The sequence below is a fragment of the Dermacentor silvarum genome, chromosome 1 (genome assembly GCF_013339745.2).
Source record: "Dermacentor silvarum isolate Dsil-2018 chromosome 1, BIME_Dsil_1.4, whole genome shotgun sequence".
In the NCBI taxonomy this organism is placed as follows: Eukaryota; Metazoa; Arthropoda; class Arachnida; order Ixodida; family Ixodidae; genus Dermacentor; species Dermacentor silvarum.
Window position 1 is genome coordinate 271762154 of NC_051154.1, and position 68118 is coordinate 271830271.

General features: G+C 49.0%; 2 protein-coding genes and 1 non-coding gene across 3 annotated transcripts; all 3 read left to right on the forward strand.

Moving 5' to 3' along the window:
* Window positions 1-38317: 38317 nt before the first annotated feature.
* Window positions 38318-38389, forward strand: Trnat-cgu (transfer RNA threonine (anticodon CGU)). The gene has a single exon. It is a non-coding gene; the product is annotated as a tRNA-Thr (tRNA).
* Window positions 38390-39135: 746 nt separating this feature from the next.
* LOC125942816 (putative nuclease HARBI1) lies at window positions 39136-41049 on the forward strand. The gene is made up of 2 exons (XM_049661054.1): window positions 39136-39820; window positions 40822-41049. The coding sequence occupies exons 1-2, from the start codon at window positions 39239-39241 to the stop codon at window positions 41047-41049; spliced, it is 810 nt and encodes a 269-aa protein (XP_049517011.1). The 5' UTR covers window positions 39136-39238.
* Window positions 41050-50575: 9526 nt separating this feature from the next.
* Window positions 50576-52432, forward strand: LOC125942817 (serine/arginine repetitive matrix protein 1-like). The gene has a single exon (XM_049661055.1). The coding sequence runs from the start codon at window positions 50576-50578 to the stop codon at window positions 52430-52432; it is 1857 nt and encodes a 618-aa protein (XP_049517012.1).
* Window positions 52433-68118: the final 15686 nt, after the last annotated feature.

The window sequence follows — 68118 nt, forward strand, 5'->3', positions numbered from 1 at the left end:
AACCCGCGCGAACGTAAACACTGGCCACCGAGGTGTTGGTGCCGCGCACGCGCACAGTGACGGCCACGCACTCGATCATCGCGGAGCACAGGTGGTCCGTGGGGACCCGCGCATGAGGAAGGGCGGCTCGCACGTAGACTGCGACGCGGGGGCGGCCAGGCGGATGCGCGTCATCGGAGCACGGCGCAGCGTCACACTCAGCCATGGCACAGTCCGACGCACTGCTGTAGCCGATGTAGCCCGGCAGCGAGACCTCCTCCGCACGTGCGTACGTTTCCTGTAAAGCGAGGACGTCGTAGTCGTGCAGAGGAAGGTGCTCTGCGAGCTCAGCGTGTCGGCGGCGCAGGGAGTTGCAGTTCCACTGCAATATGCGCGGCCGAGAGGCACCCTGAGGTCTAACTGCCATGGCTGGCCAGTGTTCGTTGAGCGGCAAGGGCGGCCGCGCACAGTGGGCGTGCGGGGCAGTCCTGCGGCAAAAACTCTGTCGCGAACGCGAGCGCGGCAGTCAACAGCGCGATGACGGCGTCGCGTGAGTCGGGAGACGCCGAGGGCGATCGGGGCGGAGGCGTCGACGTGTTGCCCTCGACGGGCAACCTCGCCGGGCGGTCGCCCGCGGCGTCGGAGAAGCTCCGGCCAGGTTGCACTCGGGACGGGACACGGGAGACGGCGAGTTGTTGCGGTCCCTGTGTGGTGCGTTGTCCCGTGGTGCGGACTAGGACGGTAGCTTGGCGGCGAGATATCGGCAGCTCAGACGAGGCGAGGGTCTCGGCGACCTTCCTTTCGTGCTGCCAGCTGGGGCAGCGCGGCTCTGTCGCCGCGTGAGGGCCGCCGCAGTTCAGGCAGGTAGCTTGTTTGGCCGTGCAGCCGGTCGTTTTGTGGGCACCCGCACAACGAAGGCAACGTTGTTCCGAGGTGCAGGTCGCGGCCACATGGCCGTAGGCGCCACAGTGGTGGCACTGCCTAGGACGCGGGCGCTTCGGGAGCACGGACCGGCGCACCTTAAACAGTGCGACCTCAGCAGGGAGCTTCCTGCCCGCGAAGCGGAGGACAATGTTTCTGCCCGCACGGAAGCACCCAAGCACCGCAACACCCGACTCGATGTTCGCCAGCAGGGTGTCATCGCTGAGGTTGCGGTCGACGCCGAAGACGTATCCCGTGCAGGAGTCGGCCGGGGCCGTCGTCGCGCGAACCGGGACGCCACATATTTCTGTGACTGCGAGGAGCGGGTCCAGTGGAGCGTCGGTGGCAGCATCAACCGCGACAATGTTGAGTCGGAAGTTGACTCTGACCCGGTGCGCGCCAGCCACCCGCGACAGCTGTGCCGCAATCGCCTCCTGCGAGTGTGCGAGGAAGTTTGTCATCCCGGCGAGGGGGCGATACAACACAGTGTCGCAGGGTTCCCGCAAAGGCAGAAGGGTTGGGGCGCGGCGAGGACGCTGTCGACGGCCTCCGCGGCGGCGGCGCTTGCGGTTTCGCATCGCTGGAGGGGGCGGGGCACCGTTGAGTGCACGTGTGCCGGCCCGGTCACTGGGCTGCTTCCTTGGAGCCACAGCTGACTCCTTCAGCTGGTTGTCTCTCTCCCTCATTGCCTGTGGCAGGCTTGCCTCTGTGCCAGGGTGGGGGAGGGGCGGCTTGCCTGGAGGGGGTAGAGGGGGGAACGCATCCTCGACCAGGGGGGCGAGGGTACCAAGCACACAGCTGGGGCGCGCCGTTTCCGCCGGGGAAGGCAGCTGTCGGACCGGTTTCCCTCTCTCCAGTAGAACAGTGTCAACCTGGTCCGCCGGGGGGGGGGAAGTCGCTGGGGAGATTTCTCTCTCGCCGGGAGCTTGTGCGCCACGTGCTCTGAAAGTTGGCTCTCTACCGGTTTCTCTCCCTCCGGGAGCTTTGGTGCCCCGTGATGTGCGGTGGGTTGAGCAGCCGGTTCTGCCGGTTCTTCTACCTCTGCCCGCGCGTGGGCCACGTGGTGGACTTGCTGGACTGGTTCCTCTCCCTCTGACAGCTCGGGCGCCTCGCGATCCGACGGGGAAGGGGATCGGGTGCAAGCTGGAGAGGAGGTGTCCTCGCTGCTCGGGGTGTTCTCGGTCGATGGCGGGGGGAGGAGGAGCTCTCGGAAGGGCTCGTGGAAGCGGATGAGAGGGGGGGACTGGAGAGCGTACTTGTATGCGGGCTCTTTTCGTCTGCCGCACCGTCCCCTGCTGTATCAGGCTGCTGGGGGGGTGGGGGGGGGGGAGTGCGTGGCCACTTCGTGCTGCGCGGGTGGGGGAGGCGAGACCAGTTCGGTGTGCTGTGGCGAACCGGTCCCCCCCCCCCTATTCTAGCGTACGCAAATTTCCCCGCTTCCTTTAATGCGCGCGTGAGAATACGCGGCTGCACCAAGCCACCATCATTCTCGGCTCACCCTCGCAAGCTTTCCCTCGCACTTGCAGCATACGGCGCGCGGCCGCGACGTTATGGCACTTGGACGTTATACGGAGCATCACGGCAACGCCGACGGTGACGACGACGGCGAGAATTCGCCTGGAGTGTCCATATAATTGCTCTCGCAGTAAAAATATCGGTTCCGTTTAACACAAATAGGGTAATAATGTGCCTATGGGCGGCCAATCAAAGTGCATATCATTGTTCCGCTTATCGGGCATTTCATTTTAAGCGAGTTCCGTTTCTACGAAGTCCACTATACAATACATACCGCTGTTCCTCGGAAATTCAACGCCTGGGAAACCACTACGACCTTGTGTGGCATCAAGAGCATAGTTAACGACCCTGTGCCAGCACTTGCATACTTTGCGCTTGTGCTACTCGTATAGCGATTGCTGCCACGTCTACGCTAACAGCTCGCTCACGCCAGAGTCACCTGCCACTGACATCTGGTTCCCATCAGTGAATACCGTATTCTCAGGCAGCCTTAGCCATAAGACTTGGGTAACTTCTGCTGAGTTTGCTGCGATTCGAGAAGCTTTCCCCTAGATTTTAAACCGTCTAGTATGTGGGTTACCTTTAGTGACTCGTGACCGGCACTACATCCTCTTAAGTTACCGCGCAAGCAAGACAGACTATAAATAATAGTGATCTACATCAAATATCTGCAAACAACGTCCTGTAGGCTGAATCACAATGCTATGTCCCAATGGTTGCCTGCCCACTACGCTATGGACGGAAACGTGAAAACCGATCGAGCGGCTGGAACTGTCTGCACTGCCTTCTCCGAGCAGCTCCCAGCACCCGTATCGACGGGACGCATTGGCTCTGCAGTGTGCCTTGATAGAACCGAAATAAGTTATAATAATCCCCTAGGAAGCGTCGGAAACATGTCTCAGCACGATTCATTAATTCAAATTAACTGCGACAGGACGGCCAAGGTGTTTTTCGCTAACTACGTTTTAAGTCTCGGTCCCGTGTCGTAAGCCTAATTGCGTCGTAGACTGTGAAACAAAATTTCTCACCGTAGTCCATAGTGTAGTGGTGTCTTGTCCCAGTGCAGAAGCCAGAATACGCCGGGAGCCCAAGAAACCAGGCTACATAAAAAAAAGAAAAAAGGAGACAGACGCGTCGCCGCGGGCGAGCGCTCAAACGCGCGCACAGCGTCCTCGCTCGCTTAGTTGGAGTGAATGGCGGATGACGCATCAGCCTGTCGCTAGGTAACGCAAAAAAATAATAAGTCGCAAAGTTTAAGTTCATTTATACTCAAAACGTTTTAGATTTCGCTCCAAAGAATTAAAAAATAAAACCATGTCTGTTAACTTAATTACACTTTTTTTTTTCGATGCTAGCGGCAGCGAACGTTCGGCGTCAATACAATAGCGTGCCTTGTCCCCTCTTGTTGAAATTCTTTCTCTATGGTCTTAATCAACTTTTCACATAAAGACAGGTAATTCTGTCCAAACTAGATTCATGGAGAACAACGGAGAATAATACAACGAAAGTTGCTTGCAGACCCTATGATCTCATCGCACGCAGCCTTCGTTGTTTTTCTGGCGACTTGCATAACTGTGCACAAATTAGTTGATAAACGCTCAAAATAATTGCAAGAAAGGCAACTTATACGAAGGCAATTGATTTACTACGTGTGTCTTTTATCTTGACTCTACATGATAATCAAAGCTTAACAAAATTTTGTGTTTTAATGACGAGAAATTACGATTGTTAACAGCGAGCGCGTGGCACGCCTCGCCATAGTGGATCCCATGACTTCCGCTGCTTTGAAAAAAATCAGCGAAAAGCCACACGTGTGTGTGCGTGTGTGTGTGTGTGTGTGTGTGTGTGTGTGTGTGCGTGTGCGTGTGTGCGTGTGTGTGTGTGCGTGTGTGTGTGTGTGTGTGTGTGTGTGTGTGTGGGCGTGCGTGTGTTGGAGTAATGTCGCATGAACTTGCCCACCAAAACGGGTGTTGCTGTGGGCCACTAAAATCAATCAATCAATCAAGCAAGCAGGCAAGCACGCAAGCAAGCAAGTATTTCTGTTCATTTCAGTCCAACAATTTAACGGCGCGTGCACTTGCATCACCTCAGCGCGATAAGCGGTCTAGTCTCGAGGCTCTTACTCGGCTAGGCTGAGTAAGCACCATTCACTGACTCAAGCAAACGGTGCGCTTCGATAACGAGAAGTCGCAGACGATGCGATGATAAGTCGCTTGAGAAACATCTATGCACTCCAGATCGATCAAGTTAACGCGGAAATAACCTGGTTACAAAACTTTGGTTCGGTAATTGCCAATGAACGTTTTTTTTTTAACGGAATGATCACTCCAGCCGAGACGCGGAGCTGGTGCTCCGTTCGGTCGAGTTGAGAAAGTACATCGGCCCGAGAAGGGTTTGCGAATATGTAGTACATTGGGCGAAATTTTTTGTAGCTACTCGTAATGAATGTGCTTGTCTGACACTCCTCATGCTTTTGCACGTGAAACACTGAATAGTTGGTCTGGAAATCAGAATGTCCTGCCAGATGTGTCCCCATTGGGCTTGGCAAGCGAGGACAGTTCGTGGACTTTCTAGTTGATGTGCCCCCAGGCAAATGTGAAAGAATCATTGCTTGGGCACTGATCATTGGGAAGGCCGGATATTTCTCCTTTCGTGTGGCTTTGCTTATACAGAGAACCGGCGTCTGAAGGTTGGCAGAAAGTGACGGCACGATCATATATTTCCCTCCCTGACGTGTAACTCGATGCGCCAAACGATCCGACCCGTTCTGCACGGGCCCATGTACGAAAATGTTTCAAATAATGACAATAAAGTGTATGAGAACAATATTTGCTTATTTATTATTTATTTATTTATTTATTTATTTATTATTTATTATTTATTTATTTATTTATTTATTTAGCTGTACGAATTTTTCCAATGCAGAGAACTGGAGTTCAATGATACCTTATTGTCTCGTACTCCCTGGGACACAGAACAACGTATTTCAAGGGGCACTGAAAAGCAACACATTACATTGATTTAGATTGGTAAAGTGTTGGTTCAAAACCACATTTTCGTCAGTTATGTAGAAAAAGGTTGAATAGTACTGGAGAAACTGAAGTTACAATTCACTCCTCTCACCCCCTTTTCCCCGCCCTCCCACCTGTTTTAATTAAATATTTCGTGCCCAAGCCTTAGCGCACGTATACGTCAGTGTGACGTCCCATATTTCAAGATATTTTCGTGGTTGGACCGTTTTGGGCCCAGGATCGAGAGAGAGAGAGGAAAGGGGAAAGGCAGGGAGGTTAACTAGAGGGGAAGGTCCGGTTTGCTACCCCACGCTGGGGAGAGAGGGGAGGGGGAAGTAAAGTGATAGGAAAGTAGAAATAGAGAAAGAAATCGAACACAGGTACACAATAACAGTCCGTCACTGTCACCGCATACAATCACTGCACAGCAAAGTAGCACTGTAGTACGGTAAACATCAGTTCAGGCTACAGCCATTTGTCCAATTTTGTAGCCTTTAAAAACTGCAATAGAGCTCTCGTCACCCTCCGCTGCGATGTCTTGCGATTTCGGCATTCCGAAATGGTTTCTTCTGTTAACGGTCTCTGGTCCGTGCTATCGTGCTTGCGAGCGATCGTCTCTGTAAATTATACCGAGTACAGTAACAGAGAAGTTGTTGAAGAGTCTCCTCGCTACCACAGTCATCACACGAGGCGTCGTCGGCCCATCCGATTCTGAAAGCAAAATACTTCGTAAAGGCTACCCCTAGCCATATTCAATAAAGCAGAGTAGCTTCGCGTCGGCAGAGACCAGCTGGGATGCGGAGGCGAAGAGAAGAGTCTAGGTGGTGCAGTCGATTGCTTTGAAAACTTCGTGTGTTCCACATGGAGGACGTCACGTCACGGGTGAGCATTTGAACTTTTCTAGCGGCATCTATACTTGATAGTGGTATAGACCCTTCTTTGTCGCCTTGAAGAGCCGACCGAGCAGCGTTATCGGCGCGCTCGTTGCCTATGACGCCGCAGTGACTCGGAAGCCACTGAAATGTCACGCGGTGTCCTTGCCCAGCCAAGGTATGGATTAGCTCTCATATCTCGAATACCAGTTGTTCGTGTGGTCCGCGCCACAGGGCTGATAGTAAAGACTGCAGTGCTGCCTTCGAGTCACTGAATATGGATCATCTTCGAGGTTGTTCTTGGCTGGCAAGACGAAGTGCAGCGCGAAGAGCTGCAAGTTCCGCAGCCGTCGATGTCATTGGGTGACACGTCTTGAAACTGATGGTGGTGACTTTCGCTGGGAATACCACGGCTCCAGAGGAACACTGGAGAGTTGCTGATCAATCTGTATAAATATTATGACGTCTCAGTTGGCACGACGTTTATTCGGCCCGAGTACTCGGGAGCGAACCAGCAAAAGCACACACCCGATGATGATGATGATCACACATAACTGAAGATGACGATCGCGCAACGTAGGATGATGATGATAATATACCGATGAAGAAGACATGCGCAATAAACTCCCACACTAATTTCCCCCCACGTGGAAGCGGCCATCCTGGCCGCAAGTCAAGGCGACGAAGAACGCCGCGTGAAGGGTTTCATGCGGGAGACATGAACGACCTCGGTGCTGCGACAACGGCGGTCTGTGGCGGCGACAACAGGAGTCACGCGATAATTGACGGGCGATGTCTGCTCCAGGACGATGTAGGGCACGATGAAACGCGGCTGGAACTTGTCGCACAAACGAGGCGTGCGAAGGGGCGTGAATAGAAGTATTTCGTCACCAGGTCGGAAAGGACACAACGCGATGGAGGGTGTCGTAAATGATCTTCCGGTCGTGTTGCCTGGCCGCTGTGTTGACGCGAGCACGCTGGCGACACTGGGTGAGTCGTGAAAGGAATTCTTCGCTAGACGATGCAGATGGGTTGACAGGAGCATCGAAGAAAGAAACGTCTAGAAGGGAGGTAGGCGACCATCCGTAAACTAAGTAAAATGGCGAGTAGCCGGTGGTACGCTGAACGGCCGTGTTGTAGGCGAAAGTGACGAACGGTAGAAGCTTGTCCCAATTCTTGTGATCAGGCTGAATATATACGGCGATCATGTCGGCAAGCGCGCGATGAAACCGCTCTGTCAAGCCGTTAGTCTGTGGATGGTAACTCGAAGCTGTTTTATGGGTGGTACCAGAGGCGCGCAGGACTTCGTTTAAAAGTTGCGAGAGAAAGACCCTTCCACGGTCGCTTAGCAGTACTCGAGGAGCACCATGGCGCAGAATTATAGCTTGAAGGACGAAGTCGGCAACCTCCGAAGCTGAGCCAGTGATCACTGATGTGTCTCAGCGTAGCGCGTCAGGTGGTCGATGGTGGTCACTATCCACCGATTTCCAGCTGCAGTAACAGGAAGGGGCCTGTAAAGGTCGATACCAACAACCTCAAATGGTGCGGCGGGACACGGAATAGGCAGTAATTCGCCGGCAGGAGCAGAGGTTGGGAGTTTGCGACGCTGACACGGAGAACAGGAACCGACGTATCTCGCCACACTAGTAGAAAGGCCAGGCCAATAGTAACGGCTTCGAATGCGATCGTAGGTTTTGTGGAATCCGAGATGGCCAGCAGTCATGTCATCGTGGAATGCTCTGAGGACATGGGCTTGAAGAGAGCGCGGTAGAACGGGCACCCAGCGTTGACCGTCAAGGTGGTAAATGCGCCGATACAGCACGTGATTGTCCAGTTTGAATTGTGCGAGTTGGCGTCGAAGCCGCGCGTTAGGTGGGCGAGAAGCGCCAGAGAGGTGGTCTATCATACGCCGACAATATGGGTCAGCCCGTTGGCGAAATGCAAATGTTTGATCGTCGCCCGGAGAAAGGCGGTCTATTGAGGCTAGAGAGGAAACCGGCGCAGAAGTGACATCCGAAGAGCTGTTTTGCGACGCAGTTGCCGAGGTGTCAAGTGGGTGCGCAGGAAGCGTGCAACGTGAAAGAGCGTCAGCATCTTGGTGTTTTTTGCCTGACTTATGAATAATGTCAAAGTCATATTCTTTCAGGCGGAGAACCCAGCGGCCCAGCCGTCCAGTCAAGTTCTTGAAAGTGGAGAGCCAGCATAATGCGTGGTGGTCCGTAGCAATTGTAAAATGACGCCCGTGCAAATAGGGACGAAACTTCTGTACGGACCAAAGAACAGCCAGGCACTCCTGCTCAGTTATTGTATAGTTCTTCTCGGCATCGGTGAGTACGCGGCTGGCGTATGCAACGACTCTCTCGTGCGAAGAGTTGTCGTGTTGCAGAAGAATGGCACCGATGCCGTGGCCGCTAGCGTCTGTGTGCAAGAGAGTCGGTGCAGTCTCATCAAAATGGCAAAGCACAGGTTCAGACGTGAGGGCGCCCTTCAACATGCTAAAGGCTGCTTCACAATCTTTAGACCAGTGAAAGGGTGCACCGGAAGCAAGTAGCTTGTGTAGTGGCGCAGCGATGGATGCAAAGTTCCGTATAAAGCGACGGAAATAAGAAGCGAGACCAAGGAAGCTTCGCAAGTCTTTAGGCCTTTCTGGGCGAGGGAAGCGAAGGACCGCAGCAATCTTGTCAGGGTCAGGACGTATGCCCTCCTTGCTCACGACATGTCCCAGGACCTTAATAGATCTGCTGGCGAAACGGCATTTCTTCGTGTTGAGCTGAAGACCAGCGTCGGCAAGGCACATCAGATCTTCATCTAAGCGTTGCAGGTGCTGAGGAAATGTGGATGAAAAGACGACAAAGTCATCCAGGTAGCAGAGGCAAGTTTTCCATTTCAGGCCACGCAGCATGGTATCAATTATGCGTTCAAAATTCGCAGGTGCATTGCATACCCCGAAAGGCATGACGTTGAATTCGTAAAGTCCATCAGGGGTGGCAAACGCTGTTTTTTTCTTTATCGTCTTCGTGCATGGGAATTTGCCAATAGCCGGAACGCAGATCGAGGCTTGAAAAGTATTCTGCACCCTGTAGTGAATCAAGGGCGTCGTCAATGTGAGGCATAGGGTATACGTCCTTTCGAGTGATCTTATTGAGGGCCCGGTAATCGATGCAAAAGCGCACGGAACCATCTTTTCTTCGCACCAAAACAACCGGAGATAACAAAGGGCTAGCTGAGGGCCGGATGACCTTCTGTTGTAGCATGTCCGCGACATTACATACATATAAATGCATATACATGCATATACAGGAAACGGGCAGTGCCGGCATCGCCCTGTCCAAACTCAAGCGCACGGTTCGCAGTGTTAGTAGCCTCATTAACAGAATAGCACGTAGCAGAGAGGGAATGACGGAGACAGACACTATGAAATTAGTACAGGATTTCGTCACAAGCAAAATCACTTACGCTCTTCCTTTCCAAGCGACCCGACAAACTGACATCAACCAAGCAAATCGACTGCTCCGGATTGCCTGCAAGGCGGCACTCGGCCTGCCCTAAAACACGAGCACTAACCGTCTCAGCGAGCTGGGCATGATGAACACATAAGAACTCGCCGCGGCCACACTCAAGGCCCAGCGCGAAAGACTAAACGCAACACCCCAGGGGCGCTCCGCGCTAACGCGACTACGATACCCCCTAACGCCACAGTTCTGTGGAGACGAGACCATACTTATGCCACCAGATCTACGAGCAAGAATCCATGTGAAGCCCATCCCACGTCACATGAACCCTCACTTCCACGTGAAACGGCGACAAGCCCGAGCAGCCATCCTGCGCAAAAGGCAGGAGGGCGCAGACACATGCTTTACTGACGCGGGCTTATACCCCAGAGGTGAGACAGCGACTCCTACTTATGTGGCTGTCGCGACAAACCGAGGAAGACCGATCGTAGCAGCGTCCGTACGCACGACTTCAAGCGCCACGGCGGAATCCACGGCCATAGCCCTAGCCATCCGAGACGCTGACGCCAAGAGCCAGTCGGCTTATATACTCACAGACTCGCAAGACGCCTGCCGCCTCTTCCTTCGGGGAGTTCTACCGGCCGGGGTCCTTCGCATACTAGGACCAAGCCTCCAAATGGACCACGGGATAACCTGGTGTCCCGCGCACACCAGAGTGGAAGGCAACGATCGGGCGGATCGTCTGGCTCTAGGTATAACAGGCCGAGCCGCGATACATACCGCTCGAACGGACGCCTCTCCGACACCCGGCAGCACACCGAGAGACATACTTGAGGCACAACGACTAGGAAGACGATCCAAAGCTCCACCTCACCCCAAGCTCAACAGACGACAGGCGAGGGACTGGCGCCGAATACAGACAAACACCTACCCACACTTACATAGACTGCACAAAATATTTCCCAGCAAACACAGCGACAGATGTCCATGGTGCGACTCCACCCCGACACTAGAACACATCACTTACCAATGCACGCAGCGTCCGGCAGACGCCGTCTCGCCGCTACTTCACGATACACTTAACAATTGGTTGTGGGAGGCGCGACTCTCCGAACTGGACTTGGGAAGCCAATTGGCGACCCTCAACCAGGCCCGGCGCGCCGCAATAGCCAGTGGGGCCCTGGAAGAGGGGCTCCACCCACAGTAAGCAAGCACGATCTTTATTTAAATAAAGTTGTTTCTCTCTCTCTCCGCGACATTTTCTTCTATGATTTTCTGCTCGACTAGGGACACGCGGTACGGGCGACGGCGCACTATCGACGCTTCGTCTGTCTGAATGCGATGCGCTGCAGCTGTAGTTTGGCCCAGAGTCGACGAATGGACATCAAAAGAATTTGCGTGTTTGTTCAACAAAGCAAGCAGCTGCTGCATCTGTGAAGGTGGCAAGTCACTGCTGATGGCTGCAGTAAGGGCGGAGGGAGAAGCAGTAGCGCAAGTAGAAGGGTCTTTGGAAGACATAGTCGTAAGGGGCACGACGCATACAGGCCCTGGGTCGGCCGCGCAAGCCACTGTGGTGCTTTGCGGAAGGAGAATTTTCTCCGATGTCGCGTTCGTGGCGGTGACAAGAGCCGAGCCATTGTAAAATCGAACCACACCTGGTGCAAAAGCGATGCCTTTATGAAGGCAACGAGAAGAGGGCAAGACCAAGACGTCACCGTGGTCGATATCGCTCGACATAATGGTACTAATGCGCTGTCGGCCGGGAGGCAGTTCGGTATCTTCCGCAGCGATCAGGCGCAACGGCGTGTACCTGTCTTCCCCAAGTAAGTAGTCGGTGTCCGGAAGATGGACGACGCGTTGGCCACAACAAATAGCTGCGGAAGCAGAAGAGAGAAAATCCCACCCTAAAATAAGTTGATGAGCGCCCGGGGACAGCACAGCTAATTGTATATGGTGCAGGATATCATCGATCAGGACACGGGCAGTGCAAAGAGCGGAAGGTCGAACAGGGTCTCCTTGGGCTGCAGCTAGCTTCGGTCCATCGTATGGCGTCGTGACTTTCCTGAGGCGGGAACATAAATCAGCGTGAATAACATAAATTGTCGCACCTGTGTCCACCAAAGCATCGATGACATCTCCTTGGACAAACACCGAGAGCACATTGGATGGGCACGCTGGAGGAATATCAGTCCTGGTGTCGTATGCAGTTTGTCCTCCAAAAACTGCATCGCTTAGTTTTCCGGACGAATGTTCGAGTTGAGGGAGACGGGCCGTAGTGGTGACGTGGAGCGGCGTAACGGCGAACGGGAGCGGCGTCCGGCTGAATGGTAAGTGCTTCGGTCTTCAATCGATGCGGGCGGAGAAGTAGATCGGGGCGGAGGTGAAGAGAAACGCCGGCTTTGGGAAGAGACTCCACCGGAAAAGTTGCGTTCAGAGATGTATCCCCGACGCTCGTCCTGCTGGCGCTTGCGGCAGAAACGTGAAATATGGCCGCGATAGCCGCAGTAAGAGCACGTGGGACGTGACGGACGCCATGGCGGATAGTACAGGGGGCTAGGTGCTCCGGGAGTCAGTACAGTCAAATGGGCTGATGAAAGCTCGGGCGGCATCGACGAGATGTTTACTGGAGGCGCGGCAGCAACGGACGCGTACGTGGGTAGGGCACCGTAGAGTTGACGTTGTCTGGAGGCGTGGCAGCAACTTCCGCGTACGTTGGCAGGGGACGAGAGACGGAGGGTTGCACGCGCGTGGAGCAGGTCAAGGACGCCAGTTCACCCCTGATGATGTCATGCAAGGCTGCGCTAGAAGGCGCGCTGGGGCACACGGATGGTGACAAGCCCATTGACTGTAATTCTTCGCGTATCATAGCTCGTATCATGACACGCAGATGTGGGTCCGCCGTAGAATAGTCGCCAATGTCCGGCTGAAGGCGAACAGACTCAAGTTCGTCCAGGCGCTGACACGTTGTGACAATGTCAGCGATTGTAGCGGGATTCTTGATGGCAAGGGCATTGAAGGCGACTGATCTAATGCCTAAGAATGAGGCGCACTTTGTCTGGCTCTGGCATAGATGAACTCAAACGGCAGCAAAGCGTGAGAACATCCTCTATGTACGATGTGTAAGACTCGCCTGGCTGCTGTTGGCGATTATCGAGGGTTTTCTTTGCGATGGTAGGACGAACGGCCGGTGTACCAAATACTTGGCGCAGCTGCTGCTTGAAGGCAGCCTAGTCAGTAAAGTCTATATCGTGGTTGAAGAACCATGTCTTCGCCACACCCGTCAGGTAGAAGGAGACGTGGCGGAGCTTGTTGGGGTCGTCCCAACGATTAGCGGAACATACTCGCTCGTAGTCGTCCAGCCAGTCCTCCACATCTTCTTCACGACGACCAGCGAAGAGATGGGGGTCACGCTGGTGGCTGCTTAGGATGTAAGGGGTGGCTGGTGGTGTCAGAACGGTAGCGGTAGAAGTGGAAGGTGGTGCGTCCTGAGACATGCTAGCGGATAGTGGGCGCAAGCGGCAGCCTGAACGTAGCTCCAGGGGGTAGACTGAGCGGGCAGAGGACTGAGGATCGAAGAGCACCTCCACCACTTATGACGTCTCTGTTGGCACGACGTTTATTCGGCCCGAGTACTCGGGAGCGAACCAGCAAAAGCACCCACCCGATGATGATGATGATCACACATAACTGAAGATGAGGATCGCGCAACGTAGGATGATGATGATAATGTACAGATGAAGAAGACATGCGTAATAAACGCCCACAATATGTACGTGGTCGGCGTACCTATCGTGGAAAAGGAGCAGCGTTAGCTGTTTAAGAGCAAGTGATGACAGCTCAGATTTTTTTCTAATTCCTGGTATGGTAAGGTGCATTGCAGGCCGAGCCAAACACCTAGGAGGAATCGATGGCTTAGTTGCGGGGGTTAACCCTGGTGGGAGGCGGGTGTAATAATCCGAAATCGTAGTACAAAGTTATGCCTGCGGCCTTTCTGTCGGTAGTGTTGCAAGATGATGAAAACGAGCACGGGCAAAGTGCCTAATGTGCACTCTCCGCACTTCTGCCGCAATGTGTGTTCCTATGGGTTGATATCGGGCAATTGCAATAGTCACCACTGCTGATGCGCAATTAGGGAAACCAAGGAAACTCTAAGAGCCCGAGCTTGAATAGCCTGCAAAGCACGAAGATTTGTCCTGAAAGTGTTGGTCAGTACGGGCAAACTGTATCTCAAGAAGACCAGAAAAAGAGCCCTGTACAATTCCAACATGGCATGCACTGACTTTCCCTAAGTATTTCGGCCCAGAAACTTGAAAAGCTGGGAGATTGCTGTCGGGCGCTGTTTTAAGTAGGTAACGTGTGGGCTCCATGAGAGATCTCTGTCAATGATTATGCCCAGAAATCTGCGAGTCTTTTCGTAAGAGATGACCTGATCTTTTATAGAGATGGCATACGGTGTCATTGGTTTGTGAGTGAATGCCACCACTGCACATTTGTCTGACGAGATTTCAAGACCTTGGTTGCGGAGGTAAACAGCTGTCAGAGTAGCAGCTTTTTGAAGTGTTGCACGTATCTGTGGACGTGTCCACCTGAAGTCCATACAGATATGTCGTCTGCGTACATTGATATCTTGATCACTGCTGGCAGATGTTCAACGAGACCAATGAGTGTGAGGTTGAATAGGGTGGGGCTTAGTACTCCGCCTTAAGGAACGCCTCGGTAGGTGTAGTATATCATGCGGTTTGGTCATCTCCTGTACACACAAAGAACGATCTCATAAATATATAATTAGAAATCCATTGAAAAACTCGACACCCAAGGCCAACCATCTCAAGAGCATCAAGACTATAGCCTCGTGAGATACGTTATCGTATACCCCTTTGACATCTAAGAACAAAGCTACGGATAATCTTTCATATGACGTTTGATGCTGGACATACGTAGTGATAATAACATTGTCTATTGATAAGCGATCTCAACGAAAACCAGCCATGCAATTTGAGAACGTGTTGTAGTGTTCCAGGTACCACTCCAAGCGGGCAAGAATAATTTTTTCCCATTACCTTTCCACACAGCTGGCCAGCGCTATTGGGCGGTAAAAGGTGAGTTCAAGTGGGTACTTGCCTTGCTTCAGGAGAGGAACCAAGCGGCTTGTCTTCCATTTTTCGGGAACCATGTCATCTTACCAGGAAATGCTGTAGAGATCGAACAGTTCTTTCTGGACGCATTCATTCAGGTTGTACAAGGTGCGGTATGATATTTTGTCTTGTCCCGGGGATGAAGAACGCCTGCATAGAGCAAGAGCCGCCTTGAATTCCTCCATTGAGAAAGGAAGGTCCATGCGGCAGTCACGCGAAGCAGGGATGTCATTGGAGGCTGGAGAGCCTGGACTGGTCGTTTGACCAGCGATCCTTGCACAAAAGTCTTCGGGAACATGAACATCCAGCCCCCTCTGGAAGAAAGCCAGCGCGTTGAATGGGAAGCGTTGTTCAGGGAGGGAATGCAGACCACGTACGGTTCTCCAGATGTGGGAAAGTGGCTTCCGGGGGTCTAGTGACTGGCAAAACTTTGTCCAACGTCGAGATGCAAGTCTATCCATGAGACGCTGGATTTTCTTTTGTAGTCGTCTGGCTGTCCTTAAGTCATCGATGGATTTGGTACGCCGGTATCGCCGCTCCACACGGCGGCGGAGTGCATGAAGCTGCTCCAACTCTATATCCAACTCCGTGTGATTAGACGAAACCGTGACCGTGCACGTGGCGTCTCGCATTGCACACTTCATTGTTTCCTATAATCCAGAGGAAAAGCCCTCCCGGCAAGCAACTTCCATGGCATAGGTAAATGTAGTCCAATGAATTAATGAAGTGGTGCTCTGTGGGGAGGAGCTGGACATACCTTAGATGATAAGATACGTGGGAATGTGCGCACCCCCGTGAGTCTCGATTTCGAAAATCTATTTAACACATCTGGTGAAAGAGCTGGATATGAAAGCTAAGTCAAGACAACTGCAACAATTCACGCCTCGTAGGAACGTTGGGCTGCCGTCATTCAGAAGCAAAAGGCCGTGGTTGGAGGCGAAGTTGGCTACTCGTTGTCCTCTTGCATTTGTCCGTGAGCTTCCCCATGCCATATGGTGCATATTAATATCTCCGATTTTGACCCATCGAGCAAGACACACCGTCAAAATTTTTGTTAACCTCTTGGAATCAAACTTACTTGAAGGCGATATATAAACGCCTACAAGTGTAAATATGACTTTGCCCTTTTTTAACTATTAGGCAAGCATATTGATTGTCATCGTGAAGCGCAATCAACTGGCGAATATAGGTGAGTTCACGACAAAAAAACAATTACTTTGCTGCATGCATCAGTTATTCTGGACATAACAGCTTCATATCCCGATAATCTGACTGGCTTTGATACGTTAGGCTCACATATCACAATGATTGGGCACATATTAGTATATATGAACTGACGAAAGTCTGAAAGGCGTGATTTTAGTCCTCTTGCGTTCCACTGGATGATTGACGCTGCCTTGACTTCTTCTCGAAAGGATGGGTGATGGTTGGCCGTGTCTCTATTCGAGAGATTCAAGCACTGGGCTTAAGGCGTCCAGTACTTTCAGTGCACTTCGAGCAGACGGTTCCAAGGTTCGACTAAATCAATCGAATGTCATCTATGAGGGGACGCAGCATATAAAGAACTTGACGATCTGCTTTGGGCGTGTCATCAGCGGCAGGAAGGGGCTCCGGAGAGGGCTTGACAATCTGTGGTACTTTGGGAAGTCGCTGGCTCCGAAGCGCAGGCCATTCTTCTTGAGAAAGATTTCTTTCATCTGACCTTCGTGCGCTGTTCACCCCTTTTGTGGCCTGACTAGAGAATGTGGGTGCTACAATTGAAGGGCCACTCTCCTTTCGTGTCTCTGCCTTTTTGAGAACGTTCGCTCACACCGACGCAGACGCCGAATCGTTTGAGCAGCCTCCCTGTGTGACGAATTGTCTCGAACCATTTGCTTGAGGAAGTGTTATCGAAGCTTATCATGGTTAAGTCTTCAGTTCCTTTAAAGCGTCACGCAGCCCTCTCTTACCGATTAACAATAAAGTAGACCTGAGCAAAAGCTGTCAAAATTATGACGTCATGGCGTACTGGTGGACGAACTTCGGGGTGGCGTCGTCACCAGTCTAGTCTTTGCGTTCTTTGGCTCACCAAGGCTTCCCTCACGTCGCCGTTTTGATATTGAAGATGCGCAATCTACTGATACAGCTGAACTCGCTATTCCTCTTCAATGTCCCATCAAACGGCACAGAAAGAGCTACAACGAGAACGATCGGAAAGAGAATGAGCACAGAAACCGCACCACACACATGCACATAAATGCACACAGAGACACTAACATGTGAGCGAAAGTTTATGCTTACATAGGCGAGGACGGAACTGCTTCTTGCTGGCACTTTCAGAAGGTATTTATCTTACAGCAGTGGAGAGAAGGGTTGTCACTGTGACTACTTCTAGGCTTAAAAGTCAATGTTTACTTACTAAAGCAGCATGAAAGTGTGTTGTAAGAATGTAGAAAGCGGCAAGAAATAGACGATGAAAATAACTTTTTCCCCAATTTAACTCTTGCGTGGCTCTCTCTGGAACCAGATCGGAGGGAACCAATGAATCCGTGAAAGTAAGTAACCCTAAGAAGCTAGCAATTGTTTCCGCGCGCCGTATCCGAAATCCTGTATAACTAGTGCATTTTAAGTTGGCTTGAAGGAACCCCTTCGTTCGACTGTTTCTGAACGATCCCCATCAACTTCTAATCCAATCTACCCCGCCACAGGCTATGCGCTTAAGTCAAACTTTCACTTAGGTGGATAGATATTCTGACCTGACAGAAAGTACAGCAAGGGTACACAGCCGGTAGCAAAAGACAGTTGGTCTCATTATCACAGAGCCTTCCGCTCGCATTTAGTTATAGTGCGACCTGTATAGGAGCTGTATGCACATGGGCTATCGAAAAAAAAAGGCTCACACAAAAACAGAAAAGGGGTATCGCGTGCCCCGTAAATGTCTCGTTCAAAGGTTTGGCCTATTTATTATACATTCTCCGCCAACGGCCGTTCTGGCTACGAACGCTCGGTGGACGCACCCTCTTTCGCTCGGCAAGAATCGTTATTGTTTCCCTTCTGCTTGTCTCGTTTATTTTCCTAGCAGCGTTGTTTGGAGCTCGCCCTCCTGCTCTGCTATCGCGTCGCGCCCCTCTCTCCGCTTTGACTGTCCCGCTGGTTGCCATGGATACAGTAACGGTAGCGCCGCTGTCAGCTGAGCTGCCAGCGTCACTGCATGCATGTTCGATGCGCCAGCACTGAAGTCATACACGCAGTTCCAATTTTTGCGCTCGTCTTTCACAACTGAAGTGGGTAATTACTAATCACTTACAAACAAACTTCAGGAAGAACTCTAACTGAGACTGTGAGGGAAACAAAGGAACTCTTAAAGCGTGTGATACGTCAATATCTGACCTGTTCGTCATTTCGGTTGTGAAGCGTTCTATCTCCGCAAAATCAGGCTACAGATATAGCGTGAGCGAGTATACTCTTCCTGCGCTATCGCTGCCTACAGATGACAATTCCAACTAAGGGCCTACCCTTCGATGGTAACCTAAATGCAGAGTAAATTAAGAAATTCTAAAGTTCTGTATAGCAAAGAGTTTCTGCGGTCATCTATAAAAAAATTCACACGATTTCGATACTCCCCAATGCGAAATTTGAGCACAGCCCTATAAGTGTTTTTATTTCGTGATATATTGAGGCAAAGAAATTGAGAGAGACATGTAGCAGAGTCGGCAATTGCCGAAAATCTGATGTGCGGGTCAAGCGCGTTGGCTTTTATACATGACTCGTGGAAGGTTCCAGTGTTATCGCTGGTGCCACTTGGCTTCCAGGAAGTACTACACAATTCGCGTCGTGCATACAATCAGATTACCAAAGAATCGCAAAGCATGACAATTGAAACAAGCGCGAACGAGACCAATGTTTGGTCTCGTTCCGAGCATTCCGAGTTTTAGAGGAACGTGTACAACACTGGACCAAACCAAGCAAACCAAACAAGCGCGAGCGAGAGCTGACGCGAGCAGACGATAGTTCAAAACGAGCGGTCCGACAGACCAGATACGAGTACGCATCGAGTGATTGGACGGGTCTGCATGAAACTAGTTTCTCGCGCGCACGTCAATGACGAGGCCGCTCTCTTTGGACTCCGCCATTCGCGGCTGGCGTATTTCATTTTTTCCTGTTGTGCTCGTTCCCTCGGTTACGCCGTCGCCGATGCTCGCCCTAGGAACGGGACATCAAGAGCTGCGCTCTAAAATAAGGGGAAGGACCCTTGATATATGCGCCCTCACAAAAGAAAGTTTCGTGAAGATTTTAACAAGTGGAAAACAGTGACGCATTTCGCCGACAATAGACTTTCCTGCCTTCGTTTCTACGGGACTACCAAGTTTCTTGTCTCTCTCTCTCTCTCTATCTTTCAAAATAATATTCGAAGCACATCAGTGAGAAGAGGTGTGCAAGTTGAGAGAACATGAGCACCCGTTGACTGCCCGGGGAGTCGCCAAGCCATGAGGGAACGCCCATGGCCTCCCTTCCCGAAAGAGAAAGGCCGACAACCCCTCCTTTACCCCTGGAGGAGTGGGTGACGGAATCCTCCATGCGAATAAGACAAGCCATGGTTGATCTCTTCAAAAAACTAGACCTGGCTAAATGAAGAGACAGGAGCACGGACAAGCTTTCTTGCAAATGTAGAGTTTATTCTTTATGTATCTTTATCCTTCTATTTCTCTCAGGGGTGTGCCTCTGTTTGGTCGTCACGTTGCGCTGAATGTCTGTTGCACCTCAAGAACGTGTGCCTTCGAAGATTTCAATGACGGGAAGATAAAAATGTCGCAGTTTCACCCGAAAGGTGAAGCATCAATTGCGATAGCAAATTAGTAGATAGCTAAACGGGGTGAGGATAGTAGATTTATCAGCTGTATAAACTTGGACATGCAGCAGCACCAGCAACGCGCAGAACTGTTGTCGACGCCGTCGGCGTTTTGCCCGCGTTCGCACCGAACGCGCGCGGCGTTGGTGACTGTTGCCGGTTAAAGTCCCTTGATGTAGGAAAGTACCGCCACTCTTTGTACTTTGCCGCCGGCGCGCGACCTCCTCGCCTCCTGCTCGCCCCTCGCGAGTCCCCTCCGCGACAGACGGCCTTGGGCGCGTTTTCCTGCACGCTGATTGGTCTCCCTGCCGTTGCGCTTGGAAACGAGCGGAGCTTGCGTTTTGCTTGTGTTTTTGCTTTTTCGTTCGCGCCATTTTGCGCCTCAGCGCGGCTGGCTCGGCGTATAGAGAACGTCGCGCGCCAACATTGCACGCTGTTTCGAGCACTGTCTGCTGACGCTATGCCGTGCTGCTGCGCATATTACTGCAGCAAGATGATGGCTAGATGATGGCTATGCAGTTTTTGCGATACCGCAAGGAAATCGTGATGGCTTGCGCAAAGTATTGGTATGCGTGTTGCAGTGTCTACCATGAAGTGATGTGGTGGTTACTGACTATGAAAGACGTAAAGGGGCTCCAGCTGCTTCTATTAAGTCGAATGCTTTACGTAAGCCTTCGAAGAATGCTTAGCAGTCAAGCGTCAGACTCGCTACGCCACTTATAGCAGTTAGGCCAGCTTTTTGTGAGGCATATGAAGCCAAGCTCACCAATGTTCACTGCATATATACAGCTATTTTGTAAATGTCACTTGCGCTTTTCATCAACTACACTCGGACAGAACTCAAAACTTTTTACTCATTTACCTTCAATCCGGTAAGTGGCAGCGGCCAATAGTAATGATGTTGCGGTTAATGGCATTTTGAAGAAGCTCGTGCCAGCCAACTGCGATGTCACGCTAGGGGATTAAGCAGGACGTCATGACAAACGGTCGATACCCTTGGTTGGAAGACATGCTTTGAGGGGTGTTTGCCACTTCGTTCTTGGGCTGTATCCAACTATAGAGCTCTTAAAATTAAGGACTCGATTGAGCATGCGCGCCCAGCATGAAACGAATCTCCTGAGCATTCGCGTATGGCATATTCTTTGCAAATAGTGGCTCGGCGCAAGAAAAACGTGGTATGTCTTACACCTGGAGTGTCGTTCTGATCGCAAGAGAGCCGCTTTTTGGAAAGGACAAGCTCTTAGCGCAAGAACGAATTGCCCGTCAACTTTCGGCCACACTGATACTGCTTTATCATGTATTAAACGGTGTAGGTTTGTGCCATGGCGTAATGTTACTACTGTTGTTTTCTTGGGCATGTCTTTTTCTCAGCTGCCATCCGTACTGCATGGCATATTTGTACACTAGCATTGTTTCTCATTCTGAATATTATATGATACTCTTCTACGTTATCTGTATCTTGTCAAATAACGTTTTTTGCGCATGCACGAAAATAAAGCATCTTACTGATCATTCTTTTTGTTTTTTGTGTGATAAATGTTTTTCTGATGTCTAATCAAAATCACAATTTTAACTATCCTACTACATAACTTAAAGGTATGTTGGTGTGAACTATCAAAATACCTTTTCCAGATGCGTATCTTTTGCCTAAAAATATAGATTGCCTTCTCCCATAGGTATGCCGAGTATTTTTTAAGCTTCATTGACACCGACGCCTAAAGAGTAATCTGTAAATACCTTTCCTCAGCTTCTGTTATTGTGGGTGATGAGTGGCTGCCGGCACCGCTTCATCGCACTGAAATTGTGCAACTGTCCTATTCAATGCAGAAACCACAGCGCAAAAGCTACTTTGACATTGAGACAAACACATGGACGGACGATGCTGTCGCCAGTAATTCATTATAAGAAGGCACACTGAATATAATACCTGCGGTGCACATGCGTGCACATACAAAAACATAGAGCGATCTGCCACAAGCAATACTAGATCAGATGCAAAAAGTAAAGCAGCGTATCTTGTGGCAGAAAAAATAACTGGAGTATAGAACTCGCCTCAAAGCTCCTTTTACATCAGTGTGTGTCATTCATACGGCTTTAAGATGAAACCAACCTAATCATAAACGTTGCCTTTAGCATTCTCCATGCTGTTATCACCATTTTTCAAAATATTCTACGCCACTAGGGCGCGCAACTGGCCCAAAATAATGCGCCTCCATCGAATTCTGCGGCCCGTCCGCGGGAGCCCAGGCGCAATAGCGTGCCGTGCGCAGCGCGCGCAGCCGGCGGGCGAGGGGAATTGAGGAGGAAAGCGCGCGCGTGGAGGAGAGTGTCGCTACTTTCAAGATCAAGGGGTTTTAGTGCCCGATAGGGTTCCTCGATGCGTGCGCCCCCCTCCGCCGCCGTGGAGGGTGGAGACAACCGCGTCGTCTGCTACGGCGTCCGCCATTACGATGCCCTCTCCGCAGGCAGCCTATAGCCAGGATAGGCAGCAAGCGGTACTTTGCGCAGCTGCACATAGAGTTCGTTGTGTAAAACGTGTGGCACTTTAACGATATGACGAGAACACAAAGTTTTCGCATCGGCAGTGTGAAGGTCTCCGATTTACGTTCTGTAATAATTATTTTTAGAGCGGAATTTGCAGCCGGTCTCACTGGCAGCGGAAGGCTACCATCCAAGCCAGCTGCGTAAACACCTTAAAAACGCGTCTTGTTGGGCTATATATTGGGTAAACGTGCGAAACACACACACACACACACACACACACACACACACACACACACACACACACACACACACACACACACACACACACACACACACACACACACACACACACACACACACACACACACACACACACACACACACACACACACACACACACACACACACACACACACACACACACACACACACACACACACACACACACACACACACACACACACACACACACACACACACACACACACACACACACACACACACACACACACACACACACACACACACACACACACACACACACACACACACACACACACACAGTCCCATCGCATTTCGTTGTGTCTGTGTTTTGTGCCTTCAACGAAATTGTAAAAAAAAACATTCGTGTTTTCGAATCAGTCATCACTCATCAGCTACCCCATTTACGGACTGCATGCTGCAACGCAGGGTATTCTCAATTTTTTTATTTCGTTTACCGTCCTGTAAATGTGCTGATGGGTAAAAATTGTTGAATACATGTCAGATGATGTGGTGCTCTACACATGGCTTTGGTGGCATTAAATCATGGCTCTCATGCAGACATTGACTATGAAACCTTGTTGAGCATGTTTTCCGCAGCAATAAAGCGTAAACCGGTAATTGTTATAAAGCGGCCGGTCATCGATATCTTTAATATAAAGCGGCCACACGGCTTCTCAACGTAGAGGAAACAAAATGCATTCAATACATATAGCGATTTTCATGTCGTAGATTGTTTATGTCATTGACGAAACGACCAGGAGAGCACAAAGTTGTAGGCGGCTAGATAGAGAGATAGATAGATACGCTCAAGGTCGCCGAAGTTCCCTAAGAAATGCTTCGCATTTAAAAGCGCACAACGTAGGCGCAGATCTTTACGCACTTGCAGCTCATGCACAACAAGCGTTTAAGAACAGCGCATTTTGTGCTATCCAGAAACGAACGAGTTAAACACGCACGTTTACATGCCAGATATCAAGACTACAATACGGACAAACGCTACGGGAAATAGCGTGCAAATGAACGACTATTATACACGATGCACTGGTGATTGCGATTAAGCCCGATCGGGATCTGATTTCTCAACAATGATCGGCTTCCTTCTACAGCTTGCGCAAGGCAGCTGATCAGGATCGATAAATTTGATCCGGATAAGGCTCGATCGCGACCAAAAGTGCCCGTGTCACACAGCTTTAACTCCCCAAACACAGAAAGGGCATAACTTATGCTGCACGAACAGGAACGGTCCGTGGGTTGCCACTTGTCGCTCCTGATCTTTACCAGCCACAGGAGTCGCCTCTTCGGATCTTTCGGAAATCTGAACATCTTCCAGCCATTTCGCGAATGGTTTGTGCACTGTGGCACGCAACACTCGGGCATTTTGCCCTAGAAGACGCCGCACACGTGTCTCACTCAACCACCCGCGACAATGCGTGGGGAGCGCAATGGCGGCCGCCGGTCGAAAGGCGGCATTCACCCCTTCACAGAATGACTCCACCCTCCGCGGCGGCGGAGGGGGCGCACGCATCGAGGAACCCTAGTGCCCGATTCCTTGACTTTATTAGGACGCCCGAGCGAGCGCAGTTTCCCCTCCTCAAGAATTCTTGCTCCGTGGCCTGGGCCGCCTAGCCGCGTCGGAACTCCAAGTAACTAGTTGACGAACGACACGACAAACCAGCGTCTGCAACGAAGCTCACGGTAGTTCGCCTCAAGTTAGCTCAACCTGCTTGAGGGAAGTCGTCAGATCTAGACTCCAGGGAAATCCAGCGCAACAATCGCATCCACCTCAACAAGATCGGCCCGCCAGCATTCTTCGGGAAAGCTCTGCGCGCCGACTTCACGGTTTATGAACTTGCTGCTGCTGCCCGGCCACGCGTATGGCATCGTTGTTTTCTTTTGAACTTTCTTTCCTTTTGAAATTTATTATAGTGAACTACTGTTAAGGGTATTCTTGTATATTTGATCCGCGCCCTGTTTCATTTTTAAATCCACTGTTAATTGCTCGTCATATTTATTTGTCTTCATCGGTGTGTTATATTAAGTTCAGGTGTGTTAGTCTGTCTTATGTCATTTTCATTATTATTTAATTTATTAATTTCTTCATATTTATCTGCCGATAAATATCTTGTTTTTTTGTTTGCTCCCGACTCTGACTCTTTACTGTGTTCGCTTGAGTACGGAACGACCAACCGGCTTGTATACCCCGTCGATCGACTTCGCGCCGACGGCGAACGGGTGACAGCTGTGACATTTGCGTGTGTTCATGTGTGTGTGCGCATGCGCGTGTGTGTGTCTATGTGTTTGCGTGTGAGTGAGCGCCGAGTTGAAATACTTCGTAGTTACCGTGGCACATTTTTTCGAACCAACTACCGGTCCCCGGTCCGCAACCTGCGCGCCGTCTAGATCATTCTGTAGTTCAGTGGCGTCAGTTATTAAACACTGGTAGCAATTTTCAACGCGCGAAATGGGGCGAATAAGAATTATGTAGTTGAATTAGACCAAACAATTATCCTCTTTCCTGCATATAGGCTTATGAACGTGAGTTGATTAAGCGAAAGTAAAGTCAATTAACAAACGCTCAACGAAATCTTGGCAGCCGTCGTGAAGTAAATAGCCGTACGCAAAAAAAGCGAAGTTATACGTATCTGACATGTGTTATTCGCGGATGCTCATAACGTACAAGCCACGCGCTTTTCATAATCTCCCTGAACTCTGATAAACTTTTACATTTTGAATGCTGTAAGTTGATTATCAATTGCCATAGTCTTAGAAGTTTCCCTGTGAGCAATCAGCCTCTTTTTTCTCTTTTTTTAGAGACTTAGGGTAGTCCCAGTGGTGATGGAATACAATTTCTCGTCATTTCATCGTTACGGAATACAGGCGCCTGCGTTAAGTTCTATACTGCTTATTTGGCAAACACAGCACCTATTTTGCACAGTGACATTGGTACAAAGGCTTTTGGCCCACGCGACTACGCTTTAAATAAACTATCACTTGTCTTCTTGGTTACCTTCTTTGAGCTTTTTAAGAGCTACGATTACGAAACAAATGCTCGTGTATATTCTATGCTGCTTACATTATATGCGCTCAATACACCTCCGCGTTACGAACAGCCCAAGTGGCGACGGAGAGGGAAACTGCTCAGCCACCTGCTCGGTACTCATTTTTTCGGAGCGCTTGGCGTCTCAAAACAGAAAAAAATTGTCACGCCGTTCTATCGGACTCGTACTTTCGTCACGACAGTTTCACAAGGGATAAATTCCCATATAACGCTTCAAAGGGCCGAATAAACAAGCGCGCGCATTGACGACACCCGAGCGGCACCTGAGCGCCACATTGCGCTCTCCCCTCCACTGGTGCCTTGCGCCCGATGGAAGACGGCGTCCTTATTTGAGCCTTCTCTCGAACACCATTTGCTCGAGCACCATATAAGTGGTTCTTGAGGGAAAGGGAAAGGTTGGCGCTATCTTCTGCAGCCCTTGAGGGAGCACGGCTCAGCGCCAAACTCGGCTCACCTACACGCACTTTCACTCCCACTCACAGCATATGGCGCGCGGCCATGATGTTATCGCGCTTGGACATTATACGGAGGATCATGGCGACGCCTACGACTTTGTACGGGTAATTGATGCAAGTCATGCAAAAAGGGGGTTCTTTTCCTTTCTTTGCGCTCACTTGTTTACAACCTTGTCAAAAAGGCAAAGGGTTAAAGTGCGGGAAACGTATACATATATCTGCAAGAGCGTTGCGTAAGGATGCATTAAATTAAAGCATCCTAATTTACAGATGTGCAGGTATGAAGTAATGCACCCCTGCCTCGTGCCTAAGCGATTCAAGACAGTTGCGCATATATATCTGAAACTACAGTACCATCCCGCTAAGACGAACTCGAAGGGACTGTGAAAATCGTGTTATCAGAAGAAGCTCAGGGGCGATTATCTAAATACATGGAACGGAGAAGACAATTTTACGTGACTCAACAATTTCTACGACAGTGAATGAGGACCAACCAACCCCTGACATACACCTTCTCAACTATATGGGCGCAGCGCCGCCAAGCAGAACATCGGGCTATTCGCAACCGCTTGGAACATGAAGCCCGTGCCTTGGCTAACGCATCACTGCGCGTGCTCGGAGCTAAGAAAAGGACTATCGCGAAACCGCTGGCGGGGTTGGTTCGACCAACTAGGCTCCGGGGCAGGTAACAAGAAATTATGGCACACTTTTCAGATCATGGTGTGCCGTGCTGAATTCCGTAGCCATGTCAATTACTGACCCATGTAGTCGAATTCCTCAACCATCGGCTCCTGCTATCACCTTGTTCTAGTGTTGCTCATCGTCTTGAATTTCCATCTCCCGCATGTCCCGTGTTTTCCCTGGATTTCACCAATCGTCAATAATTCAACTGGCTCTCAACTCAACACCGGGATATTTTGCTAAGCAAGCAGCTGTCGGCGTTTTTCCTAATCACCAGCAACCTCCAAGCCGCTGGACTCTGTGGGAGTGTCCGCTCTTCTTGAATTCCTTTCTCTCTGGCGATGCGCTCAAGACGACCGCTTGAGCCAAGCGTGCTAGCTTTGATATCGTCTATGCATCCACCGACTAGGACGCTCCAGAGCCGCAGTGACCAAGCGCTCCTAGCGTCACCTGGTGCCGTCAGCTTGGACAGAGGTATTTGGCTGACACATTCCGACAGCGACAGCAGAGTAGCGGTGGACACAGCTGAACGACGAAATGCAGGTTTTTATGGTCTTACTGGTATCTAGATGGCATGAGAAAAGACGTGTATGGTAAGTGCATTTATGTATTTAGTTTTAAAGACCTAGCTGGTCTCACTCAGGTGATCTACCAATACTGTTAACAGTATTTGCTACATTTAAAGCTCTTGCGATTTGGCTCGAAAACTTATCATTTGGGTATCCTGACTTGCGAAGTGGTGGCACCACCTGTACTAGTCGCACTCGCGGCGTTTTCAGCCCATACGGCTGACCGCACCCTATATGTACGTTTTACGATAGCATCTGTGGCCCTGCAGTGAAACAGCTAATAAACCGTTTTGAAAGTACTGCCTAGAAACCATTTCCTTTCTTGCGACATTGATATATAGTAACATAGCACAAACTTATTAGAAAGCGCTGAGAAAATAACACGAGCGACGAAGTTACGTGCCTTTTAACTGCAGATTCGTAGCAAGGCATCTTGTTGAGCAGCGAATTAACAGCAAGGCGCGTAGTCTCATTATGTCTATTTCTATGCAATAATGGCAGCAACGCCGGTTTCTCCAGCGGCGCAGATCATGCTAGATAGGCAAATAAAGTTTATTATATCCACTGAAGCAGAAGTCGCGAGGGGCGGACAGTTTATGAACCCGGCTGCCAGAAATCTTAGAACACGGAATTCCGAGATCACCAGTGCGGCGCTAACACTGCATTGAAGCTTTATTTTTGACGCGTTGGAGCCTTTGTAACGCAGCCACACATATTTAAAACAAAATTTTACAGGGAGGCTACTCGGCATCTCTATTATATAACGCGGCGCTTTTTACGCAGTGCAAAATTTCTAGCCAGTTTTAACGTAACCTTAGAGTGCGTAAACTGCGCAGTTTCGCTTAGTACCTATTTACAGCGGTCTACCTGTAAAACTTTTGCGCTTGAAATATGAGCGGAAAAGTAAAAAAAAATTTCTAGAAATAAACGGTCTTGCATTCGAAATTAAACAGAAACGTTGCCCCTACCACCAGCCGTCTTCCTCTAACATGTTCCGTTTGAAATATCATTGGAAGCCTCAAAAAAAGTTTCCAAAACTAAACAGTCTCGGCATCGAAATTAAACGTAAAGGTTGCCACCAGCGCTAGTCTGAAATGACGCAAAGCGCGGATATTACCCCGGAGATTGGGCGGCGATAACAGGAAGCTGGATATCTCGGAGGCTATGTTTTGCGATGTGCTTCATATTCAATAACCACCAGGGACCCGTTTCGTCTTGTGATAAATTAATGGTGTTAATAAAACATTCTAGATTTACCAACCCTGCAAATTTGCGAACATTGATTCGATATAATATACAGCTAAATTAAAACCAATTAAGCCAAAGCGAAATGTTGTTCCACTTGGCTATACTGCTACTTTGTCTGCTGCTTTTCACAATAGCCTTGATTTCCTCGTCACTGGTCTTCGGTTTATTGAAACAAGGCAATTATTTCTTGTGGAAATCATGGACAAAACGCTGCCCTAAATAATAAAACAGAAAGTTTCGAAACCTTCATGCCGATTCTTTGGCCGCGGCAGCTGTATTTCGGTAGAGGCGAAATGCAAAAACGCCTGTGTGCTTGCGTTGTAGTGCTAGTTAAAGAACCCCAGGTGACCAGAATTATTTCGGAGCCCTCCACTACGGCGTGCCTCATAATCAGAAGTGGTTTTGGCACGTAAAACCCCAGAAAGAAGAAGAAGAAGAAGATGCCGATTCTTTCCGCGGGAGCGTGCCACGCGCTGCGTGGAACGTGGAAAAAGAAGAGGTGGATTATAGGCCTCATCAAGTTTCTTCCCAAGATTTAATAATGAAACTTATTATTCCACTCATATTTCAATTCACCTCCCCCGATTCCTTGCCCATCCCCCGCTGTGGGCAACGTTACTAGATACATTGGCTGTGGGTGCGTGCCGTATACCTTGAAACATCATCATCATCATAGCCCGCGCGTGACCCTTGGTCTCGGCCATCTTGAGTGCTGGGGCAAAACGTCTACGTGTCTTGTGCTCTTCCTCCGATAGGAACAAACCGCACGGTGCTTGATCACCACAGCTGAAGGTATGATCAGCTAAGGAAACGCGCTCGCTCAGAACGCCGTCATTTCGTGTCGCCGCGATAAGGAAGCATCGCCGAATGGATCCCGGCTCCTTGGGCAAGGACAGCGTCGTGTCAGAGCCTTGCAGGGACGAAGATTCGTCCGAAGCAGCAACATCGCATCCGCCGCCCACTGTGACTACGTGCGAAGGTCAGGGCTTCAACCGGGGCTCGTCGTGGAAGAAGATCATGCGCGCCAAATTGAGGCGCGATCCATGTCGGCCATCCCACAACATCGGCGGTGCCGACAGTGATGTCAAGGGGTTACCCGACTCAACTAGTGAGCACCAGACGCTATGCCCCACTGCGAGCAACGTCCAGGATCCAGCACCGTCGAACGTCGAAGACCAATTCGCCATGGTGCGCGATACAGTCACAGAAATCGGTGAGTCTTCCAAGCAAGTTTCCTCGATTCACGTTGCCTCACACACAGTGGCTCGTGATGCCAACAGCAACGATCTCGTCTCTTTCTCTACCAGTATAAACAAAAGTGCGGCCACAGTGGCGCCATCGAGCTCTCTGGGAGTCGGTGCAGGCGCACGCCCGAAAACCGGAACGGCGCGGGTCAGGTCTAAAACTAAGCTATATTCAGGGACCCATCTTCCCGGTACCCCTTGCATGCCAAGAACTAGGGACGAGATCAAAAAACATCACAGCATGCAACGAGATTCACCCAAAGATATGGACAGAGCATGGCAGCAAGATGTGGAGAAAAATAAGGAATCGCTACTGCTGCAGTTCGAGGAGCAGGAGCAGAAGAAAAATTATGAAGAATCAGTGCCACCGAAAGATGTGCAAGTAGAAAGCCCCGTGAAAACCAAAGAAGCGTGCAAGAAAAAATACTCGGAACTGCTCTCGCGCTCTGGTGTGCCGGCTCTCAATCAGTCGCAGGAACCGGCTGTCGAACAGCCAGGTTTTTTTCGAGCTGCCGAAAGTGATGTCGAGGGGTTACCCGACTCAACTGGTGAGCACCAGACGCTATGCCCCACTGCGAACAACGTCCAGGATACAGCATCGTCGAACGTCGAAGACCAATTCGCCATGGTGCGCGATACAGTCACAGAAATCGGTGAGTCTTCCACGCAAGTTTCCTCGATTCACGTTGCCTCACACACAGTGGCCCGTGATGCCAACAGCAACGATCCCGTCTCTTTCTCTACAAATATAAACAAAAGTGCAGCCACAGTGGCGCCATCGAGCTCTCTGGAAGTCGGTGCAGGCGCACGCCCGAAAACTGGAACGGCGCGGGTCAGGTCCAAAAAAAAGGTATATTCGGGGACCCATCTTCCCGGTACCCGTTGCGTGCCAAGAACTAGCGACGAGATCAAAAAACAGCACAGCATGCAACGGGACTCACCCAAAGATATGCACAGAGCACGGCCGCAAGATGCAGAGAAAAATAAGGAATCGCTACTGCTGCAGTTCGAGGAGAAGGAGCAGAAGGAAAATAATGAAGAATCAGTGCTCCACCATAAGAACGCCAAGTTGCAGTCGGTGTGGAAAGAACATTTCGCTCTCCTGGAGAAAAAAGACTCTTTGCTGGCACGGCTTCAAAGTCAGGATGATTTCATGCGGACTGTCGAGGCCAATGCACGAAGACTTGAACAGAAGGAAAAAGAGTTGGAGAGGCGCAAAGCCCAAATGAAGAAGATGGAGGCTATTATCCAAGAAATGGAGCAGAGGCTGAGGGAGGAAGACGAAGTGGTGAATCAATTGGAGGAGGAGAATGCACTGCTAAGGGAGGACGCTTCAGAGGACCCGGGCCGCAATGAAGGTGGCTAGAAATTAAAGTACGCAGTACTTCCCTGGTCGATTCTCTTCCCTTCCACTTACTTTATCATTGCAATAAATGTAGGTGACCGCGGAAGCCTTTCCTTTAGTATTTTATGGTTTCTTAATAGCGTATTTGGGGGGCTTACTGTTCGACACGTATGAGTAGCGAAATAGTTCCACCGGATCTCCAGATATCCGAATTTAGCAGGAGAGAGACAGGCTTCTTAAAACTGAATGCGCTTGCACAGCGGTTCTCCTAGCATGCTAAAATGATGTACACAGGACATATACGACATATACACGCAACACACACTGACATACAACATACATAATTAAGGTATTTTCTTGACACCATGGTCTAGCTAGGAGAAAAGCTAAAAGCTCCCTTTTGGCGTGGGATGTACATGAGACACTAGTCCATGCCACGAGTAGATTTGGCATAGCCGAGGTGCGATCCTTGAGGTAGATTCAGTCTGTCGTGCGCAACGATCATTTGAAGAGAGAAGAGGCTGTAACCGCAGATTAAGTGAATTGTGTTAAGTCATACATTGCACGTAGGGTACAGTAGCTATGCCAACCGCTTCATTTTATGAATGAAGTTTTTTTTTTTTTGCGTAGGCGCTGTTTAGACGAATACGGTGCCCATGCACATACACAACCATGCCTTTCAAGACCATATGCATCCGTAAATCGCACATTGGGTCGTAAGTGCGAATAGGCGTGTACTGCTGTTCCCGTTTGGTCCAGATAACACGCTATAATCAGCCTCAATGACCAATCTCGCATTCTTCTCGCAAGTCTATCGTGCCATCCACCTGACGACCCCCCCCCCCCCCCCCGGCCACGGCGGCCGCATTTCGATGGGGGCGAAATGCGAAAACAACCGTGTACTTAGATTTAGGTGCACGTTAAAGAACCCGAGGTGGTCCAAATTTCCGGAGTCCCCCACTAAAGCGTGCCTCATAATCACATCGTGGTTAGGGCACGCAAAACCCCAAAATTTATTTTATAAATTTTTTTTACCTGACCACTCCTGCCATACTGGGCAGCCATTGATCACCAGCAAGGCAACCTTGGAGTCGCCTTGTGGGTGTGCTAACGAGAAGCACATATTCCGGAGTTTCTCTGAGCATTCGTTGAAGGGCTGAATGCTTGTTTCTTCAGAACGTTCACAAAAGATTAGTAGTGACTACACTTCCCGAATATCTGTGCGACGTCACTCACCTGCCTGGTTTAAGCAGCCAGTCTTTACTGTCTTCGCGGTAGCATTTCTCGAACAAAATTCAGGAGCACATCCAGAGTTATAGAGTATAAAAATTCGAACTTTGATACAGTCAGTAATGATCATTGTACTTTGATTGACAGCTATCTCAATTACTTTGAAGAACGCACCGTTCAATCAAATTGGCATTTATTTTCTGACATAGTGAGGGAACTAACAAATAAAATACACACCTACTCTAACTATATTTCCCAATAGTAAAGCGGAATGGTACCGCCCGTTAATCGGCGTGTCGCTGACTCGAAACTATTCCGCTCCGTGAGATTAATACGCAGATTTGCCTAAATTTCAACCTTCTGCTTAAAACGGCTTTGTGACCTTTGCAATTGTTCAACAACATATTGCGTTATGAATGCCATAATTCGGAGCGATTATGTATCATACGCAGAGTCGCATTGCCTTCTGCGTTTAGTAAAGAATGAGTGCTTCGAAATTTGGGTCGCAAAAAGTCAGATAAATACACTAGAGAAAGCCAAAAGAAAGTCTGACGCTGCAAGCGCGAAGCTGACCTTTCTATGTACTAACCATCATTCTCACGGAGGCCGAACTATCACAGTGCCGGTGTTTCGTCTAATGACATTAGTTGGAAACCCTATGAAATGCAAAAACGCCCGTGTGCTTGCGTTGTAGTGCACGTTAAAGAACCCCAGGTGGTCAAAATTCATCCGGAGCCCTCCACTACGGCGTGCCTCATAATCAGAACTGGTTTTGGCGCGTAAAACCCCAGAAAGAAGAAAGTGCAGGTACAAAATAACATATATTGCGTTGTTTTAAAATACTGAATATGGCTGAAGCACAATTACGAATCACAGTGACTACCAAAGCTCAAAATATTATGACGTTCCCAGCGCGGTTTTGGTTCTTGTGGATATTGACGCCAAAGGGAAATCGACAGCAACATTGCATCTCGTTATAAGCGCGTTAAACGGTAAAACTGACGCTCAGTGTGACGCGCACAAGGTGCGAATATTTGATGCCCCTCGGCTTTGAGAGGAGCAGGAGAGCACGTACACGTATAAAATCTATGCGTCATAAAGTAGTCTCTGGCACGCCACTGCAGATGGTAATAGGAAGCACAGCTGGCTCGGGTTGTGACGTGCGGTGTGCATTTTCCGCCACCTTCTCCATTTGATTTGCACGTATCGCGCAATGCCTGCGCTTGTAAAAGAGAAACCAGTGAGACACGTGTACAAGAAAGACGTACGAGCGCTCGATTTATGACAAAAAAAGGAAAAAAAAAAGTGGGAGGGTTGCAAGTACAGAGCTCATCCAGCCAGAATTATTTGGTAAATAAAGTGAATTCAAACTAAAATCTAGTCCACTTCCGTTCTGTACGCGTCTGCATGTCTCATATATATTCAAGAATTTAAAAATACGTATCAACTCGCCCAGCACCACATTATGTTGTATTATGGCTTGCAGCCTTGCACACAAGAGCGATTGCGCTCAACTTCAATTACAAGATTGCAAAGGTTCGGATACACCACACCACTGCGAAATTTTATTGAGCGCATTTTGAAGAGCGGTAAGACTGCGTTCGAAACTTGAATTATTTAAAAAATGTATCATCACCAAACATAAATTACAAACAGAGCTTGTAGTGAACCTGTATAACTTTTGAAAAGTTCAAGTGTCACTAGAAATTGTTTTATGCTGTTCTTATGTTTGTGTAGGATTGCTGACTGATACGTTTGTCATTGTCTGAATATTTCCAGCTGGGCCGGTACGTTGCGTATGTTACAGTAACAAATGCGATGGATAAGTGGCATCAATTTCCTTATGTGCAACTAAATTATAAGCGAACGTCAACAGCGAAATTCAATGATGCAACCTTTGAATTCAGTACATAAATATCAACTGTTTCATGATGCTAAATGGATGGTTTGCAGTGTCCTTCTTGAGAAAACGAGCTTTGCAGTTTTCTACCAAAATTAAAAAGCTCCTGACAGAGCATTGCGAATAACATTATGAGTAGGAGCAGAGTCCCATACGCTCAGGATGCTTCAGACGAGTTCGTACCCATCGAGAGGCTTCCTGAGTAGACTACAGAAAGAGATAGATCCTCATTGTCCGGATTGCGGGGAAGAATTCTGTACTTTAGCCCACATGCTCTGGCAGTGCCCTGTGTTACACGACTTCAACAACAGCGAGGACTGGGAGAAGGCCATCACTAGCACTAAACAGGAATACTAGTAGAAGGCTGTCCAGAGGGCCCGTGAGAGAGCAGAGAGGCATGGCCTCCCGGCTCCAACATGGGATTAGCCTAACAGCTAGCCAGGGGCCTCTCAGGGGCTCCAATATGGCTGGCTTCTCAGGACCTTAATAAAGTTCTTTGTCTGTCTGTCTGTCTGTCTCCAATGGCGTGTGAGGACCTTTTTGGAACTACTTGGAGCAGATGAAAAAATACCAAATGCAGTTTTGCCACATTTCCGCGGCCATGTGATAGCACTCAAGAGAGATACTGTACCCCAGACGAATAAATGGAGACGGTGGCGGCGCCGAAGAGACAGAAGTTGCTGGTAGAAGGTGTATTAGGTCTTTACTAAAGGTGGCTGAAAACCTTTCTCGCCAAAAAGCGGGTAATCAGTGGTGAATATTACGCAGTCACATCACACGAGACACCGTTCGTAATTTGACACATCGAAGAAGTGCGATTGACCATGCATCCCGCTGGCGGTTGCTTTTCTCGAAACCTGTGGCAAGAACTGGGTGTAGAAATCTTCTTTTTCGACAACAACACACAATTGTGAACTGATATACACCTTAAAGAGGTTTCTTCTTAATTTTTATGACGTAACTAGAAATGTAACGGAATCCTGCAAGTACTCCGCGGCCGCCTATGCTGGGGACGCACCCTTTTTTGCCTCTACCACTATGGCCGCCGCGACTTCATTCGCTCCCGCAGGCGGCGGCCGGGATTGCCTCTCACCACTCTGAACGGCGGCGCTGCTTTCGAGGCAACCTTTAATGCCGCGTGCTCAGCTTATGTGCTACAGAACAAGCAGATGCTACCACTGCTTCGGACGCTCGCGCGGTCCGCAGCCGGTCGCTGGACGACTGAACGAGTGTGATTCACGATGCACGGTATGCTGTTATTACTAACAAAAACTATTTTATACGTAGGCGGAAATCTCGTCCAACAATCGAGGCAGTCGCGCAACGGGTCTTCAGACAATTGTACGCTTGTCAAAGTAAACCGCACAAAGTTTTCCGCGGCAGAACGGTATCTACGCTGTTACGATCGTCATATGTTTCCAAAGTAGTCAGTGGTGGTAATGCACAGCTTAGAATTACAATGAGAATGCTACAGTATGGTCACATTCATGAAATAAATTTTCGTAAATACACAACTGATCTCCGAGGCTGATTGTAGGCTCAAACACGCATGTACATCGCGTTGCAGTGGGTGCTCCGTCCGCCTCAAAGCCAGCAGAAATTCAGTCCATGCCGACTTAAATCATTTTAGTACATCTTTTACGCAACCGTTTTCCACGTTGAAGACACCCCGTCATATTATATAGACCGCGCGAGCACGAGAATAACCACCAGAAACTGCCGCCATATGACGTCATATGCCTTGTTTCTGCTTTTCAATTTGTATTCACAAATAACTGTACATTCTCAAAAGTCGTTTAGTGCAAGAAGCCTAGGTCGACTGAAATGGGACTAACTTATGGCGAATTCCATTGGGAGAACAGGAGCACTCAAAAGCACGCTGAAAGTGCTCGTTCCAGAAGCGACGTGTTTCAGTGGTCGAACAGGAGCGGGAGAGCCGTCATCCAGTGGTAGAACAAGAGCAGTTTCGCTGCGCCGAGAGCAGCCGGGAGCAGTCCGGACTGCTCTCGCTTGAAAATCGGAGTACGGAGGAAGTCACGTGACTTAAACCGTCATTTCCTCCTATTTTCTTTTTATTTTGCTTCAGCCGGCGCGCGCGGCGGTAATGGCGGCAGCCAAGCCAGGCCAAGCGTAGTTGGTGTTTTGGTACCGCTGTTTTTGACGTCGGTGATACGAGCGAGCTTCGCAGCGATTTAGCGACAGATCCTGGCATTTCTAGTCCGCCTTGCTTCTAGTTGGATGCGCGGGGGACAGCGGCAACAGAGCGTCGTCGCCTTGTTGAAGTGCTTGAGACGCTCGACGGTGACAGCAGCAAAAGCTGCTGGAGCTCAACTTCAGATTCAAGTTGCAGTTTCAGATTATCTTCGCAGGCGGACACTTTGTGGGATGCGTCGGCGCTGCACAAAAGTATGTAGTACGTGGCCGCAAACGGTGGCATGGTTACGCCCGACAGATTACAAGACGATCACGCGTGTTTTGCCGCTCTCCTACAGAGAATAGTGGGACGTCGGTGCTTTAGTCACATGGTACATTTCTCCTCACACGTCCCCCTCCCACCTGCTCTCCGAATGCTCGCCGTATTCCAGTGGCGGGTCGAGTGTGCCTGCTCTCACTGCGCTGTCGCCCGACTCCGCACTGCGCGGCTCCCTGCTCCTGTTCTCCCAATGGAATTCGCCAATAAATGCTCACGAATTTACCACACTTAAAACAAAATGAAACCTGTAGTGTTGGGCACGAGATTGCAATCCATAATTAGCCTCCGTTAATTCGTAAATGCTTTTAGAATGTGGCCGAAACTTCCTACATGCATGCACAGAAATCGCAAACTTTTCTGCGATTCTGCTCTATTTACGGTACCCGGTTGCTGACCCGAAAGACGCCGTTTGTGCCCCGGCTGTCGCATTTCGATCGAGGCGAAATGCTAGAGGTCCGCGTACTGTGCGATGTCAGTGCACGTTAAAGAACCACAGGTGGTCGAAATTATCCGGAGCCCTCTTTGCGGCGTCCGTCATAGCCTGAGTCGCTTTGGGACGTTAAACAAGATAAACCAGTGCGCACATGTACATACCTAGGTAGTAAAGCTGCAGAAGTGCACTTGTGCCCCAGATACGAAAAACATTAAAATAAAACGGCGGCAGCATGGCACCCGCTAAACCATAAATTTAACTCATGTTCGTAGCATGGCGATCCACGCCGAGGCAAGAAACTGGACGAGCCGGGAAACTCGGGGCGAGAGTCGAGCTGCTCTCGCGTGAGTTACACGACATATGGCCAGAACAATCGTGCAGTAGCAATTTATTATCCAGCATTATAGCAGTCCGGCTACTCCACGTAGTAACGTACCTTGGATGAAGTGAGCATGCAGAGCAAATCTGGGAGCTCTTGGTAGGCTCCCAGATTTGAAAAACACCGTTGAGGAGTAAACGTAATGAAAACAGTCGATGCTCCAAGAGCTACTCGCCGTCACGCAACACACTGAATGCCACAAGTCGCACTTATATCGATATACCCGAAAAATAACACAGAATGTGCGCAGGACAAGCGCGCGAGCGAACAAATGCCAGCAAAAACGAGCAATGCAAAAGGAACGGCTACCGGAAGTTTCCTAGGGGCGCCGGATGCCGGCGCACAGCGTTGCCAGAGCGCGGTGGCGCTGGATAAAACTAGATGAAACCAAGGAGGCCGTGGCTGCCGTTGAGTATTCCCTAACTGTATTAGGTGAGTTGCGAATTAATCCAGTGAGGAGTTCTTGCTTTACTACCCGCATGAAAACGAACTTTCAGTTCCTCAAACACATTCATGTCGGCACAAACATAGACACCAATGATGTCTATGTTTGTTGGCTTCTTATGTGATTAATAAATATCGGGCCCCTCGGATCCCTTTCTTCTCGTTCATTACATAGCGAGGGTCTCAAATCCGGCAACATTGATGCCTTCAGGCAGCATATGTGGGTTTATTGACCAGTTGCCTACACCCAAAAAGATCACGTACTCGTGATGCCTGCGGCAGAAAGGATGTTCCGCATCCGCCGCCAAGGTTTGTGAGTAGTGGCGCTGGCTAACACTCCCAGGGTTAGTTGTAGTAGTAAAACATAAATACCTCAGGAAGTGGATGGGGAAACGGTGCCGCGGTAGCTCAATGGTAAGAGCATCGCACGCGTAATGCGAAGACGTGGGATCGTTCCCCACCTGCGGCAAGTTGTTTTTTTCATCCACTTTCATTTCCATTAATTTATCAATTTCTTTATTTCAATTAGTAAGTACACGGGATTTCCCCTATGTTGTCCTTGGTGTCTATGTTTGTAGGCTAGTAAGGAATGCTTCTATGCTCTTGATAAATTACCGGATAAAGGTAGCTTTTTCATCTGTCTGACTGACCCGCAGGCAGACCAGTCAATGACGCTGCGTCCAAGCAGCGGCAAATGTCGTAGAGCTAAACCTGGCAAAAACAAAAAAGGCTGCCGAAATGAAAACCAGATTTCGTTTATAAATAAAAGCGTATCCTTGCCTTTCTTGGCTCGTCATCGTCGCGCCCAAAGTTAACTGAAACCTTGAAACCGCGTAGAAAAACTCGTGCGCGGGCATGCCGCCGATGTCTACGCGTCGTCCATCGAACCGGAAACTGCTAGCAGACGGCGCGCCCCACAATTCCCTGCGATTGTTCGTTTTACGGGTCATCTATTGTTCGTTGACATGCCTTGAAGCTTTAGCCACCACGCACATGCGATGGCTATTGCTTATATCGCTCAGAAAACGCGCATTAAATAGAAAAGAAGTAGAAACGCCGAAAAGCAGAAGCACGCAGAAAAGCAGAGGCGGCGCAGAAAACTACGGTCGACGGCTGCCTCCTTTCCCAAGCGCACTTACCGCCGTATTCACAAACCAAACTTATACTTATGACTTAAGGCAGCGAACAGCCCTTAACGCGTTTCAAGAACCAACCTTGTACTTATCGCAGAACTTTTCTCGTACTTATCGCCGTGATAAGTAAGGCTTGGTTAAGGTAGCCTCCGACCTACCTTAACGCTCCCTTGTAAACAAACAAAATGGCGGCGATGGACGACAACTTCGCGGAGTTCGTTAACTATCTGGAGCGTCATGAGGAACTAATGCGTGGGGCAGCCTTTTCATACGCGTCACCGCCACGGGGAGTGCTCAGGGATCGCTTGAATCCCATGGAAGTGTACGACGACTACGAGTTTTTGTGCCGTTATCGATTTACAAAAAGGACCGTGCAGCAGCTGCTCGATAGGCTGCCTCTGCGGGAGAACACCGATGGACGTGGGTTCCCTGTGCCGCCTCTCCTGCAGCTGCTCATCACACTGCGCTTCTATGGAGCCGGCACGTTCCAAATTGTGACCGGCGACCTAGTGAATGTTTCACAGCCGACAGTGTCACGGGTAATCGAACGCGTATCGACTATGATCGCCAGAAGCCTATTTCCTGTGCTTGTGCAATTTCCCGCCGCTTCAAAAATGAGCGGTGTAATGCAAGATTTCTATAGAATAGGCAAGTTTCCCGGTGTGAGTGGGTGCATTGATTGCACCCATGTGCCAATTAAGAGCCCCGGTGGTGACCACGCCGAGGTGTACCGCAACCGGAAAGGATACTTTTCGATAAATGTTCAGGTGAGTGCTCGTTACAAATATTGCAGTGGTGGTTTGATACGCAAACAGAAGCGGTACATAATGCAGCTCGTAGTACGTTTTTGTAAATGTAACAGACGTAACAACAAGTAAATCACCCCGCTAATTTACGACGCGGTTTCACACCGCCAGTATACATCTGTGCTACGACAATTGTCGAAGCTTCGAATTTGCTATGAGGGTAACCTTAACCTCCACCTATGTCGCGGTCCTCATCGACAACTACCGCGGCCACCACTTGAACCGGCAAGTTCTTGCTCAACATCGGAAAACGTAGTTCCCATGAAATCGCAGCGCCTCGTATTTTGATCCAGTATAATCTCGATTATGTGTGTATTTTGGGACATCGCAAAAAAAAAATTCTGTCACTTGAAAATTGTATTACACAAGAACGTAAAAAATAAGTAGATTAATGCAACGAGAGCAAGGACACCTGAAAATTCGGCAAGCTTATAATCGCTAAAGTCGGCTTTGTCGGGATACTGCGTTGTTATGCGAAGACTGCGTCATGTATTTTGTTGAAAGGTGACACGCGTTCCTTAATTATACACGCTCGCACGTACCGCCAGAGATCACGCGACGGCGGTTTGCGACAAGCGGTTTGCAACATCCGAAATTTAGCACGTTGTAGGCTGATGTACTTGGGCCGGGACTTGCTAAAAATTCGTATCGGTCATGATCTTGTAATCGAGATTCAACTGCATAACCATACCACAGAGCTACACTTTGACAATGACAAAAGTATTGTAGCATCTACTTTTACTTTAGTACTCTGGTTTCTTGACGTTTCAACAAGTGTGTTCGTGCATATTGAACAATTAATATGAGCGTTATGGTAGAGCTTTACTTATGACAAAAAGTCTACAACCAGTCAATCGGTTCACATTGTGCTGCCACGGTAAAATGTTCACCTCTACAGAATTTTCTCTATGTGTTATTGCATTTTGGATATCGCCTTTATTAACGAAGTTGCCATTTTGCAGGGAATCACGGGGCCCGACCTACAATTTTATGATGTAGTGGCTAGCTGGCCAGGGTCTGCCCACGATAGCAGAATTTTCGACAGCAGCCGCGCCAGAGTGCTGTACGAGACGGGTGCCATCCCCGGTATTCTTCTCGGAGACATGGGCTATGCCTGCAGGTCATATCTGATGACTCCTCTCAAGGATCCCGCCCAAGGCACCCCAGAGTACAGGCAAGGTAGTTTTTAATTTCTATGAAGCAGTGTAGCTGAATATCGAAATTATTTTGAAGAAGAAAGCGTGTCCTGAGAAACTTAAAAGCTCCTGCAGGCAAAGCAACATATCTGAACATGCAAGGTTAGACAAGAGCCATCACAGAATTGAAACACTTTTTATTTGCTCATTTTCAAGAATGTTCTTGCGATTCATTTCAAAAGCTCTAAACTCAAAACCGAAGGCAAAAGGCGCAGCGCATCAGAAACACACAAGAAGACGAACACAGACAACACACACATTTGGCGCCAAACGTGTGTTTTCTGTGTTCTTCTTCTTGTGTCCCGTTTCTGATGCACTACGCCTTTTGCCTTCATCATGACATACCAACAAGCCCAACGTGCAACGTTAGTCAAAAGCGAAATCTGTCTAAAAGAAAGAATGAAAATAACACGTCATGTAACATCAAACGCAATTCCTAACCTTGATCTGTGCCACTGTATTCACAGATTGCGAACAACACACATAAAGGCAAAGAGACATAATGCAGTTATTTTTTCAGGTACATCAAGTCACAAGCAAAAACAAGAAACAGCGTGGAACATGTGTTTGGAATTTGGAAGAGGAGGTTCCCGTGCCTTCAGATGAAGCTGCAAATTGACACAGACACCTCACTCATAGTAATCACTGCATGTGCGGCGCTTCACAAGCTTAGCAGAATTCTACATGACCCATGCCCTCCGAATGTACAGCCCCACACTGCACCCAGTGTTCAACAGCCTACACCAACTTTGCCGAATGGACAGCCGCAGATGGCAATTCAAGACTCCAATGGCTTCAGAACTCGCTCTCGTATTATAGCAAATTATTTTTCATAAATGCATGTAAACTTTGTATTGCACTTTATATTCCTTTTTATCAAACAAAAATAGATAAGTAGGCAGCTTCAACTGGTGGACGCCAGGTACAGAGGTTAAGCGCTAGAGCGAAACACAGAATGCAGCGCAGTTTTGTTTGTGACCCTAACTAGAATCCAACCAGTCCAACAAGTACTCTTATATTTCACTTAGCTTGTGAAATGACACAAATATGGACAGGTGTGATATGACAATTTATTAGACGTCTCACGCAATCGAGGCAGTCCACGAACGCTGATGGTGCGCACAGCGACAGACGCAAGAGCACTTCTTCCTCTTCTTCACTACAATGGCCCCCGGGAGAGAAGATGAGCCATCCTGGCGACCTACGGCGTAGGTAGGATCAGGGGGTCATAGTATGGCTGAAGTCGGCTGACATGAACCGTGTCACGTCCGCGATGTCTAAGGTCGTGTGATGGCGTCACAGGCTCGACAACGTAGTTAACAGCCAAGGTACGGTCGATGACGCGGCAGGGACCATCATAGCGTGCAAGAAGTTTGGTTGAAAGGCCAGGGCTGTGAAGTGGGATCCACAACCAAACAAGGGAACCAGGCGGAAAATGTGGTGTAGGCACGTTACTGTCATGCCGCAGCTTTTGGCGACCTTGGGCGGCGGTCGTAAGGGTACGGGCGAGCTGCCTACAGTCCTCTGCGTATTTGGCGGCTTCAGACACTGGCGTGCATTCAGAAGCGTCGGGTCGGTATGGGAGCAGGGTGTCCATTGTACACGAGGGCTCGCGGCCATATAACAGAAAGAATGGCGAAAAGCCAGTGGTAGCTTGTGTGGCGGTATTATAGGCATACGTTACGAACGGCAAAACAGTGTCCCAGTTACTGTGGTCCGAGGCAACGTACATAGTCAACATGTCACCGAGTGTGCGGTTGAACCTCTCTGTCAAGCCGTTGGATGACCCGACGAAGTTACGTCGGGTCATCCCACTTGTTCTCACTGACGCGCTCATAGGTAGAGAGCCAATCTTCCACGTCAGTCTCACCGGCTCCGCTAAAGACGGGGGGGGGGGGGGGGGGGGTCCCGCTGCCGCTGGACGGCGCCGCAAATGATGGGCGCAGCGGAAGTTATGTATTCACATAATTTTTCTCTTGAACTATATGGAGGACCTGTGGAGTTTAAAAAAATGTCGCAGTTTCACCCGAAAGGCGAAGCATCAATTGCGATAGCAACTTAGTAGAGAGCTATACAGAGTAAGGATAGTAGTTTTATCAGCTGTATAAACTTGGGCATGCAGCAGCACCAGCAACGCGCAGAACTGTTGTCGACACCGTCGCCGTTTTGCCCACGGCGTTGGTGATTGCTGCCAGGGCCTCTGGGGCGGCTCGGAGGTTTTCGACGAGGTCAGAACCGGGAAACTCGTCGAGCAGCGTCGGAAGTCTTTACCACCTTCTCGCCTCGCAACGTTTTTATATAGATACGCATTTGGTGCCGCAGGTAAACGTCGCCTCCCCTCCCTCCCTCCCGTCCCCCCACGGCCTTTCGCGCGTTTGCTCTATCTATATGGTGATTGTAAAGGAGGAAAGAGACGCTTAATTCTGCAGCCCTTCATGGAGCACGGCGAAGAACGCGCGTTTGCTCTCCGCCGTGCGTTCGCTCCCGATGCGCGCTTTCACTCGCACAACAGCATACGGCGCGCGGCGACGATTTCATCGCCGTTTGAAGTCATACAGATCCTCACGGCGACGGCGACGACGACGACAGAAATCCGCTTGGAGTGTCCATATAATTAGCTCGGAGAGGACAAATCACGCAAATTTGCCGTCTTAAACCGAGACATCTGCTGAAATGGAAATACAGTAAACCTGTTAAGCTTTACATGGAGATAGCATAGAATACGAGATCCCGGGCGTGTTCTTGCCTTTTCATCTGGGACGAATTTAGAGCTGCCATGGTGGCAGTTACAATCCCTGTGGCCCCACTTTTACCCTCTCTTTAGCCTGGTTGCATTACTGCGTAATTGAGACACACACATCCATGTGATCTAAAGCAACTTAATTAATCACTTTCCACTGTAAAAACCAAATGACTCTGTTTCCCTTCACTAGACCCTGATAAATAAAACTATTTGCTTTCTGAACGAAACTAGATTACTGCAAAAGCTGTGACCGCTCAGTGTTATAGGAACAGTGAAATTATTCACAAATAGGTTTGAAAAGTGTAATGGCATTAGAATGTGTACTATCCATGAAAGCAGGACACATTCCTAAAGCATGTACCAAAATGCTAGAAAATTGTTACCGGTGGAGAAGCGCGACACAGCGCTACAACCGATCACGGCATCTAAGCCTTCAGACGCCACAAAGCTCTCACGGGACACCACGTGCGTCTCGAAGAACTAGTTGGCGTTAGGCGATGAACATTCCAGTACAAAAATGGACTAAAGAACCAGAGAAAACTATTGGCTTTCAAACGACAGGGAAAGCCGAAAGAAAATGAATTCCATTTATTAAAGCAATGATGGCCCTTGAAGGTGTAAATTTCTTGCAATGAGGATATGTAGATAACTTTTGTCCTATACTTCGTCCTCTTTCTCGTCCTTGAGGAACGGGAACGCCTTTCCGAGTCGACATTACGCAGTTGTGTTAGTTTCACGCTCGTAGGAACATTGCGCACGAAGTGTCGTTGGGTGGAGGAACGTGCGCAAGGAGACCGCAAAGATCTCGCGTGATACGTCCAGACCTTCCAGATACACTGGAATTCTGGACGCTTGCATTACGTGGCTCGCCAAGCTCGGCGCGGAATTCCCCCGAAGATCTCGAAGTAGCGATGACACCTATTACGTATTACAGGGCGCCTTTGGTGCTGCCTCCCACTGGCCATTTCTGATGAAATTTAAATGGAAGAAGGGACGCTTCCTGTCTGTGATTCGTGCTTGGGGACCGAAGAAATAATAATCGAGGAAGTTTGACTATCAGGGCTTCTTTCTCGTGTAGGCCGCCATGCAGCATGTAAAGTTGACAAATCGTCTGGCGTTCGTTTTGTCATACCCGCATCCAGCTTGAGGCTTCCACCACTGGGTATGTTCCAGCCGGTAAGTGCGGCTCCAATAAACTTCTTTGATACCACCTTCGGTGTGTACCACTGGGTATGTACCAATGGGTATGTACCACTGGGTACGTGCCCCAAGGGCCACTAAATATGTGCCACTGGTTATGTGTCACTCTTCAATGTATCTCTTTGACGCTGACTTGGATCAGTGGGTATCACAACAAACCACACCTACATAGTGACGTCTACGGAGTTACCAGCACACTTTTTTTTCTCGCCTAGCCACTGTACGTGGCATCCGTGCATCCTCGCCAAGCCACTGTGCATGGTGAGGACATACCAGCGTTCTACGATTGGGCCATCGCCGTGTTCTCTTGGCTGTTTTGTGGTTTTGGGTTACTTTCGCCGAGGGATCTGCTGAAATAGAAATACAGTAAACCCGCTAACCACACATTAAGAAGGCGGGCGGGGAGGGCGATTGCTTCTCATTCCCTTCCCTTCGCTCGGCCAGCAGACAACGCTGTGGTAACGCCTCAAAGTCTACGTTTGCTACCCACCGTTTTTAGATCTATAGTAATCTAAAAACGTTGGTGGCTACTAAATCCGTGCTGCACAATTGCGGTAGTGGACGAAGACGACGATCTGTATGCACTGCGTGGCATGGCTCGCTTTTCAGCTTTTCAGTTCTGTAGCGAGTTCTAACACTAGCTTACAGACTCCTCCACATCCCCTTACATCAAACTTACGCTGGGCAGCTAATAGATCCCTCGCCAATCATTGCAGAAAACGTTGAAAATGCAAGGCAATCAACTTCAACTCAGCAGACCGACAACGGATGCTTCTCTGGATCAGTGTCGGAAAACAACCAGGATGTAGAAATGGGTCTTCCGACGCTGAAACGCACAAGATCACCTAGTGATAATTCATCCACTTCTGTCCCGCACTCAAAAACCAAAAAAGTTGTTAAAGATAGTCTTTCCAAGATAGATGCTAACCCTAATTCTTCAAGTTCAATCCCTCAATCAAAACCCACTAAACACGGTAAAGACAGTCTTTCGAAGAGAGATTTTTTAAAATACAGTATTTTAGAGCAGGTGATTTCTAAAGTAGGCATTAATTCCTCATAGGTGTTTTAAAGCTATTACAGTGGAACTGCCGTCCCATTATTTCTGCAGCTACAGATTTAATATATTTTTGTTCACAATTTTCTCCCAACATTATTCTTTTGCAGGAGACTTGGCTCTCAAATGGCCAATATTTCCACATATGAAACTATCGTTTATTTAGATTGGACCATCCATCGAGAGGCGGAGGACTAGCGTTCTTGATAACAACTAAAATATGCCACAAAGCAAACATATCATATCAGTATATGTCTACGGAGAGCGAGATATTAGCATTAGATGTAAATATTCCTGGTTGTTTCCCGCTTTCTTTAGTTAATGTATATTTTCCCGCACGTGTTCGAGACATTAGATTTCTTGATACCGTTGTAAAATCTTGTAGGAAAGAAATTGTGATAGCGGGAGACTTTAATTCGCATCATGTGGCTTGGGGTTTCAGAACAGACTCATGTGGAAAGAGATTGTTGGATTGGGCTAATAATCAAAAATTTTGTTGCCTAAATACGAAAGCAGTTACGTTTATTCAAGCCCTTTATAAATCAGCATTGGATCTAACATTTGCTAGTTCGGCGATGTCCGTCACTTCCTGGTCTACAGTCGACTCAGCCTCAAACAGTGACCATCTACCCATTCGGTTTGATATTGTGTGCCTCTTACTTCTTTAGAGTCTTCGGCGCGCACTTTTGTTAATTACCAGAAATTTCAGAGAATTTTAAAAGCGACCCTCAACTCCCACATAACGGTGCCGGATGACATCAAAGCCACGATCCTTTGCGCTGTCTTAAAAAGTTCCTATAAAAGGTCTCAGTTTAATGTTACCAAAGATAAAAGTACCCACTCTCCTTGGTGGAATTCGGAATGCACGCGGTATTATAGACGACGAAAAGCTGCTTGGAAAAACTACTTTACAATCAGTCTCCGAATAACTGGAGTGATTATAAGTTTGCAGCTGCCATATTCAAGAAAACAGTATCACATGCCAATGACGAATATGATGAAAAACATCATGCATTCCTCTCTAAGCCTAACAACAAAAAAGCTCTATCCAGATTCCTTCGGTATAGAAAGTTTATACCAACACCAGTGAATATTGCGTCGGTAATTCTTTCACCACGCGAGATGTCTGCTTCATTAGAATTCATTCATAAGCACAACGCTTAACATCATGTTTGCCAAATGGGCCATTAAGACCTCCCATCGCGGATGACTTTGTGGAAGTCACAATGCCAGAGCTTTCCAATATCGTTAGATCTTTGCCTGCCTCAGCCCCAGGTCCTGATGGCATTTCCAATGAAATGCTAAAAATTTTGTTTGCAATGTCTCCAGAGAAACTTCTGAACACAGTAAATTATTCTCTAAAAAATGCTTGGATTCCTCAAGAATGGAGGACAGCCAAAATAATTCCGCTACTTAAAAAAACAAGGAGCTGGCTACAATCTTGACAATATTCGGCCTGTTTCTCTTACGTCAAATATGGTAAGACTTATTGAAAGAGTTCTATATGATCGCATGATGGATCACATATCTAAAAATTCGTTACTGAGCCCAAGTCAAATGGGTTTCCGACCTGGTCTCTCCATTTGGTGTGCGCATATGTAGACTTGGAAAGCCGTATTCAACTTGCTCGGAATAGAAAGGAATAAAGCACTATTTGAGTGCTTTAGTGACTCTTGACGTGGCGAAAGCTTATGACCGTGTCGAGTACCCACTACTACTGGACAGATTACAGTCCTACAATTTTCCGAAATATATAACCACATGTATTTTTGCATTTCTAAGAAACAGAAAATTTTATTCTTTTCAAAACGGATTTTTTTCAACAAAGTTCGATCAGACAAGAGGGGTGCCCCAGGGGGCTGTTCTGTTTCCTGTACTCACCTTTTGATGAGTTCAATTCCACTGCGCCGGGAAGTTCATCTCTATGTATATGCAGACGACGTCGCATTTTTCGCGACAGCAAGAGACATAAATTCCCTTTACATGTCCTTGCAAACGTACCTATGTATTCTAGAGAAGTGGCTTCACACTCTTCACCTGTAACTAAACGTAAACAAAAGTGCAGTCCTTGTCTTTCCGCTTTGCGGACCGATACATTTATCATTAGTATATGATCAGAGAACCATCCCACAGGTAGAGTCGCTTAGTACCTGGGTATCACATATGATAAAAAACTTAACTGGCGTTCTCACATAGAAAATATTGCAACGAAAGGGACACGAGCTGTAGGTTTATTACGTAGAATCAGTAACCGGCGTTCTGGTATGCGAAGTGACACATTAATTATGATCTACCGTATGTATGTACGACCGATTCTAGAATTTGGCTGTGTTTTGTTTTCCGGAAGTGCAAAATATAAAATAAGACCACTTCTTCTTTTAGAAAGAGAAGCTCTTCGATTATGCTTAGGTCTGCCTAAATTCGTTGCTAATAACGTGTTATACCAGGAAGCACGATTACCTTCTCTCCACACGAGATTCCGCATGCTTACGGTTCAAACCTACTTAAGGACTTATGAATCTCCTCTTAGACGTACAGAATATATATTTATTAGTGAACCAAATTTATTTTTTGAGAACACGTGGCCCCGGTTACATACCCCGCAGGTTGTATTTGTGCAGGCACAATTAGCACCTTTAAATGTTGGCATTAGGGAAATCATTCCGTTTGATAGGTCCACATTGTCCCTTAAAATAGAATTGGCGGACATTTTCCCCAATAACGCAAAACTACTGCCACCAACATATTTGAATGCCCTTTTGCAAGACTATTTGGCCCATTTCCCAATAAATGTAATAGCGACTGATGCTTCCTCGTGGGAAGAGAAGGCAGGCGTGGGAATTTACTCACCATCTTTCGATTGGTCTTTTTCACTTTGCCTGCCAGATTACACATCAGTTTTTCAGGCCGAACTTCTGGCAATAGTTCTTGCATTGCGAAAGTTACCGCTAAATGTCACAAAAGTTGTTATCGTCACAGATTCCCTTTCTGTATGCAGCGCGCTCAACGCGTCTACAAATTCGACAGCTTTGAACACGTTTTACACATTAGCTCCACCCCACTTAAGGTTAGTTCATTTAGTATGGGTACCAGGCCACCGAGACATCCAACTCAATGAAATAGCTGATTCTTTAGCACGAGCTTCTTTAAAAGGTCCGGCAATATCTGTGCTGCCGGCAACTGCGCATATCACTGCAGCCAGATATAGACAGTTTTCTTTGAGCGAAGACAAGAAAAGCCTCGCGTTAGCAAAATCTACAGATTTTATACATCTAAATTATTCTTGGAACCGACAGTGGTGTCCTAACCGGCAATTCGAAGTAACATTTACAAGGCTGCGTTGCCGTATTCCACAACTAAATTTTACTTGCACAGATGTGGTCTGGCGGCATCCCCATTATGCTACCTCTGCAATGAACCAGAATCCATCGATCACTTTTTATTATGGTGTCGGCGCTTTTCTAATCATCGACAACGATGTTTGGAAATCCCACTTTGCAATCTAGGACTGCCTTTAAGCAGTCCAGTTATACTCTCACTTGTAGCCACGGTGTTAGGATATGACCACGGGAATGTTTGCCGAGCAATTTATAATTTTCTTTGTGACACAAAAAGACTGCCTTATTAATATTTTCCCATCGTTCCATGATTGATTTATTTATCCTTCAATAAATTATAGATTTAGCAAATTCAAAAAGTAATGTCACAAAATCACAATTATATTAGTATTAATATTATTATTCAAAATTTACGTGTATCCTTTACTGTATTTAATTAATTATTAAATTCATATTATCTAGGTAAGGCTGACTAACTTAGCATAGACTAGTTAATTCTTTTATTATCGGTTCGTTTCACATCTTCAATTATTTATTTATTTTCCTTTAATTTTTATTACTTATTTATTTCTATACTAATTTATTTCAATTTTCTATCATAATATCACCCGGTTCGTGGCCTATCCCCCACAGTGGGTTGTGCCATTGATTGCGGCATCATCATCATCATCATGGCTCGCGGAAAAAAGAGAAAAAGACGGAAAAGGATTCGGCGCCGGTGAAAGCTTCGGCCTGCGAAAACTCTTGTCTCATCACAGGCATGCAATGTCTGCGTAAGCCAGTGAGCGCATTGTCACAGCGACATGCCATGCTCCTGGCAGGGCCGCGACATGTAGGCACGCTCTGACGTGGGCTGTTTGGACGTCCGAACCATGCTTGGACGCCACACTCCAAGCGGCACTCCCGTACCCACACCTTCTGCGAAGCCTTCCGACGTCGGGAGCAGCGTCGCGTTTCCTCGACAGCATTGCAGCGGGCTTCTCCCCTCAAGTTCGTACGGCGTTTTCCACTTGGTTTTTCGTCGAGCTGCTTAGCCAAGCCTGGCCGTACCACATGAGCGGGCCATCATACAGAGGAATCGGCCGGGGGCATCCTCCGTTCCTGGACCCGCAAGACTCGGCCGCTTGCGGTTCAAGCCACAGCGGAGGTAGATTAGAAAGAACGGACCATGCTAACTACGCGGGAATGCGAGCGTCTACTGAGATCCACAGTGCGGATGCGCAACCGTCGACGGCGCCCGGAGCTCATCGGAGTGCGGGCAAGACAAAACTGTCGATTTTTGACCGTTTCCTAAAACGTAACGACGGACCACCAACGTCGGGCCGTCCCGCGATAGCGTCGGCGCCGCGACCGACGAGCCCCAAATGGGACTTCGCTACGTCGCGCCTTTCTGCGCGCCGCAGCGCGCCCCTTGAACTCAACGCCGACAGCATACGCATTCCTAGAGACCGCTGCGAAGTGCCGATGCCCGCAACTGCATACAACATAGGAAGCCGCAGCCGCAGTACAGCAGCCGAGAAATCGTCCGAAAGCGAAGCGGAGGCAATCGCTGTTCGTCACTCGAAATGGGTCACCTTCGGGACGCCGAGCCCGCGGGCCTCGCAAGAAATTGAACGAGGACGCCAAGATCACTGCCGTGAAAGCAGTGGTGTACTAGAATCGACGCGATCGCGTTGCATTGAGACCACCAACGGAATCGATCACGGGTCTAATAGAGGCCGCGCGCATGGATCAGACCTACAACACCTGAGCAATACGCATCATGCGGACCTCAGCGACCTGATCGAGGATACATGCGCGCAGTTGAAAGGTGCTAGAAAAGCTGAACGGCGTTGGTCGGCACCGAAGTTTGGCGACGACCAGCCACGGCCCGAGACCCTGGAGGAGAAAGTGGCCGCGTGGGACCCAAATCAAGAAACCTATGCTCTGTCGCCGCCTGGAGAACTCGAGCTATTTGAACTCGAAACGATCGACCCAAGGCGCACGAGACGACCGAAGCCGGCCCCGCGCAATGCGGCGCTCTGTTGTGAGAGCAAGCCTTCGTGCGCTCGGTCGCCGACCAGCCCTCCGAAGATTAAGAGAATTCTGCCCGTAACGGCCGCCGATTCTAGCATGTACGAAGACTTGCACTGGTTCATCGAATCGTGCGAGCAGTCGGCTACGTCAACTCCGCTCTGTGACCGTGCAACCACAGCCGGCACTTCGACGCCGAAAGCAGAAGCCCGGCCTGCCTCCCTCTCCATTAAGGCCGGCGCTGCCACACGCCAAGCTGACACATCGCTTGCGCCCGTCGAAAAAGGCAAGGCGTCTTCAGTCGCTCCAGGTGTATCGTATTCGCTCAGTGGTCCAAGAGAAGAACTGCCGCAAGAACGCGCGCGGGGGCATAGTATGGCGGATACGTCCATAGCTACACCTGTAGTGCCGCAGAACAGCTGTATACCACCAAAGCCCGCTACCAGCACTAGTCGTCGCGATGTCGTCTCGCCCTATGCTCCAAAGCCTTCGTCGTCCGGCAAGTCCGACGGACTTGCCGACCTAAACTGGATGCCCGTAGTGGAATCTCACCAGGTAGCAGGACCGGTGGCGCCGGGAACTGAGGAGGACAAGACGAAGGGAGGCGATGCGAGGAGTAATGAACCCGACGAGCAGGAAGCTGCCGCCCGAGGAGAAAAGAAGCATCATCGCAAACACGACAGAAAGAAGCACCACAGAAAGAAGAAGTTGGCCAAGCTGAAGAAGAAAGAGCGGGCGAAGGCGGCTCGGCTTACGCAAGACGAAGCAGCCTTGCCGACATCAGAGCAGCAGGGACCGTCCGCAGCGTCCCCCCGCTGTCAATCGGACCATGGTTCCAACCACAGAGGCGCCGCCGCTGCAGCCACTGCCGCCGCTGCCGCCGCCTCTCCCTCTGTCGATCCAGAGCCTGACGGCGTAGGTGACGAGGTGACCCACATCGACAGCGGCACTGTCAGTATAAGCATCAGAACGCTGATACGCACAAGATCAGGCCTTCTGTGGCCATTTAACTCCCCTCACGACAGCTGAAGAGACTCGTTTCCAACGCGCGCAGCTGGAAAATTATTGCGTGCTTTTGTGTTCCAGGCGGAATAGATCGAGTCTTTTTCGGTAGAAGTGTTCCAGCATTTGTTTCTTTCTCTAGTGATTGACAAGGCGTATCATTGCAGCTGAGAAAATATAGTTTCCTTCTCAGGTAGTACCTTTAACAGACGCATATTCGGTTTTCAATGCGACTATAGCCGTGTCGTTTTTAGCTATTTGTACACTTATCTCGAGGATGCTAAATCGTAAACTATGCCTCCTTTCGACCACTGACAGCGCCGTCATTTATGGCAGTCAAAGTAGGGGTGATACACAAGAACACTTTAAGAGGATAATTTTCCAGAATTCAGCTTTGGTCTAAAGACGATGGAAACTCTGTAAATCGATACCAAAGCACTTATTTCGCACAACTAAACGAGACAAGTATAGTAGGCGGGAAATACGTACCTTATATGGTAAATGACGAAAATTCGGAAATGCAGATACAATGTTGCGAGTCGCCACGCCAGGCTAGCGCGATATACACGACCACTTAGGCCATGTTATGGCGAATGCGTAATGTTTGTCCTCGATACCACAAACGACGGCTGACGCAACACGTTTGATAACATCTCTGTCGCTGCAAAACACTCTACAAAATATTTAAATTAGGAAAAACCACTAAAATAAGTTTGTTCTGTGCTTAAGTTGTCAGCGTCAATTGTATAAGCAGCCGTATGGCTGCCCGTTTCTTTCGAGCTACTGGCAGAGGCTCATTCTATCGTTTTCAAGCGAAGCTTGTATTGGCTCACAAGTTTTGGTGGCGTTGTGGTCACGCAAAAAACCGGCTGCGCCCCATGTGGGCGCAGCCGGTGCTCTACTGCAGTAGAGCATCTGTTACAGCTGCGCCGGAGTCAGATCACGTGACGCGCACGGCCAATCAGGGTCGTTTGGTGTGTAGCGGGGAGGGAAACGGAAGGAAAGGGGATTGGCGCGCGCTCCGTCGAGCTTCCCTCGCCTGAGATCAGTCTCGGCGCCCGGTTGGGATGGCCCCGTTTAGGGCGCTCGGGAAAGGGCTCGTCGTCGACGTGCCGATTCTAGCGTGAGGGCGTCCGAAGCCCAGGCGAAACGTCAGCGAGGAGCCACGGACCCCGAGCTGCGAAAGCGCGATGTTGAGGCCGAACGTCAGCGAAGAGCTGCCGACCCCGAGTTGCGGGAGCGCGACGTTGAGGCCAAACGTCAGCGTCGTCTTGCCCTCTAGGAACCCGACAACGGTGGTGCACGCTTCCGCAACGCTAGCGCCAACTTCCCCGGTGCGACGGCCAGGTTTCAACGCGAGTTTCTCAACCGGAGCTTCGAAGCCAGCTGCAGTGCGTGTGACCGGTTGTGGTTCGAGCACAACGTGGCACTCGTCAGTGCAATTCGTTACGAGGAACACGGCAGAAACACACGACAAGCTTCGCTTACCCCCATTTCTTCGACAGGGGAGGGGCTGCTGATACCTTTTTCCTTTATTGTTTCGCCACGGAAGCCCGCTGCGTTGAACTGGGGGATATACGTATGTGGTTTTGTTGTTCAACGCAGGGTCGCGGGCTCAGCTCTCACATTCAAATAGGTGTGGAACGCAAAAATCGTCGGGTACATTGATTTATGCGCGCGGTAAAGCATCTCAGGTGTTCATGCAGAGCTTTCGTGTATATATCATATACCTCGTACCCAAAGTGCTGCTTTGGAACTATAAACCTCATTATTCAACCAATCGTCGTGCAACGGCAACCTCTAATTTTCAATTTCGTTGAAGTTCCTGATAACCTTCCGCATTTAGCTCACATGCGTACGTACTTACAAAAGTTGTCTTCGGTGCTTTCGCAGAGACATATTCACTGTCCGGCGAAAGCCCGGTTTGATTAGAAAAAAACTTGCAGGACGCCTAAGCTTCGCTTTTAAGAGTGGAACGCGATAGTCTTGCACTAGCTGATTCCAACTTGAGCCTGCAAATTACGTCATGTCATCATCCCACCTAACTTTATGCCGTCCTCGACTGCGCTTCCCTTCCCTTGACATCCATTCTGTAAATCTAATCGTCCACCGGTTATCTGCCCTATGCATTACAGGCCATGCTCAGCTTAATTTCTTTTTTTTTGCAGCGCAGCTGTCTATGGCTAGGATACCGGCATTTCTTCGTGGCTTAAGGTCGACAGAAAACAATGGTGGGTCGATCCCGGCGGCAGTGTCGGGCAGAGCAATGGCTCATACCCCCGTAAGGCAGACGCTACAAACAGTGACTCATCTCAAGCAAAAAAGGGACTGCGTGGTTGTGGTTCGGGATTATGTTTTTCTGACGGACAGCGCCGCCGACGCCACCGCCATCGGATTTTCTGCGACACGGGGCCCTTAACGCTGTCGCGTTAAAACAAGTGCGAATTTCCTCCAAAATGTATAAACGGCTCTGGCCCCCACGAAGCAACATCAAAATGTTGGGTAGGTTGTATCATTTATGCAGCCACAGTGGGGTACGTGAAATGCCTTGTGTCCTATAGGGCACAGAAATGACGCAACCAAACGAATACACAAGTTGCATTTATTCACTTCTTAGAAAGCTTATACATGCCTAATTATGTTACAGCTAGTGGGGGTCTTACGGTCTAATTTTGCCATCGTGCTCGTTCTCTATTCGTAGTGGGCCCGTTTGTTTCGCGGAGGGTGTTTGGGAACAAAGGCAAAAAAAAAACGTTGCCCCCATACTGTTGATGCCCTATAGACTACCTTGCGCCGCTCAAACCCTCCGCACTCGTGGTGTCTCCTGCGCTTGCCTACTGCGTTTTCGCTCCACATGGAGACAGGCACGTTCCGCCTTGGTTAGAGGGGTTGGCTATCCATTTGTCTTGCTGCTCGAGTCTCTTAACGCCATTCTTGGAGCGTACGTGTCGAAAGCAGGGGGGGGGGGGGGGGGCGTAGCTGAGCAAGCGGGAAATGTCGGCAACAAATTGCGCGCCTGCAGGCTTCTAGCTCCTTCCTGATAGTCACCAATATGAGTTTGATAAAATATATCTACAGTGTACTAAGGCATAGTGAGTTCTCACAAACGCGACGATTCCAGCCCTGATGGATAAGCTTACTGCTGCGCCACGCGTCTCTGAATGCCGCTTAATGCTGAATTTATCTCCGATTGGCGCTAGGCGCGGCGCAACAACGGCGCCAGCTGCGCACGTGACTCATGCATCGACACGGCTGCGCACGGGACAACATGGGTAACGGCTCCTTTCCTCAACACGACCATACCAAAGTGTATGCATGCATTAGAAAGCGTACGTGCTCAACTTATGATGCATATAGTGGGGACACTACGGTGTAATTTTGTAATCGTGCTCGATCCCGATTTGTAGTTGTTCCGCCGTGGTCAAAGGGGGCGGGAGCGAATTGGCATTCCTCTGTCTACCTGCCCGAGTCTTCTCACGCCATTTTTGGACCCTGTGTGTCGAACGCGTGGCGCCATAACCAAGCAAGCCCGAAATTCCTGCAAAAAGAAAATGAAACACGCTGGTAGGTTATATAAATCCTGATGAGAACTGGTTTGAGTTTGGTGGAATATACCTAGTATGGCTGAGTGAGCCCTCTGAAACTCGACCATTCCCGCTCGGATCGACAAACGTACTGCAGGGCGAGAAGCTAAATTTAGCTCCGATTGCGTCACGCGTCTAGCGACAACGGCGCCAGCTGCGCACGTGACACATGCAAGATCAAGTAATGGCTTCCTTCCTCTACGCAATGATACCAAAGTCAGGCTCGTGGGTAGTATGGTTACAGAGGTATAAGTGATAATGCTATGGCATGTTTTCGTTACGTGCGTTTTTTTTTGCAAGCGACCCTTTCTTATCTTACGGATTTTAAAGACGTTACACGCCCAAAGAAACTCTAAGATGGAGACAAGTAATGAAGATCCTGCTAACGCTGCAATTACCCAAGTCTACTCATTCATCGACTGGGTGGTTTTCTGGCGTCGCCGGCGCCTTTAACGACACAGGAGCAAACGGGACAGCAACGTGCGTTAAATGAGGTGCATGGGTGCATGAATAAAATTTGGGGGCTGCGAATATTCAGACTTCCTAATACGATTCATACTCGATTCGAAAATTCATTATTCGAAATTGTGAAATATTAGTTTCTGTTCGAACATAAGGGTTAACAACACTTACTGTAGTATCGAGGGGGAGACACCGATATAAGTATGGGGACTGTTCCGAATGGTTTTGCGGCTGGCGAGCCACGGTTGTTGCGGAGATTCTCCTGAGCACGGGGCAGATAAGTCCTGCTCTATAATTTCAGATCATTTAGCCTAAGTTTCTCACTTTTAAACAGCCTATATGTGAATTAGTTGTGCCGATTTAGGCAAAACTATTTATTGAAGACAATGTCTTCTTAGGCGACTTCAGGTGGATTCGGGGTTTCTGGAATGTGGGTTTCTGGTCACTTTCGTCGTGTAAATCATGCGATTTGAGGCCTTCTAGTGCACGTAGAACAACGAGAAAGGCGTCAAAATGAAGATTGGAACGAAAAAGACGTACCAAGGTATCGTAAGGTTATCGCATGCAGAGCAGTAATAATGCGTAATCAGCGCTAAAAGGTAGAAACTTAACGCAGATGGTCCAGATGGGCCGATCCCCGGAGAGAGTACAGTCTAAAAACGTGGACAGGTCGCGACGGTACTGCAATTTAAACAAACTACGTGGTACACTAACGTGCCCCAGAAGACCTTGTTTTCTTCTTTCTCAACCGCTGTTGAGTCGCCTTTTAAGCATTAGGAGGAACACTTAAAAAAATTCGCAGTTTCACCCGAAAGGCGAATCATCAATTGCGGTAACAAATTGGTAGAGAGCCATACGGGGTAAGGATAGTAGTTTTATTGGCTGCATAAACTTGGAAACATTCGCTTACTAACTGAATTAACAAGCATGGTGTCAGCGCGCACAAGCAAACATGAATAGATCACACTGTATGACCGCAGACAATCATTGTCAAAACGCTGGCGTGAGCAATCGCGACAACAGCAGCGAGCGAAGGTTCGTGCGGTCTATCCCTTCAATGGAAACTGAGCGGCGAAAGCACAGCGCACACAAAGGTAAGAGCCGTGTGGAGATCGCTTTCAAGATACGGTGCGTGCGACAGCCCTCAGCTGCGTAAAGTGCAAGTACGCAGTTGCTGGCAGAGTAGAAGCTGCACCCCCTCCCTCCCGCACTGCCTTCCTGCTTTCCTCCTTTCGCATGGAAGACTGAGTCGCCAGTTCCCCTTGCGCCCGGTCACAACATACTCATTTGGTGCCGTAGCGAAACGTCGCCTCCCACCCCCCACGGCCTTTCGCACGACGGAAGAAGTCGCGTTTGCTCTCCGCCGTGCGTTTGCTCTCCGTGAAAGCGCGCGCCCCTCGCGCGCTTTCACTCGCACATACAGCATATGGCGTGCGACGACGATTTTATCGGTCTTGGACTTTATACGGAACCTAACGGTGACGGCGATGCCGACGGCAGAAATTTGCTCGGAGTGTCCTTATAATTGCTATCGCAATAAAATGGCAGAGGAATATCAGTAAAAACAAAACAATGAATAAAAACAACAATCTTCAAAAGAAGAGTGTGCATACAACCAGGCGCGAAATGAATACAACAGAAAAAGGAGCAGAAGGGCAGTTGAACATTATGTGAAAATATGACACAACAACGAGAACCTCGGAAAATAATAATGACAGACAGTTGTGAAAAATATGAAGATCATGAAAGTAAGCGTTATAGAGACTGTATTCTGTGGACGGTTGAGTGTTGGTGATGACAGGCAGGAACATCGAAAGGTCTATGTTCTCTGGCGATCTTGCGCGCAATGCGAAAACATGATACAACGGAGGAGTTTGGGGCAGGTGAAGATACCGGGAAGCCGTTTGAAAAGAAGCAGAAGGTCAGCGCGATTGCGTCGGCATAATAATAATAATAATAATAATAATAATAATAATAATAATAATAATAATAATAATAATAATAATAATAATCAATCAATCATGTTTATTTAACGTGCCCAGGAACAACCCTAAGGTCTGAGTGCTGGCGCACGCATACATTACAAACCAAAAACAAGACACTCAGGGAAAAATCATTAAAAAATAAATGAATAAAAATAAAAAATTGTGAAAAGAAGAGAGTACCGACAACAAAGCGCAAAGTAAATACAAAAGAAAAAGGAGGAAAAGGGCAATTGAACAATGCATGAAATCATAACACAAGGCAAAGCTCGGAAATGAACGATGAGAAGGAGTTATGAAAGATATCAAGTTCACGAAAGTAAGCGTTATAAAGGTTCTGTATTCTGTGGACAGTTGAGTGTTCGTGATGACAGGCAGGAACATGGAAAGGTCTATGTTCTCTGGTGATCTTGCGTGGGATACGGAACATGACACAGCCGAGAAGTTCGGGACACGTGAGGTTACTGTGAAGGAGTTTAAAGAGAAACAGGAGGTCAGCGCGATTACGTCGGTCGCCAAGTGAGGGCAATGACAACAATCCAACAGCGCTAGTAAAGGGTGCAGCGTCTAGGCTTGCAAAGCGGTGATTATATATGCTTAGAAACTTTTTCTGGACGCGATCTATAATGTCACTGTTGGATCTAGAAGAGCCATTCCAGACGACCGACGCATATTCGAGTTGAGGAAGACAGATGGTTGTGTATAATTTGCGGAACGGTGTAGGAGACTTGAATTCCCTCGATAGTCTGCATACAGAACCAAGAGAGCGCATACCCCGCATTGCAACAGGTTTAGTGTGGGCCGAAAAGTGTAAGGTTGCATCAAAAAGTACACCAAGATCATTGATCTCTCAGACCTTACACAACGGCACAGAATCTACAAAATAAGAAAAAGAAATACTTGCTGTTTTGCGTGTGAAAGTCATGACTTGGGTCTTAGCAGCATTCAAGGTAAGGTTATTATCCTTGTACCATTTAGAAAAGGAAAACAGGTCAGACTGCAGGGCGCGACAGTCATCAACAGTGTGAATTTTCTTTAAAATATTGATGTCATCGTCATATAGAAGGAAAGAGGAGTTCCGAATAACAGAAAAAACGTCATTAATAAAAATTAAAAAAAGGAGTGGTCCTAATACTGATCCTTGAGGGACGCCGCTAGTTGCCATGTAAGAAGAAGACGTTTGGCCATTGACGTTAACATAACAGGATCTACCAAGAAGATAACTGCGCAAGAAATTCACAACTGACGAGTCAACATCAAAGTGCGTAAGCTTGATCAGAAGCAGCGAGTGGCTGACTACATCAAAAGCCTTGCTGAGATCACAGTAAATGGTGTCAACTTGCCCCCTTTGAAGTACCGGCGTGGAGATCTGTGTCATGAAACTTGCGAGATTTGTGATAGTGGAGCGGCCGGTGAGAAATTTATGCTGATTCGGAATGAGCGAGTTCTTCACAGTAAAAGACAATATGTTGTGAAGAGCAAGCTCAAAAATCTTGGACGTAGCACAGAGAAGAGAAATTGGGCGATAATTCGAGACATCTGATTTACATCCAGACTTAAATACAGGAAAAACACGAGCAGTTTTCCACATGTGAGGGAAAGTGGAAGTAGTCAATGAGTTATTAAATATAGATGTCAATACTCGAACAAATATACTGCCGTAAGCTTTTAGAATTGCGGAGGGGATGCCATCAGGGCCGCTGGATAGGGAAGGCTTCAAGCGCTTAAGGCATTCGTGGACAAGCTTTTCATCAAACAACATCGCACTAGATGTAGGAACCGTCGTGTGCTGCTGACTGACACCAGCGTTGAAACCTGCATCTTTATATAAGGAAGAGAAATGGGCTGCAAAACAATCCGCGACTGCTTGGACTTCTGCCCCTCCAGAGTGAAGTAATAATAATAATAATAATAATAATAATAATAATAATAATAATAATAATAATAATAATAATAATAATAATAATAATAATAATAATAATAATAATAATAATAATAATAATAATAATAATTCAGGATGCCATATTTTGACTAATACCTGCATTTATCATGATCCTTTACGAAAGGGCAAGCTTCGGTGAAAAATGGGGGTTGTTATGACTCACTTTGAATTGAACGAATGCCAAACGCATTGGACACGGCGTGCCGAACCGTCACGTTCGTGAACATGATCAGACATGTCCATCGTGTGTGTGCGAGGGGAACGAGTATGCGCGGAACGTGCAACTTTATCTCTCTCCTCCTTCTCTTTATCTATCTCCTTTATCTCTCTCTCTGTTCGTCTATTCGAAATCGTCGAATGTGCGTTTTTCTTCGAATATAAGGGTTTACAATACTTATAGGTGTATCGAGGGGAAATACTGATGCAAGTATGGGGACGGTTCCTGTGAAGTTTCAAGTTAGATTCAAGTATTCACGCTGCTATCTCGTTTATATATATATATATATATATATATATATATATATATATATATATATATATATACTTTCGCCTTGTTTTTAGGAGCGAAGCTCCTTAGGGTCTCACAATGTTCGTTGTCGCCGTCGTCGTCGTTGTAGCTCCCCGTCGCGCACGCAGCGCGCATGCCGACGGCGCACAGGTGTTACGCTGCGCTATAGTGAACTAGAAGACTTCTAGTGGCGCGAGCAGCGAGGCGTGAGCGAGCCGTTTTCATACTGACGCCACGAGATGGCGCCACTGCAACTTTTCATAGGACGAGACCTCGCGGCATTTTTTAGAATTTTGCTTGTTATTTCGCGTTTTTCAGCTGATTTATCAATTCTATTCGAAGGTTGCATCCTTCTCACTGGTGAAAGCCCACTGGTTTTGATGGCTAGCGTTGTTAAACATTTAAAAGGCGTGTACGAAGGCCACGTCACTATTCCGATTTTCGTGTTGTCAGCGAAACTTTGACTTCGAAAGTAGTTTTTTGGTTATAAATGCCACCAAACAACGACGTACCGTTTTGAAGACGTGCAAAGCTAACTGTTCGCATGATCATAGTCGTGCGCACGAGTCCCCCCTGATGACCTAATGGGCGCAAAGTTTGCCGCATACTTTTACTCAGTAGGACCTTTTCCATCATTGTTTTAACAACAGGGTTATGGCCACGAAGGTTTTTGGTGATTATGGCGGTTTGATTTAGGCGTACTTATGAGAAATGACACCACAGCCATGTTCACATGAAAACACACTTCAATAATTTATTGACAACTTACTTCACTACAAAAATAATGACAGGAAAATTCTTCACAGTCATGATCAACAGCTTTCATGTAGACACTCATTTAGCACCTACTCAACTTTAAATGCTTTGATGCCTGCCGCCTTTTGTCGTTAGCTCGATTGATACTTTTCGTGAAGAAATGCAGTCGTGTGGTTAAATAAAATGCAGTTACGTCAGCAGCTATGGCTTCACCATGTTCTGGGCATCCAAGCGTAGTTTGTTGCTTTTTCTTCACAAGGTCTAACACATCAAGCACGCTTTCAGAGTGCAGTTCTAAAAGGCTAAAGCACGTTGTAAATGACTCCTCGAGGTCGGCCACAAATTTGCACAGCTTTCCTGCAGGATAAAGTAGACCGCCATTGTCCTTCAAACGGACAAGCTCAGCAATCTTCAAATCATCAGCTGCCTCCTTGGTGAGCAAAAGAAGGTTAATGCACTGTTCACAACCAGTTTTGAGAATGCACTTCCTTGCGACATAACCGGCAATGTAAAAGATAAGTCTGCGATCGCTTGATGCCACAACAACAGGAGAATGATCTGGCGCAACCTTACTGAGTAAGGCATCTGCGGCATCTAGGTTTCCATCATCGAGAAACCTGTCAATCAACTTCTGCCTCCCAGTGCAAGTGTTCTGCTCACCAGCATCTGCATTCAAGAGTGAACTGAGAGCAGCAGGCTCACAGTTTCCCCTTGAAACAGAATGCGCAAGATTGCTGAAGCTGAGACAGTTCACTGTAGCAATGAACTGCTGAGGTGTCGGGTGGGTATTGCACCCTGACGACTGTCTAACGATTCCAAACAGATGTTCGACAGGGTCCTGGCTCAACCTGCTTGTCATCAAATACTTGAAACCTACATTTTCAGTCAAATACTTCAACAGCGACAAGGTACTGGATAGTGTTACTCGCAGTCCTGTTGCCGTGGACTGACTGAGAAAGCCCCTTTGCCCATTTGTGTGGCGTTCCCACTCTGACAAAAAGGTTAGAAAGGAGTTGAGCTTCTCAGCTGATCGAGAGTTGGGACGGAGTGCTTGAGCTGGAAAGCGCGACGTCATGACTTCTATGACGCCATGTATGGTCCTGCAAAAAAATGTTTCAGTGAGCTGTATGTGCAGCTAAGAAAGCTGCAAAGAGTTACAGTAGCACAAAATTAGGTAAATATAAAATTATGCAATGCTTACTCAAAAAAGTGAATTGTTGCTGCTATGCTACCACACAGATCTTCCAGCCTGGCTTTGTGCAGCTGAAGCCCATGTGTTACTTTTTCACTGAAGAGCTGGACTGCCAAGCCAACTCGCATTTTCTCGAAGTTGTTAGGGTTTGTATGGCTGGATGTGATGCCATGCATAGCCTGCAGGGTAACTTTGCTGCCATCCAGTTCCAAAGCCTTGCGAATAGCTCGCATAGTCACCTGCACATAACCAAAGCAATGATAATCCACTGAAAGTTAGAGTGACTGGAAGAACAATTGTGGTAGGTTAAATAGCACGTTATTTTCATTGATTAAGGTACTTACTTGACCGTTCGGTGTTTGAAAATCCAAGCATACCAGCCGGTTTCGAAGGCACTTGAGGAGATGAGGAAAATCTGATATGAAGTAGAGCTGACGGTGCTCGTCTACTGGATGTGGTGCACTGCACTTGATCTCATTCAAGGAGGCCTTGACACCCATTAGCGTCCACATGCGTCTGTTCCAACTTGCACCGTCTGATGTGATGAAGTCCACCTTCAGGCCTGCTTTTTCTGCTAAAATTATGGCTTCAAGCATGATCTTGGTCAAGGTACCTCCATTGACATTTCCTCTTGTTGCAAACGCTGCCAGAATTTGAGTCCATTTCCCAATGAACGGTACAAAAATCAAAACCATTCCATGGTCACACGGTGTGTGTTTATCTTTAGGAGATGTAAAGTTACCTAGATCCACAAAACCATCTATGTGGCCGGCAGTTGTTACAGAAAGATGCTCAGAAAGGTGCATTTCATCTACAATAATTCCACCGTGGCATGCGTATTCCTCCATTGTGGCTGTCTTTTCACTCACCACATTGAAAATCTTTGGGGAGAAGCCAAACCCTGTTCTGTACGACTTCAAATATTTGCGCAATGTTGTTTTACTTGGCAGTGACAGAATATTTTCTTTCCTCAGGTGCTCGTAAAGCTTGGCGCTCTTCATTTTCATTATAAGACATTCCAAAACCCATTCATTCGAATATCTCATGCCTTTTGCGCTTTTTCGTGACGCCGATTTAAACATGTGAAGTGTTGCTTCACGCTGTTTTGGAGGAAGGGCTTCTATCCTAGAGGTAAATTCCTCCTCGGTGATGGCTTTGTTTTTAGCTGACATTGCTTTCAGTTGATTTTTCAATGCAGTGGCGCTATTCTTCAAACGCTTGGTTTTTTGCCTCTGAAGCTTCAGGCGCTGGGCAAGGGCTCCTTTTTAGGCACATGAGCTTTTTGGCACGACTTTCTGGTCAACAATAGCTTTCGATGCGACTTGCACTCTGGGCAAATAAGTCCTGTACACGAAAGAAACACAATTGTTTAAATACCCGGACAATAAATACATGCGGCGCTTGTAGATCAAAGTACTTGAACGCACTTACCATCGGACAAGACTTTCCCGGAGCACTTGGCGCTGAAGACGTACAGTCCGTTGGTGTATGTCGCTGCTTGCTGCTTCACCGTCAAAACGGGCAACATTTGCCTGAATTCGTTGTCCGACATTGCTCCCTTGCAAACACACATTGCCATGGCGTCATCCAGTACAGCTGCAGCGTCGCCAACGGAGGCGATTGTTTTTTCTGAGCACAGAACACCTTGACAATAAATGGCAGCAGAAACTTCGTCCCCTGTCGGTTTTTTGAAAATGACAGCTCGCTCATGACAAATAACAAGCCTTCCTTGCTTCTTCAACGAAGACGTCGCGAAAATCAAGCCGACACTATCATCTTCAATGCGGCACCACCTCGGCGATGGTGCTAGTGAACGTAGGGTCTGAAACTTGAAAGGCGAGGATTCTGCAGACTCAGGTTCTTCAAGCACCTCATGTTCGTTGTTAGTGCAGTCAGCGCTTCTGACGTCCTGGCGCGGCTTCTTTCTTCGAAGTGGAACCGAACATGCAGGTCTCTTCCTTTCCGTTCTCTGTTTCGGGGTTTTAACGGAGAGGTAGGCTGGGCACTGCGGCAACAGCGTAGGTATGGCATTGGGAGCTAAAGACGGCTTGCCTCTCGGAATGCGCACTTCCACGCCATCGACCACATGAACGTAATCGCGCAATATGCAATGCGCTTCGAAATGATGCTCACACACAGCTGATGATTCCGTCAGGCTCTTGTCTGCTCTTCTTAGGTTTCTCTCCCATTTACTTCGAAGTGAGTCGTCTCTTGGTGCGGCGAACAGCGATGCTTTCGGCGCGCCCGGATAGCCGGTGCGGCAGCCTGGTGCGAAACAGTGGGAATCTGTTCTTCTTTTCGCCATGTCATCGCAAAATTCCTCGTCCCTGGTACAATATAGATCCCTCTCACTGCATTGACTACTTAACGCCAAGATACTGAAGATAACGTCAAGTTATCCGAGTAACATCGCGCGCACAAAACGAGCAAAACCACAACACTCACAGCCATGTGCCGCCAACTGCTGCCAACGAGCGTGCCGGAGGCTAGGAAAAGGCGCAGTGGCGCCCTCGCCGGCCGTCAGTGTCATCTCGCTTCACCCGAGCCGGCCGTAGCTGCCGCCGGTCGCACCACTAGAAAGTCTTCTAGTTCACTATACGCTGCGCCGGCGCCGCTCCGAAACCCCTCTCCGAGCAAGCGCACGACGCCACGCGCAGAACCGTTCGCAGAGCGTACGCAGCGTGCATACCGACCACGCGCAGGTGTTGCGCCGGCGCCGCTGTCGCTACACTTATGGTATCTTCGACTGGTTGCATCCATCCCCCGAAGCAGAGTCGTGCAGATCCGGCGTTCCCCGAACTGAGAGCTAGAGAACAAGCGCGCAAGCCAAACGTGTGACTCGCTCTCGGAGGAGGAAATGGCAGATGCGAAACCACGTGACTACTGCTAACCTCCCATGTTTTGCATATCCAAAGCTAAACCGGCGGATGCACCGGTGGGACGACCGTTCGTTGAGACGCCAGCATGCTGTGGCCTAGGTTGCCTAGGCTACGGTGGACCGTCGCCAAGAACGGCGACGCTGTGCTCTGGTCACGTTGCGGGAAACACTCGTCTCGACGACTGCTCCGACGACAGGGCGCTCGACGATCGAGGAGAGCGATCGAAAGTAGTAGTAGCAGCAGTGATTATATTGAAGAAGAAAATGACGCTTATTTCTGCTGCCCAATAGGGAGCACGGCGCAGCGTCAGGGGAAGGGGAAAAAGGGGATAAAGATGTTGAAAGGAAGGGAAGAGAAGGAGAAGCACCAAGAGCCTCATCCGATCGTGGAGGAGGCTGGTGATGGAGGCGGTGGCCTGCTGGGGGCGAGCGCTTAGCGATGGGTGGTGATTCCGTTCAGTTCCACAAACTCCAAAAGGCTATGGAGAGCTCGGACGTGTGGAGGCGACGGGAACAGGAGGTCGCTGGTTGTCGCAGTAGGTAGACCCTGTTGTCTGTAGGCAGTGATGACCCTTGAGTGGTCCTGTGCCAGCGCTGGGCAAGCACAGAGAAGGTGCTCGAGGGTCTCGGGGTCGCCGCAACGTTCGCAGGCCGGTGAGGTGGAGCGTCCCTTGGCGTGCAGCCGCGCTGCCGTCCTGACACAGCCCGTGCGCAGTCGAAGCAACGTTGCGCGTTCCCTTCTGGTAAGGCCACACTCTGGAAGTGGCCTGGTATACGGGTGGACAGATGCGACTCTGGCATCCGGGTGGACATTTGTGAGCAGTTTTTTCAGGCGCTGCCTTGAAAAATCCGAGGAAGCGACTGCTTGTGTGAGCGGCACTTCAGGATGGTGGGCGGTTTTGGCGAGGGTATCCGCTGCCTCATTACCGGCTATTCCCACATGGGAAGGCAGCCAATGAAATGAGATGGTGACCCCCGCAGCAGCCAATGCCGATAACTTCGAGCTGAGCAGGGCCCCCGTCAGCCCTGATCGGCGGTGGTTGATTAGGCACTGGAGCGCTGACTTTGAGTCGCAGAGCACTGCCACCGGTTGCCCAGGAGGGTCCTCAGCCAGGACATCGGCGGCTAGATGGAGCCCCGCTAGTTCTGCCGCGGTGGAGCTCGCGGCGAAGGGGATCCGACATTGTCTGTTGACCGCCCTAGCCGGGATGGTGCAGGCTGCAGCGGCCGATCCGTTCGCCTGGACTGATCCATCTATGTAGACTATCAGACTTCCTTCCAGATCCTCTTGGAGTTTGCAGGATGCAGCCTGTTGCAGTGCTGCAGCTGGTGTCTGTCATTTATGCGCACCATTGAGCAAGATGTGGACGTCTGCTGGTCGATGGTGTGGTGGAGGCAGCGCGATTGTCACAGGGGGGTCCGTGATCACCTGCTCGTACAGCAGGCACAGACCTCCCATCCGTGAGGACGGCTGGCTGCGGAGTCTAGCCAGCAGGTCTCGCCATCCGGAGCACGATAAAGGTGGTCAATGTGCCCCAGGGCGCGTTCAAGCATCCTCAGCGAGAGTGGCCATTCACCTGCCTCTGCCAGCGTTGCAGCGACCGGTGAATACTTTGGGAGCCCCAGGATGCTCCTAATAGCACCTCTGTGCAGACACTCCAGCTGCTCTCTCCTGGCCGGTGTGAGGTTGACCAATGGAAGGGCATACAAGAGCATGGACGTTGCTGCAGCCTGGTTCAGCCGCAGCGCCCCTTTGCGTTGCAGCCACGGCCATGTTGTTGTAGCTTGCTGACAGCTCCCTGCACGCGGCGCACTTTGGTAGTGGCGGCTTTGGCTGCAGGAATCCACGTGAGCCGGTGGTCAATGGCGAGCCCCAGGTAAGTGACCATCTGCTGCCAAGGTAGGGCATGGCCAGCAATCTTCAACTGTTTGTTGTAGCGTCGAGCTGAGGCCAGTGGATGAATCAGCATGGCATCGGTCTTGGCTGTGGAGGCGGTGAGCCCTATGCTACCAAGGAATGCGGTCACCGCATCTAGTTCCCGCTGTAGCGAGCACCGAATGGATGGCATGGACTTCCTCGGCCCCCGGGTCCAGAGTGCCACGTCGTCGGCATAAATGGAGCAGCGAACAGGGAACCGTGGGGTCCGCCGGGAGAGATGCAGGTAGGCCCGCGAGAGCCATGTTGAACAGGAAAGGGCTCAGCACCGATCCCTGTGGGACGCCAGTCGTGATATCCCTGGGCTCGCTGAGTTCCTGTCCAACGCGCACCCGGAAGGTTCTGCCGCTCGGATGCGGAAATGAAGCTTCTGAGGCAGCCGCTCAGGCCGAGGCGGTCTAGGCAGGCCTTGATGACCGCGTGTGGAAGTCCGTTCTCAAGGCTGTTGACGTCCAGAAGCACCACCATTGCCA

Excerpts from the sequence above, each read along its gene's own strand:
- LOC125942817 (XM_049661055.1), top strand. The coding sequence starts at position 50,576 with ATGCGAGCGTCTACTGAGATCCACAGTGCGGATGCGCAACCGTCGACG.
- LOC125942816 (XM_049661054.1), top strand. The coding sequence starts at position 39,239 with ATGGCGGCGATGGACGACAACTTCGCGGAGTTCGTTAACTATCTGGAG. Across the intron at positions 39,821-40,821 it reads ACTTTTCGATAAATGTTCAG|GGAATCACGGGGCCCGACCT; the intron begins GTGAGTGCTCGT and ends GCCATTTTGCAG.